At 41.0% G+C, this 72,089-nt stretch overlaps 1 protein-coding gene and 1 long non-coding RNA gene across 2 annotated transcripts; both read right to left on the bottom strand.

Moving 5' to 3' along the window:
- Window positions 1-2,421: 2,421 nt before the first annotated feature.
- Window positions 2,422-10,505, bottom strand: LOC133564939 (uncharacterized). The gene is made up of 3 exons (XR_009809378.1): window positions 10,456-10,505; window positions 8,541-8,669; window positions 2,422-2,878 (listed from the first exon to the last, which is right to left on the bottom strand). It is a non-coding gene; the product is annotated as an uncharacterized LOC133564939 (long non-coding RNA).
- Window positions 10,506-29,531: 19,026 nt separating this feature from the next.
- Window positions 29,532-69,770, bottom strand: LOC133564425 (coatomer subunit delta). Its single transcript, XM_061918746.1, has 10 exons — window positions 69,576-69,770; window positions 68,608-68,871; window positions 66,807-66,986; window positions 59,260-59,465; window positions 58,960-59,121; window positions 55,422-55,587; window positions 52,103-52,250; window positions 51,842-51,950; window positions 37,039-37,243; window positions 29,532-30,978 (listed from the first exon to the last, which is right to left on the bottom strand). The coding sequence occupies exons 1-10, from the start codon at window positions 69,576-69,578 to the stop codon at window positions 30,889-30,891; spliced, it is 1,533 nt and encodes a 510-aa protein (XP_061774730.1). The 5' UTR covers window positions 69,579-69,770; the 3' UTR covers window positions 29,532-30,888.
- Between the last annotated feature and the right edge of the window lie 2,319 nt (window positions 69,771-72,089).

Here is a 72,089-nt window from a genome sequence, read left to right as displayed (position 1 = left end):
AGATAATAACTTAGAATGTATAACCATTGAAATATGTCAGGAAAACAGCAAAAACATATTCATCAGTTGTATTTACAGATCACCTAAGTCAAGTTTAGAAACATTTGAAGAATGAATCAAGGCAAAATACATGGACAATGGTAAAAAAATAATTTTCTTATGTGGTGACATTAATGTTGACTTATTGAACTCTAACAAGCAAAATGTTTATTGATGACTTCATTGATACAATGTACAGCATCAGTTTATATCCTAAAATCACAAAACTAAGCAGAATCACTGGACACTGTGCCACGCTTATTGATAGTATTTTACCAATAGTTTTGATAATAACTTAACATTTGGATTTAAATTTAACATTTAAATTTAACCTTTAGGTTTAAATGTAATATTTAGATTTAAGATTTAGGTTTATATATAACATTTACATTTAGATTGTAGCTGAGATAGGCGCCAGCGCCCCCCGCGACCAGAAAGGGAATAAGCGGTAGAAAATGGGTGGATGGATTTACATTTAGACCTAGTTTTAACATTTAGATTCATATTCAAGATTTATATTTACCATTTAGATATATTTACAGTCAAAATTCATTTAAACTTAAAAGTGATGAAAATTAGCTAAATATGAGAAAAGTAGCACACTTTTCTGACGTTTAGCTCATTTTCATCACTGACAAAAATCTAAAAAAGTGAGGTGCATGTGAGAAAAGTGAGATAAATTTGAAAAACGTATCTACTAAAAAAGTCGAACTGAACTTTTACATTCGGCATCCCATATAAAGCTCCCCCCCGCCCCCACCGAAGGATCTAAAAGCCGCCATATATACTATATATATATATATATATATATATATATATATATATATATATATATATATATATATATATATATATATATATATATATGACCCGCATATTGTAGTTGGAGAGGATGCAGGTGGAGGCCCCCTTGGTGTCCTGGGTTGTAGATTACTTGACTGACAGACCACAGTATGTGCGACTGCAGGACTGACAGGCTGGTCAGCAACACCAGGGCCCCGCAGGACACAGTCCTCTCCCACTTCCTTGTCACCATTTACACCACCGATTTCCACTATCAATCAGCGTCCTGCCACCTTCAGAAGTTTTCTGATGACTCTGCGATAGTGGGGTGTATTGAGGATGGTGATGATGAGGAATACAAGGCACTGGTGGAGGACTTTGTCACAGAACCATCTCCAGCTCAATGTGACGAAGACCAAGGAGCCGTTTGTGGACCTGGGAAGGAGGAGGAGTACTCCGGCGACCCCTGTTTCCATCAGGGGGTTCGATGTGGACATGGTTGAGGATTATAAATACCTCGGAGTACACATCGACAACAAGCTGAATGGGTCAAAACACACTGAGGCCCTCTACAAGAAAGGACAGAGCCGCCCCTACTTCCTCAGGAGGCTAGGATCCTTCAACGTCTGTACAAAGATGTTGAAGATGTTCTACGAGTCGGTGGTGGCGAGCGCTTATTTTTGTATGCCGGGCTTGCTGGGGCAGCGGGCAGAGAGTGAGGGACGCAAACAGACTGGACAAGTTGGTAGAGAAGGCCAGTAACGTGGTGGGAGTGGAGCTGGACTCTCTGGCGGTGTTGTCAGAGAGGAGAAGTCCAGCAAAACTCCTAGCCATTATGGACAACACCTCCCACCCACTACCCTCGGACCTTGCGGAGAAAATGAGCACGTTCAGTGGAAGGCTCAGACTCCCAAAATGTAACATGGAACGACACAGGAGGTCCTTCATACCGACAGCCATCAGACTGTATAATGCATATGTTCCTTCTTAGTGTTTGATTTTTTTTATTAAGTTTTAGACAGAGATGAACGGAACAGAAAAACAGCAATAAACTTTTTTTTTTTCAAAGAGAGAAAAATTAAATCAAATCAAATAAAGCTAAAATAGAAATAACAATACTTATACATAGAAGAGAAAGAACAAACATCCACCCCAAAAAGGAAGACGAAAAAAAAAAAAAATACTAAACCTTGCTTAGACTGTCACTTATACAGTAATGACATAAAACATAAATATACTGTACGTAGACCTTCTGTATGTAAACCAACCAGAATACTGTTAAAAAAATAAAAATCACTGTTGTACCTTTGTTGATGGTTGGTCAAAAAAGGTCAGAAAACACCTCCACACCCGATAAAACTTCCTTTCAGAACCCCTCATCACAAGTCTAATTTTCTCTAGTTTGAGATGATATAAAACGTCTTTTACCCAGTGTGAAACTGTGGGTGGGGCAGCTTCCTTCCATTTCAAGAGGATCAAGCGGCGCGCTAATAAGGTTGAAAAGGCAATGAGCCTTCGACCACCGACAGGTAATCCTGACCCATCCCCAGTGACTCCAAAAAGCAGCAAAAGAGGATTCAATGTCATGTTAAACCGGAGTACACAAGAGAGTGCTTCACATATACCTTCCCAATATTTCTTTATTTTGGGACAGGTCCACAGCATGTGTATTAAAGTGGCTTCATCGGCTTTACATTTGTCACATGTTGGATCAATATCAGGGTACATTTTGGAAAGCTTAGATTTACGAATATGAGCTCTGTGTACCACTTTAAACTGAATTAGAGCGTGCCTCGCACACATGGAGGATGAATTAATTTGTTTTAGAACTTTAGTCCATTCTGCTTCAGCGATACGAACTTTGAGATCGTGTTCCCAAGCCTCTTTGATAGCCGACATGAAGGGAGAGCCCAAACCAGATATCAAGCGTAACATTACAGAAATGGCTTTTTTTTTGGTTGTGTTAAAAGATATTACCTCGTCTATGACATTATCAGGAGGTTTGGCAGGGAACCCCTGGATGGAGGCAGACACAAAGTGCCTTACTTGTAAGTATCTGAAAAAATGAGAGTGTGGTAATTTATATTTAACAGATAATTGTTTAAAGGAAGCAAAAACATTTCCAATATAAAGATCTTGGAACGTTTTCAGCCCCTGCCTTTCCCACAACCTAAATGTAGCATCCAGCAGTGATAGAGGGAAGAATGTGTTTGATGCTATTGGGCTGGAGAAACTCCTAACATGGAGTCTAAAATGTTTTCTAAATTGTGTGTATATTCCAATGGAGTTATGAACGATAGGTTTATTGAGTTTTGTGTTTGGAGGAAGTGGAACTGCCGCACCAATTAAAGCAGACAGGGACGAGGGGCTACATGAAAGTTTCTCCATTTCCACCCACGCTGGTACGCTAGAATCCAAGTGAGGATGTGACCAAAAGGATAGAACACAAAGATTAGTCGCCCAGTAATTTTTCCGAAAAATTGGGAGTGCAAGGCCACCATCCTGCTTTAGCTTCTGCAAGTGTTCTTTACGCAAACAGGGTTTCTTGTTGTTCCAGATAAAATATGATATCATTGAGTCTAGCTTTTTAAAATAAGCATTGTAAATGAATACAGGGAGGTTCTGAAAGAGATATAAATACTTGGGTAACACCGCCATTTTGACTACATTCACTCTCCCTACCAGCGAGAGTGGAAGAAATGACTGTCTAAGTCCTGTTGAACTTTGTGTTTTAGTGTATTAAAGTTATTTTTAAAGAGTTCACAAACATTCCTTGTTACAGTGATCCCAAGGTAGACAATGCTATTAAGGGCCAATTTAAAGGGTACTGTCGTGTTTTGTAGTGTTATGGTGGTCATATTCAGTGGGAGTATTTCACTCTTCTGTGGGTTCAGTTTATACCCTGAGATTTCTCCAAATTTTGCGAGGAGGTCCAGAATAAGGGGAATAGTAGTCTCAGCTTTGGACACAAATAATAACAGATCATCAGCGTATAATGACAACTTATGCTCTGTGCCGAACCTTGTAATGCCATGTATAGGGTGGTTATTTCTTATTGCTATGGCTAGCTGCTCAATAGCTACGGCAAAGAGAAGAGGGCTAAGTGGACATCCCTGACGGGTGCCACGATGCAGTCTGAAGATTTTTGAATAATGGTTATTCGTCAGTACCATTGCCGAAGGGCAAGCATACAATAATCTGACCCATGAAATGAATATATCACCGAACCCAAATCTACGCAGAGTCTCAAACAGGTGACACCATTCCACTCTGTCGAATGCCTTCTCTGCGTCAATGGCGAGAAGGCATTCAGAGTCAGTTTGACATGGATTGTATATGGCGGCGCCCGGACGGGCTGCGACACTGCGGTGCTCTTGCTAAAGATGGAACATTTGGCGGAAATGCCGGACAGTTCTGCATACTTCATGGCTGGCTCGCATCGTGGTCACTCCGTGATCACGTACGACCGCCAGACACTTCTGGATATGGACATATTGGGCCGTTTTGGACTGATAGACGCGGGCGTGCTAAACATGCTAACTAGCATGGGGATACATCGGCGGCTACATCCAGCGGCCTGTGAAGCAGGGGAGTCTAGTAGCAGCGGGGGCCGTCTACGGAGCAGACGCCAGCGGTGTGATCGGAAACGCGGATGTCGAGCGGGGCTAAAAACAAAGCAGAAGGCTAATCCCCACAGTACACCACTTCCCTCCACCCTGAAGACGGATTTAGATGGAAAGTGCGAGACTACTGGTCTGGGTAAGGAGTCTGTTAAATTAGAACAAGTTTTTTCTACTTTGAGTGTTTCAGAGTTGGACATGTGTTTTACTGAGGTGGCTAACTATGATGCGTGCAGTTTATCAAAGCAACAAACAAACAATCGGAAAATCCCCGTTACTGAGGAGGCTAACCATGATGCGTGCAGTTTATCAAAGCAACAATCAAACAATCGGAACATTCCCGTCGTATCAATTCCTAGATATGGTCGTAATTATACTGAATGCACTGGGCATAATAAACACAACATTATTAATATTGCTACTACGGATAATTTGATCAAAAATTCCCTAAAACAGCCCACTACCTATAATGTAGGTTTTTTAAACATAAGATCATTGTCTCCCAAAACGTTGTTAGTTAATGATATTATCAGAGACAACAATCTTAACGTCATCGGTCTCAGCGAAACCTGGCTTAAACCAAACGACTTTTTTGCGCTAAATGAGGCATGTCCTCCTAACTTTACACATGCGCATATTGCCCGTCCGCTTAAAAGGGGTGGGGGGGTCGCACTAATATACAACGAAAACTTTAACCTTAGTCCTAACATAAATAATAAATATAAATCGTTTGAGGTGCTTACTATGAGGTCTGTCACACCGCTGCCTCTACACCTGGCTGTTATCTACCGCCCCCCAGGGCCCTGTTCGGACTTTATCAATTAATTCTCAGAGTTCGTTGCTGATCTAGTGACACACGCCGATAATATAATCATAATGGGGGACTTTAATATCCACATGAATACCCCATCGGACCCACCGTGCGTAGCGCTCCAGAGTATAATTGATAGCTGTGGTCTCACACAAATAATAAATGAACCCACGCATCGCAACGGTAATACGATAGACCTAGTGCTTGTCAAGGGGATCACCGCTTCCAAAGTTACGATACTCCCGTATACTAAAGTATTGTCCGATCATTACCTTATAAAATTCGAGGTTCAGACGCATGTTCGTCAAACTAATAATAATAATAACTGCTATAGCAGCCGCAACATTAATACGGCCACAACGACAACTCTTGCTGACCTACTGCCCTCGGTAATGGCACCATTCCCAAAGTTTGTGGGCTCTATTGATAACCTCACTAACAATTTTAACGACGCCCTGCGCGAAACCATTGATAACATAGCACCGCTAAAGTTAAAAAAGGCTCCAAAAAAGCGCACCCCGTGGTTTACAGAAGAAACTAGAGCTCAGAAATTATTATGCAGAAAGCTGGAACGCAAATGGCGCACGACTAAACTTGAGGTGCACCATCAAGCATTTAGTGATGGTTTAATAACTTATAAACGCATGCTTACTTTAGCTAAAGCTAATTATTACTCAAATCTCATCCACCGTAATAAAAACGATCCTAAATTTTTGTTTAGTACGGTAGCATCGCTAACCCAACAAGGGACTCCTTCCAGTAGCTCCACCCACTCAGCTGATGACTTTATGCAATTCTTTAGTAAGAAAATTGAAGTCATTAGAAAGGAGATTAAAGACAATGCGTCCCAGCTACAACGGGGTTCTATTAACACTGACACGATTGTATATACGGCGGATACTGCCCTCCAAAATAGTTTCTCTCGTTTTGAGGAAATAACATTAGAGGAATTGTTACAACGTGTAAATGGAATAAAACAAACAACATGTTTACTTGACCCTCTTCCTGGGAAACTGATCAAGGAGCTCTTTGTATTATTAGGTCCATCAGTGCTAAATATTATAAACTTATCACTTTCCTCGGGCACTGTTCCCCTAGCATTCAAAAAAGCGGTTATTCATCCTCTCCTTAAAAGACCTAACCTCGATCCTGACCTCATGGTAAACTACCGACCGGTGTCTCACCTTCCCTTCATTTCAAAAATCCTCGAAAAAATTGTTGCGGAGCAGTTAAATGAACACTTAGCGTCTAACAATCTATGTGAAACCTTTCAATCCGGTTTCAGGGCAAATCACTCGACGGAGACAGCCCTCGCAAAAATGACTAATGATCTATTGCTAACGATGGATTCTGATGCGTCATCTATGTTGCTGCTCCTCGATCTTAGCGCTGCTTTCGATACCGTCGATCATAATATTTTATTAGAACGTATCAAAACACGAATCGGTATGTCAGACTTAGCCCTGTCTTGGTTTAACTCTTATCTTACTGATAGGATGCAGTGTGTCTCCCATAACAATGTGACCTCGGACTACGTTAAGGTAACGTGTGGAGTTCCCCAGGGTTCGGTCCTTGGCCCTGCACTCTTCAGCATCTACATGCTGCCGCTAGGTGACATCATACGCAAATACGGTGTTAGCTTTCACTGTTATGCTGATGACACCCAACTCTACATGCCCCTAAAGCTGACCAACACGCCGGATTGTAGTCAGCTGGAGGCGTGTCTTAATGAAATTAAACAATGGATGTCCGCTAACTTTTTGCAACTCAACGCCAAAAAAACGGAAATGCTGATTATCGGTCCTGCTAGACACCGAACTCTATTTAATAATACAACTCTAACATTTGACAACCAAACAATTAAACAAGGCGACACGGTAAAGAATCTGGGTATTATCTTCGACCCAACTCTCTCCTTTGAGGCACACATTAAAAGCGTTACTAAAACGGCCTTCTTTCATCTCCGTAATATCGCTAAAATTCGCTCCATTCTGTCCACTAAAGACGCTGAGATCATTATCCATGCGTTTGTTACGTCTCGCCTCGACTACTGTAACGTATTATTTTCGGGTCTCCCCATGTCTAGCATTAAAAGATTACAGCTGGTACAAAATGCGGCTGCTAGACTTTTGACAAGAACAAGAAAGTTTGATCACATTACGCCTGTACTGGCTCACCTGCACTGGCTTCCTGTGCACTTAAGATGTGACTTTAAGGTTTTACTACTTACGTATAAAATACTACACGGTCTAGCTCCATCCTATCTTGCCGATTGTATTGTACCATATGTCCCGGCAAGAAATCTGCGTTCAAAGGACTCCGGCTTATTAGTGATTCCCAAAGCCCAAAAAAAGTCTGCGGGCTATAGAGCGTTTTCCGTTCGGGCTCCAGTACTCTGGAATGCCCTCCCGGTAACAGTTCGAGATGCCACCTCAGTAGAAGCATTTAAGTCTCACCTTAAAACTCATTTGTATACTGTAGCCTTTAAATAGACTCCCTTTTTAGACCAGTTGATCTGCTGTTTCTTTTCTTTTTCTTCTATGTCCCACTCTCCCTTGTGGAAGGGGTCCGGTCCGATCCGATCCGGTGGCCATGTACTGCTTGCCTGTGTATCGGCTGGGGACATCTCTGCGCTGCTGATCCGCCTCCGCTTGGGATGGTTTCCTGGTGGCTCCGCTGTGAACGGGACTCTCTCTGCTGAGTTGGACCCGCTTTGGACTGGACTCTTGCGACTGTGTTGGATCCATTGTGGATTGAACTTTCACAGTATCATGTTAGACCCGCTCGACATCCATTGCTTTCCTCCTCTCTAAGGTTCTCATAGTCATTATTGTCACCGACGTCCCACTGGGTGTGAGTTGTCCTTGCCCTTATGTGGGCCTACCGAGGATGTCGTGGTGGTTTGTGCAGCCCTTTGAGACACTAGTGATTTAGGGCTATATAAGTAAACATTGATTGATTGATTGATTGATATAATATTAAACAACCGACGGACATTAAAGAAAGATCGCCTGTCTTTAACAAAGCCGGTCTGGTCTGGGGATATAATATATGGCAAAACGCTTTCCAGGCGGTGGGTTAATATCTTGGACAAAATTTTGTAATCACAGTTCAAGAGTGAAATTGGCCTGTAAGAAGCACAATCTAGGGGATCTTTGTCTTTTTTCGGGAGCAGCGTTATACAAGCTTGATTTAGTGTGTCTGGGAGAGTGCCTTTGTTTAGGAGTCCACGCATACCGCTGCATATACAGGTGTTAATTGTTTAGAGAATGCTGCGTAAAACTCACTCGGCAGGCCATCAGGGCCCGGCGATTTTCTGGGTTGTAATGATTTAATGGCCTCCACAATCTCCTGCATCTGCATTGGTGCGTCCAAGGTCGTGACCTGATCTGGAGACAAAGTTGGAATAGGCAGATCTCTAAAGAAGTTAGATGCAAAGGAGGGGTCACAAGAATTATTCGGGCTAAAAAGATTGTAATAATAACTTTGAAATGCCTCATTTATTCCTAACGGGTCAGAGACAATCTCGCCATCCTGCGATTTCACCCCCTTAATTACTTGCTTGGCCCTGGCCCCCTTAAGCTGTTTTGCCAGAACCTCCCCTGCTTTGTCACCGTGCTCATAAATGTTACTCAGATTTTTTAACAGCAGATTTTCAATAGTGTGCGAAGTAAGTATGTCATATTCTGTTTTTAGTTTTAAACGTTCTTTGTACAAATCTGGAGAAGGAGTTTGTGAATGTTCCTTATCTATATCAGCTATTTGTTTTTCCAATTCCACTTGTTTTGACTTTGAATCCTTAATTTTTTGGGCCGTAAATGATATTATCTGGCCCCTGAGATATGCTTTAAGGGCTTCCCAGACAGTCGCTATGGAGACATCTGGCGTCATGTTAATATCGAAAAACAGAGAGATTTGGTCAGACATGAATTCCAGAAAGTTTTCATCTGATAGCAGAAGAGGATTAAATCTCCACAATCGTCTGGGCATATTAACGTCAGGAAAGTTAAATTTAATTAAAAGAGGAGCAGGGTCGGATATTACTATTGGGTAATATTCACATGTCTAAACCTCTGTAATTAATTTATTATCAATAAAAAAATAATCAATTCTACTATATGTTTGATGAGCGCAGGAAAAGAAAGAGTATTGTTTGTCTTTCGGGTGTAAGAAACGGCAGATATCTGAGATGCCGTAAGAAACTGATTTAAGTGTTGCATATCCTGGCCTAAGAGATGACCGATCCATCCCGGGGTCCAAACAAAAATTAAAATCCCCTCCCATGATCAGCAAATTGGAGTTTAAACAAGGGAGCTGATTAATGACACGAGAAAAAAATTGCGGGTCATCACAGTTAGGAGCATATATGTTGGCCAAAATAACATTACGAATATAAAGTTTACCAGTTACTAAAACATATCGTCCATTAGAGTCAGCTACAATTGCGGATGGTGTGAACGAGACACTCTTATTTATCAGTATTGCAACACCTCTCGCTTTACCTTGAAAGGTTGAATGAAAGAGCTGCCCCATCCATCCACATTTCAACTGAGCATTGTCTGAATTTTTTAGATGAGTTTCTTGAATAAATGCTATTCCTGCACTTAGATTCCTCAGGTGTGTAAGGGCCTTCTTCCTCTTGACTGGATGGTTTAAGCCTTTAACATTCCATGTTACTACATTAACTGAGCTATTCATTAGTGGAATTAAAAATTGATAGGTTAAAATAAATACTCATTAACAATATGTTTATAATGTATTAAAGGCACAGATGTATTGGTTTTGTAACAAAAAGTAAAAAGAAAGACTGAGAAAAAAGATCAACACAACATTTTGTTATCCAATACATTGGTCCGCCTACAGAGACAGTGAAACAAGGTACCCACCCCCCCAACCACCAGGTGACGCTAGCTGCTGGAACATGCAGCACACCTACCCTAACTAACTGTTTTACTTCCATAACTAGTGTACCCATCTAAATTCTCCCATCCCACTTACTCAGAAGTAAAATAAAACCCACCAATAATAAAAAAAAAAATACTTTGTATACTCTCAACACGAACATAAAGTACAATTTTAAAGCATGCCCTTGTCAAAACAGTAAACATATGGCAGAGGTAAAGAGAACAGTCTGTGTATAACACGTAACAATATTTACCTCTTGAAACTGAGGCATTATCACATTAAGGTATGAAAACTAACCAGTCATGAGTTTTTAGAGTCCTCAGCAAACTTCTCCGCTTCCTCCACAGAGCTGAACTCGGTGCGGGTGCCGTCCGCCTTGGTAATACGGAGCCGCGCCGGGAACAGCAGTGCTGGTTTGAGACCCATTTTATAAAGCTCCGACATCACCGCCGCGTATTACTTCCTTTGGTTAACCACAAGAGGATAAAGAAAACGAAGGAACTTATTGACTACAACGTTGGACTACAATGGTGGACTCAAGCAAATCTTCAGGTAAAACGTTATCATATATGCAGAAATATGCTGGCATCACCAATGGGAATAATGTCACAAACTGGGCGAATTCCAAACAGCTCGCTTGGGGGAAGTATGCCGAAGGCAAAATTGTTTATGAAATATCTCTGCAATGCCCCAATGGTTTGATTTCAAATTTTCATGACTTATGCAGATCCTAAATACTCAAAAACAGGTACAAATAGGAAAGAAAAGTTGGTTTTGTTCTTTGGCAGAGTTTTTATTGACTGGCACGCACACAGGTATTATAGCAAGTGCATCTATTTTTTACAAGCAATCAACAGAGATTGAATGAATCAACAGTACAACAGTGCCATCTATTGGGAAAAACTACTGCATTACAACACTCCCACTTATTTTTTTCAATGACGTTGAAATTTAACACAGTACTCACTGCTTGAGCTATGTCTGGTTGTGTGGCCATTGCAGCAGTAGACTTCCCACAATTGACTAATAGGTATGCTGGTCTACTTGCTTACTGACACTATCACTCTTTCTCAATTTAACATTGGCATCAGTTGGAGTTGCCACAGGATTTGCATTATCCATTCCATTTTTCTGAAGTATGGTTTCAATGTAATGCTTCTGAGTAAGAATTACACTGTTCTTGTCTTTATTTCGGCTCACAGAGATGCCCAGGACATAGGACAGCACTCCCATGTCTTTCATCTTGTAGCGCTCCTTTAGAGCCACTTTGAGTTTGTTCATGCTCTCAGCTGACTCTGTTATCAGTATCAAATAATCGATGTAAACTGCGAGTATCTTCAGCTCTTTTCTTGATCTCACGAACACACAGGGGTCTGATGTGCTCTGCTTGAATCCGATTTCCATCATGAACTCTGTGAAAGCCTTGCTCTAACAACGAGGAGACGGCTTCAATCCATAGATGGATTTTTTTCAGTTTGCACACCAGATGTTACTGCCCTGATTTGATGTAGCCCTTTGGCTGCTTCCTGTAGTTTTCTTCTTCCAGGTGCCCATTAAGGAATGCAGATACATCATCTATCTTTTGTACATGTAGATTGTTTTGAATGGCAAAGGACAATAATGTATGAATAGAACTGAAACGTACCACAGGTGAAAATGTTTCATCATTGTCCGCACTATACAACTGTGAGTAGCCCTTGGCAACGAGCCTGCACTTTTATTTCTCCACTCTTCCATCACTATGATGATTGACTCTAAACACCATCTCGATCCTACATGCCTTTTTTTCTCTTGGTAAATTCACCAAGACCCACGTCTCAAATTCCAGCAGTGACTCATATTCCAAGTCAGCCGCCTCCTGCCATTCTTTAGCATTAGGACTCTCCTATTGGCATGATGATCAACAGTCACTATATCGACAAACTTATCATATCCAAATCTCCTTGGAGCATTTCTGATTGTGCCACTTGTTTTGACAGTTCTGTCAACTGTGACTTCATCATGTTGTGTTTCATTCTCATCTGCTTGTATGGTTATCTCGTTCTCTGAACAGAATACTTTCATTTCCTGCTTCCGGCGGAAGTTGGAATCATCGATTCCTCCTCTTCTCTTCATCATACAGGCGATATCCCTTGGGGTTGTTGGCATATCCCACAAAACGAAGCTTCACAGCCTTTTGGTCCAGTTTCCTTCTTTCTTCATCTGGTATATCTGCATAAGAAATACAGCCAAACACCTTCATGTGACTCATGTCAGGTTTCTTTCCACACCATTTCTCATAAGGTGTCTCTTCCTTCAGAACAGCTGTGGGCAGCCTGTTCTGTATGTAAGCTGTGGTGGCAACAGCCTCTGCCCAGAACATCTTTGACAACTTTGCATGTGACACAGCATGCTTCTGGCTGCTTCAACTAATGTCTTGTGTTTTCTTTCTGCAACACCATTTTGCTTCAAATATTCTTGAAACTTCTTTGATGTATACTCACCACCATTATATGTCCTCAGCCTTGTGATGCTCAGACCAGACTCATTTGAAAAAGTTCTCTCAATTTCCTTGAATTTGCTTAGCAAAAATGTTCATGTTTCATGAAGTATACCTTGGAGCATTTTGAGAAATCATCAATGAAAGTCACAAAATATTTTGCTCCACCTATAAATTCAGTCTGCATGGGACCACAGACATCACTGTCAATCAGCTGCATCTTGCGTTTGGAACGGATTCCTCCAATCGACTTGAATGGCTTCTTAGCCAACTTGCCTTCCATACATCCTTCACAGAATGGAATCTCTTTTTCTGCAGTAAAGTTCACTCTTTTCACCAGATCGTTGAGTTCCTTAAGCTTGGTAGTGTGACCAAGGTGCTGGTGCCACAGGCTGGCCGCTACAGAAGCACTGTGACATACAGTTTCACTTCCTACAATATCCAGCTGATTCAATCCATCAGCTCTTAGTGTTCCCATTCTTTAAAGTGTTCCACTTTTTCCACGTATGGAGCAACAAGACTTTCTGAACTGCACTGTATTCCCTTTCTTGGTAGCAGCTCCCACTGAGAATAAATTCCCAGACAGCTTTGGAAGTTACAGCACATTATACATTTTTTCCATCACTTAATTTGAAAGTCATTTTCAGGTTGACATTTCCAATTCATAGGGCTTCAACCACCCTGCCGTCACCCAGTTTCACAGACCGTGGTCTTGTGAACTGCTAGTATTCTTGAAGAATTTCTTTATCACACGTGATGTGTTTTGATGCTCCAGAATCAATTAACCATTCAGCCTGTTGTGGTCTGCCTCTGTTTGCATCCCTGACCACAAAGACACTTTCAGAGGAATATTCTTAATCCTCACACATTGTGGATTTTCTTTTGTGGTTTATTTTTCATGGTTGGATAATGGTGCTTGATATGGCCTTCTCTACCACATTTGTAACATCTCCATGTGCTTTTGTCTGCTGCTCCCACTGTCTTGGAGCTATCCTGTATATTTCCCCGAAATTGTGATGACATGGCTGAACCACCACCTGACGTAGCACCACTGGAATCATTAGTGAAACTGACGTAGCACCACTGGAATCATTAGCATTCACTCGCTTTTGCTCTTCATTTATTAATGCTTGCTGAACAAACTTCAGTGTCAGGTTGTCGATCTTTGTTTCTAGCGCAGTGACAATTGTAGCATAACTTGGTGGCAAGCTACCAAACAGTGTTACAATTTGGTCTTCCTCTTTCATTACAGATCCAATTGCTGATAGCTGATCAGTTAGCTCCTTCATTTGTTTTAAACGATCAGTTAGAGGCCTACTCAAACCCACTACTACGACCACGCAGTCTGTTAGTTTATATATCAATGATGAAATCTTAACATTGCAACACATGCCAATACGGCCGGTTTATTTGACTAAATTGCAATTTTAAATTTCCCGCGAGGTATCCTGTTGAAAACGTCGCGGAATGATGACGCTTATGTTGACGCGTGCTTGTGACGTTATTGGTTGGAGCGGACATTTCAGCCCAGCACCATTCACGGCTAAAAGTCGTCTCTTTTCATCGCATAATTACAGAGTATTTTGGACATCTGTGTTGCTGAATCTTTTGCAATTTGTTCAATTAATAATGGAGACGATAAAGAAGAATGTTGTTGGTGGAAAGCGGTGGATTGCAGCTGCCGTTAGCAAAACAAACACAGCCGGTGTTTCTTTGTTTGTTGTGAAGCTTTAACACAGAGCGGTCAAGCGAACATGTTTCTCTACCAGCAAGTTTTTGGATGGGAAAATTGTGATATTAAGTCGGCTCTTACCGGAGATTTGAGCGGATTATGCGACCTCGTCCTGCAGCTGTCAAAAAGGCAGATGTGATCTTGGCTCCTCCATTGGCTTCTCTCAGAGACACTGGCGGTCACCACAGCCCTCCGACTTTCAGGTATGACTTTATAATCTCACTAAAACACTATTAACACATTAAGCAGATAAGGGATTTTCCAGTATTATCCTAGTAAATGTGTCTAATAACATCTGAATCGCTTCCACTGCTGTCGCATAGAGCCGTCGCCTTTTATTTTTATTTTTTGTGCTTCACTCTAACTTTCCTCATCCACAAATCTTTCATCCTCGCTCAAATTAATGGGGAAATTGTCGCTTTCTCGGTCCGAATCACTGTTGCTGCTGGTGTCTATGATTGTAATCAATGTGCAGATGTGAGGAGCCCTCACAGCGGTGACGTCACGCGCACATCGTCTGCTACTTCCGGTAAAGGCAAGGCTTTTTTACTTGCGACCAAAAGTTGCAAAATGTATCTTCGTTGTTCTTTACTAAATCCTTTCAGTAAAAATATGGCAATATCGCGAAATGATCAAGTTTGACACATAGAATGGACCTGCTATCCCCGTTTGAATAAGAAAATCTCATTTCAGTAGGCCTTTAAAACCTCTCCTTCCTTTATTTCACATCTGAAATATATTTTCTTCAGGAACAGTTTATTAGCCAAAGTGTCCTTCTCAAAATGGGCTTTCAGCGTGGTCCACACCTCTTTGGGAGTTTGTCAGCTTGTTATCAGGTACCACTGGGGTGTACTTACCTTTAGCACTAACATAGAGAACGATTTCTCTATCAGTCTTGTAAATTCAGCCTGTGCTGTTGCGTTAGCATCTGCGGCTAGTGTCTCCGTCTCCATTAGCATGCCCAATAAATGGTAAATGGTTGTACTTGTATAGCGCTTTTCTACCCCCTTTTAAGGAGCCCAAAGCGCTTTGACAGTATTTCCACATTTGCCCATTCACACGCTGATGGCGGGACCTGCCATGCAAGGCGCTAACCAGGGCCCATCAGAAGCAAGGGTGAAGTGTCTTGCTCAAGGACACAACGGACGTGACTAGGATGGTAGAAGGTGGGGATTGAACCAGTAAGCCTCAGATTGCTGGCACAGCCACTCTCCAAACTTCGCCACACCGTCCCCTTTCCCAATAGTCCTTTAGCCTTTAGCAAGTGTTCCATCCGAAACTTCCATGTTGCCCTGTTCTCTGGTCTGTTCAGTCTGTCAATAAACAGCTTATCCTCCATTGTGAGTTACCACAATAACGTTTATCTTCACACAAAGTCCTTGCACAACAGCTTTTTAGCGACGATCTGGCATACTTGCCAACCCTCCCGGAAGTCTCCCGAAATTCAGCGCCTTTCCCTATAACCTCCCGAGACACATTTTCTCCCGAAATTCAGGCGGTGCTGGAGGCCACACCCCCTCCAGCTCCATGTGGACCTGAGTGGCGTGTATAAAGAGCGTGTCTGCCCAATGACGTTAGAACTGTAGAATGATTGAGGGCGGTTTCTTGGTTTCTTATGTGGGTTTATTGTTAGGCAGTTTCATTAACGTCCTCCCAGCGTGGTAAAACAACACACAACAACAGCAGTCCGTTTTCGTCTACCGTAAAGCCGTTCATCTGCTTTAAACAGCAATGTTGTGACAATCTTAAACAGGAAAATACTGCCATCTACTGTACATGCATATGGTTAGAAAAACAAGGATGGACAATTCAACCCTTAACTCAACAATGAGTAGATGAGTGTTATGTGTGTGTAAATGTGTAAATAAATGAACACTGAAATTCGAGTACCATAATTTCCGGACTATAAGCCGCACAAGCTAAATTTAGGGGAAAATACAGATTGCTCCATATATAAGCCGCACCAGACTATAAGCCGCAGGCGTTTTGATGTGTAATTACCGTAGTATATAGGGGTTCCTGCTATCACGGAGGGGATTGTCGGGACAGAGATAACTGTTTGAGAACGCAAAGCGTCCCATTTATTAACAATACATTTTTTCAATCATTCAATCAAACTTTCACATCTTTGACATGGCGAACAGCATTCGTGCAGAGTACAAATAATACAACGGTGCAAAGTAATACAAAGTCCTCGCCTGTAACACGGCAGTAAAAGTGCAGTCCCCCGGCCGTTTACGTTATCAAAATAACGTATATGAAAAGTGTGTCTTTAATCATTGTGTCATCGTCTTCCTCCTGCGTATTAAAACCACCGAAATCGTCTTTGTCGTTGTCGGAGAAGAACAGGTCCAAAATGGTGTCGTCAGCCACTCTCTCTCTCCTTTGTTCTCGCTCTCAAAACCTTCCTCTTTGTCAGTGGAATCAACAGCTCCGGCTTCATCAGCCGTTACGCCGTCCTCTCCATCATCACGACGCAGCAGTCCAGCTTTTCGAAAGCCGTTGATGACGCTCTCCTACTCTTGTTACCTGGCGCTGTCACGCCAAATTTGTCCCCCCCTACAAAAACCTTCCCCCCCATTTACTTCTGGGGTCATGATTAATACAGCAATATAAAAATATAACGCTATATTATAGGAATACAGACGTTTTGTTAACGCTACATTATAAAAAAAATAAAAATAAAAAAAACAATTTACAAACATAAGCTATGGGATGACGCATTTACTTCCGGGGTCACGTTTCCTCACGTTTCCTCTTACGTCATCCCATAGCTTGTGTTTGTAAATTGTTTATTTTTTTATAACATAGCGTCTGTATTAATCATGACCACGGAAGTAAATGGGGGGGGGAAGGTTTTTGTAGGGGGGAAGAAATTTGGCGTGACAGCGCCAGATGTCTGCCTCGGTCTCACGCATCCTCGGTAGTGCGCGCCCCTGGTTACCGTAAGCCGCACCGTTTTATAAGCCTCAGGGACCCGAACGAGGGAAAAAAGTAGCGGCATATAGTCCGGAAATTACGGTATTTCTTTTATTTATATATGTATATACTGTGTATATATATACTTCACGGTGGCAGAGGGGTTAGTGCGTCTGCCTCACAATACGAACTTCCTGCAGTCCTGGGTTCAAATCCAGGCTCGGGATCTTTCTGTGTGGAGTTTGCATGTTCTCTCCGTGAATGCGTGGGTTCCCTCCGGGTACTCCGGCTTCCTCCCACTTCCAAAGACATGCACCTGGGGATAGGTTGATTGGCAACACTAAATTGGCCCTAGTGTGTGAATGTGAGTGTGAATGTTGTCTGTCTATCTGTGTTGGCCCTGCGATGAGGTGGCGACTTGTCCAGGGTGTACCCCGCCTTCCGCCCGATTGTAGCTGAGATAGGCGCCAGCGCCCCCCGCGACCCCGAAAGGGAATAAGCGGTAGAAATGGATGGATGGATGTATTAATCATGACCACGGAAGTAAATGGGGGGGGGAAGGTTTTTGTAGGGGGGAAGAAATTTGGCGTGACAGCGCCAGATGTCTGCCTCGGTCTCACGCATCCTCGGTAGTGCGCGCCCCTGGTTACCGTAAGCCGCACCGTTTTATAAGCCTCAGGGACCCGAACGAGGGAAAAAAGTAGCGGCATATAGTCCGGAAATTACGGTATTTCTTTTATTTATATATGTATATACTGTGTATATATATACTTCACGGTGGCAGAGGGGTTAGTGCGTCTGCCTCACAATACGAACTTCCTGCAGTCCTGGGTTCAAATCCAGGCTCGGGATCTTTCTGTGTGGAGTTTGCATGTTCTCTCCGTGAATGCGTGGGTTCCCTCCGGGTACTCCGGCTTCCTCCCACTTCCAAAGACATGCACCTGGGGATAGGTTGATTGGCAACACTAAATTGGCCCTAGTGTGTGAATGTGAGTGTGAATGTTGTCTGTCTATCTGTGTTGGCCCTGCGATGAGGTGGCGACTTGTCCAGGGTGTACCCTGCCTTCCGCCCGATTGTAGCTGAGATAGGCGCCAGCGACCCCGAAAGAGAATAAGCGGTAGAAAATGGATGGATATATATATATATATATATATATATATATAATAAAATAAATATATATATTTATTCATATTGCTATAATTCACTGAAAGTCAAGTATTTCTTATATATATATATATATATATATATATATATATATATATGAGGAAATACTTGACTTGGTGAATCGAGCAGTAAGGTAAATATACTCCTCCCCTCTTAACCACGCCCCCAACCACACCCCGCCCACAACTACACCTCCCGAAGCCGGAGGTCTCAAAGTTTGCAAGTATGCGATCTGGGCCCATAACCTGTTCTTTGGCAGAGTTTTTAGTGACTGGCATGCGCATACACAGGTAATATTGCAAGTGCATCTCTTTTTTACAAGTAGTCTGCAGAGATGGAATGAATCAACCGTACAACAGGGCCATCTGTTGGAAAAACTATTGTATTACCACAGGTTTCCCATAATACGTCCCTTTTGACATCACAAACATCATCAGAGTGGTGAAGTAGTGAAGCAAATTCCATCCATCCAGGAAGAGTAAGCTGCTGTAGCGTACACTACATCACCATCACCATGCCAGCCACTATTGGCACTACATCCATCATACCACATGGCAGTGGTTCTCAAATGGGGGTAGGCGTACCCCTTGGTGTACTTGAAGGTATGCCAAGGGGTACGTGAGATTTTTTTGAAAATACTCTAAAAAAAGAAACAATTCAAACATCCTTTATAAGTATATTTATTGAATAATTCTTCAAGAAAATATGAATGTAAGTTCATAACCTGTGAAAAAAAAATACATCCATCCATCCATCATCTTCCGCTTATCCGAGGTCGGGTCGCGGGGGCAGCAGCCTAAGCAGGGAAGCCCAGACTTCCCTATCTCCAGCCACTTGGTCTAGCTCTTCCCGGGGGATCCCGAGGCGTTCCCAGGCCAGCCGGGAGACATAGTCTTTCCAACGTGTCCTGGGTCTTCTCCGTGGCCTCCTACCAGCTGGACGTGCCCTAAACACATCCCTGGGGAGGCGTTCGGGTGGCATCCTGACCAGATGCCCGAACCACCTCATCTGGCTCCTCTCGATGTGGAGGAGCAGCGGCTTTACGTTGAGCTCCTCCCGGATGGCAGAGCTTCTCACCCTATCTCTAAGGGAGAGCCCCGCCACCCGGCGGAGGAAACTCATTTCGGCCGCTTGTACCCGTGATCTTATCCTTTCGGTCATGACCCAAAGCTCATGACCATAGGTGAGGATGGAAACGTAGATCGACCGGTAAATTGAGAGCTTTGCCTTCCGGCTCAGCTCCTTCTTCACCACAACGGATCGATACAACGTCCGCATTACTGAAGACGCCGCACCGATCCGCCTGTCGATCTCACGATCCACTCTTCCCCCACTCGTGAACAAGACTCCTAGGTACTTGAACTCCTCCACTTGGGGCAGGGTCTCCTCCCCAACCCGGAGATGGCACTCCACCCTTCTCCGGGCGAGAACCATGGACTCGGACTTGGAGGTGCTGATTCTCATTCCGGTCGCTTCACACTCGGCTGCGAACCGATCCAGTGAGAGCTGAAGATCCCGGCCAGATGAAGCCATCAGGACTACATCATCTGCAAAAAGCAGAGACCTAATCCCGTGGCCACCAAACCGGAACCCCTCAACGCCTTGGCTGCGCCTAGAAATTCTGTCCATAAAAGTTATGAACAGAATCGGTGACAAAGGACAGCCTTGGCGGAGTCCAACCTTCACTGGAAACGTGTCCGACTTACTGCCAGCAATGCGGACCAAGCTCTGACACTGATCATACAGGGAGCGGACTGCCACAATAAGACATTCCGATACCCCATACTCTCTGAGCACTCCCCACAGGACTTCCCGAGGGACACGGTCGAATGCCTTCTCCAAGTCCACAAAGCACATGTAGACTGGTTGGGCAAACTCCCATGCACCCTCAAGAACCCTGCCGAGAGTATAGAGCTGGTCCACAGTTCCACGACCAGGACGAAAACCACACTGTCCCTCCTGAATCCGAGGTTCGACTATCCGGCGAAGCCTCCTCTCCAGTACACCTGAATAAACCTTACCGGGAAGACTGAGGAGTGTGATCCCACGATAGTTGGAACACACCCTCCGGTCCCCCTTCTTAAAGAGAGGAACCACCACCCTGGTCTGCCAATCCAGAGGTACCGCCCCCGATGTCCACGCGATGCTGCAGAGTCTTGTCAACCAAGACAGCCCCACAGCATCCAGAGCCTTAAGGAACTCCGGGCGGATCTCATCCACCCCCGGGGCCTTGCCGCCGAGGAGCTTTTTAACTACCTCAGCGACCTCAGCCCCAGAAATAGGAGAGTCCACTACAGATTCCCCAGGCACCGCTTCCTCAAAGAAAGACGTGTTGGTGGGATTGAGGAGGTCTTCGAAGTATTCCCTCCACCGATCCACAACATCCGCAGTCGAAGTCAGCAGAACACCATCCGCACCATACACGGTGTTGATAGTGCACTGCTTCCCCTTCCTGAGGCGCCGTATGGTGGTCCAGAATCGCTTCGAAGCCGTCCGGAAGTCGTTTTCCATGGCTTCCCCGAACTCTTCCCATGTCCGAGTTTTTGCCTCCGCGACCGCTAAAGCTGCACACCGCTTGGCCCGTCGGTACCCGTCCACTGCCTCCGGAGTCCTATGAGCCAAAAGAACCCGATAGGACTCCTTCTTCAGCTTGACGGCATCCCTCACTGCTGGTGTCCACCAACGGGTTCTGGGATTACCGCCACGACAGGCACCAACAACCTTGCGGCCACAGCTCCAATCAGCCGCCTCGACAATAGAGGTTCGGAACATGGTCCACTCGGACTCAATGTCCCGCACCTCCCTCGTGACATGTTCAAAGTTCTCCCGGAGGTGTGAATTGAAACTCTCTCTGACAGGAGACTCTGCCAGACGTTCCCAGCAGACCCTCACAATGCGCTTGGGCCTGCCAGGTCTGTCCGGCATCCTCCCCCACCATCGCAGCCAACTCACCACCAGGTGGTGATCGGTAGAAAGCTCCGCCCCTCTCTTCACCCGAGTGTCCAAAACATAAGGCCGCAAATCCGATGACACAACTACAAAGTCGATCATGGAACTGCGGCCTAGGGTGTCCTGGTGCCAAGTGCACATATGGACACCCTTATGTTTGAACATGGTGTTTGTTATCGACAAACTGTGACGAGCACAAAAGTCCAATAGCAAAACACCACTCGGGTTTAGATCCGGGCGACCATTCTTCCCAATCACGCCTCTCCAGGTTTCACTGTCGTTGCCAACATGAGCGTTGAAGTCTCCCAGTAGGACAAGGGAATCACCCGGAGGAGCACTTTCCAGTACTCCCTCGAGTGTACCCAAAAAGGGTGGGTATTCTGAACTGCTGTTTGGTGCGTAAGCACAGACAACAGTCAGGACCCGTCCCCCCACCCGAAGGCGAAGGGAAGCTACCCTCTCGTCCACTGGGTTGAACTCAAACGTACAGGCTTTGAGCCGGGGGGCAACCAGAATTGCCACCCCAGCCCGTCGCCTCTCACTGCCGGCAACGCCAGAGTGGAAGAGGGTCCAGTCCCTCTCGAGAGAACTGGTTCCAGAGCCCTTGCTGTGCGTCGAGGTGAGTCCGACTATATCCAGCCGGAACTTCTCTACCTCGCGCACTAGCTCAGGCTCCTTCCCCCCCAGTGAGGTGACGTTCCACGTCCCAAGAGCTAGCTTCTGTAGCCGAGGATCGGACCGCCAAGTGCCCTGCCTTCGGCTGCCGCCCAGCTCACAATGCACCCGACCTCTATGGCCCCTCCTATGAGTGATGAGCCCATTGGAGGGATGACCCACGTTGCCTCTTCGGGCTGTGCCCGGCCGGGCCCCATGGGAACAGGCCCGACCACCAGGCGCTCGCCATCGTGCCCCAACTCCGGGCCTGGCTCCAGAGCGGGGCACCGGTGACCCACGTCCGGGGGAGGGAAATCTGGGTTCATTTCGTTGTAATTCCATCGAAGTCTTTGAGCTGCTCTTTGTCTGATCACTCACCTAGGACCTGTTTGTCTTGGGAGACCCTACCAGGGGGCATGAAAACCCCCAGACAACATAGCTCCTAGGATCATTGGGACACGCAAACTCCTCTACAATGCAATATTCAGTGTTGACAACTAGATTCTTTGTGGACATGTTCCATAAATATTGATGTTAAAGATTTCTTTTTTTGTGAAGAAATGTTTAGAATTAAGTTCATGAATCCAGAGGGATCACTTTTAGAATCCCCAAAGAGGGCACTTTTAAGTTGATGATTACTTCTATGTGTAGAAATCTTCATTTATAATTGAATCACTTGTTTATTTTTCAACAAGCTTTTAGTTACTTTTATAACTTTTTTTCCAAGTAGTTCAAGAAAGACCACTACAAATGAGCAATATTTTGCACTGTCATACAATTTAATGAATCAGAAACTGATGACATATTTTACTTCATCTCTTTTTTTCAACCAAAAATTATTTGCTCTGATTAGGCGGTACTTGAACTAAAAGAATATTCACAGGGGGTACATCACTGAAAGAAGGTTGAGAACCACTGCCACATGGGGTCGAAGGCGTGGGATGAGGGGTGGGGTATGTGTGTGTGTGTGTGTATTTTTTGTGGATGCATGTGTGTGTAAGCCTGCAGCGTGTCACTGTTTTGGACATTAGTTCTCCTGCAACCGCGATTGCACATCCAGTCAGTCCGAAGTCAACAAGTGTGTGTCCATGAGAAACAGGTAGAGTTTACTGTGTCTTCACGCATTGTCCTCTGGGAGAGTCTCAGAGCCAGGGAAACAATCCAAATTACAATGTTGGAGATTATAAATAAATTTGCTTTTTACTCTTAATTGCCAATTACTGGTCCTCAATTTCAACCTGCAGGGCAGACGGTCCGATGTTATCCAAATGACAAAGTGTCCACATTTCTGCCCGCATTCTCCAATCATTTGGCTCCCAGGATCTTCCAATTTGTTGGTGAATTAGAGCAATGCTTACTCCAATCAGCAGATGTTATCCATCCATCCATTTTCTATCGCTTATCCCCTTGGGGGGCGCTGGATGTTATGTCATAATTCCAAGTAAGTGGATATCCTTCTCCAATGAGTACATTGTGTGTTCAGCATCAACAACTTTGACAAGATCTTGGGTTTTGGGCATCCTGCCTGTCTGGACAATTTCGTTGAGAGGCCAGTTAATTAATTCCATTGTTTATATTTTAGAGATCGATCCAAACCAATCCACTTTATTCATATAGCACATTTAAACAACAATAACGTTTCCAAAGTGCTGCACAGCCATGTTAAAGGCCTACTGAAATGAGATTTTCTTATTCAAACGGGGATAGCAGGTCCATTCTGTGTGTCATACTTGATTATTTCGCGATATTGCCATATTTTTGCTGAAAGGATTTAGTAGAGAACATCCACGATAAAGTTCGCAACTTTTGGTCCTAAGAGAAATGCCCTGCCTCTACCGGAAGTCACAGACGATGACGTCGCCCGTGTGATGGCTCCTCACATATTCACATTGCTTTTAATGGGAGCCTCCAAAAAAGAGTGCTAATCAGAATGAGAAAACGACCATTCCCCATTAATTTGAGCGAGGATGAAAGATTTGTGTTTGGGATATTGATAGCGACGGACTAGAAAAAAAAAAAAAAAAAAGTTAAAAAAAAAAAACGCAATTGCATTGGGACGGATTTCGATGTTTTTAGACATTAACTAGGTTAATTCTGGGAAATCCCTTATCTTTCTATTGTGTTGCTAGTGTTTTAGTGAGTTAAATAGTACCCGATAGTCGGAAGGGTGTCTCCACGGGTGTCTCAGGGGAGTCGACGGCAGCTATGGACGGCACAAGCTCAGCTTTTCTCCGGTAAGAACTGACTTTTTAACCACAATTTTCTCACCGAAACCTGCTGGTTGACATTTGGTAGGGATCAATGTTGGCTTGACCGCGCTCTGATCCATAGGAAAGTTTCACCGCCAGGAATTTTAAACAAGGAATCACCGTGTGTTTGTGTGGCTAAAGGCTAAAGCTTCCCAACTCCATCTTTCTACTGTGACTTCTCCAATATTTATTAAACAGATTGCAAAATATTGTATAATTATGCCCTTAAAGCAGACGACTTTTAGCTGTGTGTGTGTGCAGCGCTCATACTTCCTAAACACCAGTGATGTCTTGCGTACGCGTCATCATTACACGACGTTTCGAAGACGAAACTCCCGAGAAATTTAAAATTGTAATTTAGTAAACTAAAAAGGCCGTATTGGCATGTGTTGCAGTGTTAATATTTCATCATTGATATACAAACTATCAGACTGCGTGGTGGGTAGTAGTGGGTTTCAGTAGGCCTTTAAAAACATTAAAAACAATATTATGCTCCACCAATGACTGAATAAAACAAAAAATAAATAAATATAAAACTAATATAAAACCAATGTAAAAATGAATATGATTAAAAACTATTTTAAAAGGGTAAAAGTTAAAACAGTAAAATAGAAATCAAAATGTATAAAAAACACAGGACCACACAACTCACATAGAGTTAAAAGCCAAAGAATAAAAGTGGGTCTTAAGACGAGACTTAAAACACTCCACTGTGGAAGCAGTTTGAACATGGAGGGGCAGAGTGTTCCAGAGCTTAGCCACAGAGAAGGCCCTGTTTCCCCTGGTTTTAAGTCTCGTCTTGGGCACCACGAGCTGGAGCTGGCTCTCGGAACTCAGAGCGCCTGCAGGAGTGTAAATTTGGTTGAGGTCCGAGATATACTGAGGTGCCAGTCCATGTAAAGTTTTAAAAACGAACAGCAATGTTTTAAAATAAATTCTAAAATGAACAGGGAGCCAGTGCAAACTCTGAAGAATTGGGGTTATATGCTGGTGTTTCCTGGCCCCTGTTAAAAGTCGTGCTGCCGCGTTCTGGACTAACTGCAACCGGGGGAGAGCTTTTTGGCTAATGCCAGCATAAAGTGCATTGCAGTAGTCCAGGCGACTTGAAATAAAAGCATGCATGACTTGTTTAAAAAGGTTAAGATAAAAACTGTTTTACCTTTACTAAAAGACGAAGATGATGAAATCACGATTTTAAAACGCCATTGACTTGTTTGTAAAGTTTAAAATCACTCTCTATAGTGACGCCAGGGCTGGTGACTTTGGGACGCACATAATTTTGCAATGGTCCCAAGTCAGTGAGTGTCGGACCAAAAACTGAAATTTCCGTTTTTCCCTCATTAATTATTAAAAAATTCTGGGCTAACCAAGCCTTGACGTCGCATAGACAGTTGAGAAGGGGTGTCAGGGGGCCGTGGCCTTTTGAAATTGGCATATACATTTGGCAGTCATCTGCATAAACATGATAGGACACTCCATATTTCTTAAAAATCTCTCCAAGAGGGAGAATGTATAAGGAAAACAGGATGGGGCCTAAAATAGATCCCTGGGGGACACCACAGTAAAGCGGGGCAGAAGAAGAGGTGGTGTCCCCCAGCCTGACAGAGAAGGACCTCTCAGACAGGTAGGATCTGAACCACTATAATGCAGTCCCCCTGACACCCACACAGTCTCTCAGGCGGTCTAAAAGAATTGCGTGGTCGACTGTGTCAAAGGCAGCTGTAAGAGCTAAAAGCACTAAAATGGCAGAGCTGCCAGAATCAGACATTAAAAGCAAGTCATTAAAAACCTTTAAAAGTGCAGATTCAGTACTGTGCAAAGCTTTGTATCTGGACTGAAATTGATCTAAAGTGCTATTTTCATCTAAAAAAAGGCTGCAGTTGTGCCAAAACACATTTCTCCAAAATTTTGGACACAAAAGGTAATTTGGAAATGGGCCTATAATTTGACAAACTTTTCGGATCAAGACCTGTTTTTTTAATCAAAGGCTCAACAACAGCTCTTTTACAAAAAGACGGGACACAGCCAGAAATCAAGCTGCCGTTGATGATGTCCCTAACAGACAAGTCAATAGTGTCCCAGATTTCTTTAAAAAAGTGAGGGGGGACTGGGTCTGTGGGAGAGGACGAGGGTTTTAGCTTATCGACTATTCCTGTAAGCTCAGGCATGGATACAGACTCAAAGTGACAAAACATAGCCGAGCACTGAGTGGCCACATTAAAACTCAACGGAGAACGAGAAAGATTTGCCCAAATAGAAGCAACCTTGTCGTTAAAAAAAAAAGGAGAGAAATTTTTCACAGGTGTCACTTGTCATCTCCAGTGAAGCGGCTGGATTTGGATTAAGAACATAACTAATAGTATTAAAAAGAAAACGTGGCTTGCTGATACTATTTAAAATTAAGTCTGACAAATATTTTGTTTTCTCAGCATTAACCATACTTTGATAATTTCAATAGTTTTCCTTTTAAAATTTGATAGACTTTCAAGTGATCACCTTTCCACTTGCGCTCCGCCCTTCGCCACTCACACCGAGGATGTGCGTGTGGTTTCATTGAGCCAAGGCTCCTGTTTTAGTTTTGGACGTATAGCTCTGAGGGGGCGCTATACTATCCAGAATCTCAGAACATGTAGAAAGAAAAGAGCACATCAATTGTTCAGTGTCTGCAGAGTGTGCTATACTCTGCATGGACTTAGTGAACAAAGAAGAAAACGCGGCTGCAGTGTCAGACCTAATAACGCGCTCATGACGCATGGCAAGCGGTTTTACATCAGGTTCAAAACGTAAATTAAACATAACAGGACTGTGATCACTGAACACCGCATTACCAACAACATTGTCAACATCTAAACCATAACACAGTACGAGGTCTAGTGTATGTGTAATGGTCCCGAGTGGTAAACATATTAAAATCCAATACAGTTGTTGCTTAAAACCAATAAAATTGTTAATATAAATATTAAGAACCCAATGTAGTGAGAGGAGCTGTCCAAAATAAGGAGAGATGATTAACCGGTTCACAATTTATTAAAATACAATAAAAAAAACAGTCACGTTGTTGATACTAAAATACCAGATGGTACAAATGTGATGGGCGAGGGGCCAACAGGCGTGTGGGTATCTTGGCTCTGCCCCCTTCCACGGCGTCCTCCTGCACAAAAATGAAAAAGGGAGGCAGGCCACGGAGATAAAATCTACAACTACGGAGACATGATCTGGGCTGACGTCACACTTACACACAAGGCAGGGTTTCCCCTGCCTTTGCTGTAGTTCCGCATCAACGTCTTGGGTACGCCCACTCTCCTCGCCAGTCTCCAGTCACTCACGGGACCCACGTGGCCATCCCCGTCCCGCGCCGCCTCTGGTCGCCCCAGGTCTCTGGGTCCAAATCGCCCCCCCATGTCCACAGAACCACACAGCCAGCGTACGACGCACGAGCCCGCAAGCCCACAGCCAAAGGCAGTTGGGTGTCCCAACAGATCCACAACAATACGGCACTTACTTGGGCGGCAGAGTTTCCTCTGCCCCTGCCTGTTGTGGACGTCTTGGGGTTCGTTCCGGTAGCCTGCGGGGTCTACTGCGTGGTCCGGGGGTTCCTTCCCAGCCTACGTGCGTTCACTCGGTCGCCCTTGGCAAAGCCTGTTGATTCCTCTCCGTTCCGGCCAGAACCTGCTGTCCTCTCTCGCCTGTCATCAAAGCCTGTCGTTTCCCTCTGTCGATCCTTCCTTCAACCTCTCTCGCCCCTGCCTCTGTCACTCCTTCTCTTGTTGCTCCTTTTAAACGCGCAGTCCTAATGCTCCTCAGGTGTGTCCAATTTCTCGTGCCATTTGATTGGGCACTTTGGTTGTTAGGGGCAACCAGCTAAAAGGGCCATGTCTTAAAATACCAGCAAAGTCCACAAGGAGTAAAAACATGCAATAAAAAAAGACATTCAAATTCTATCATGTAAAAACATGCAATTAAAAATATAATCAAATCCTAAAATATAAAAACATGCAATTTAAAATCCACAGCAATAAAACACTATAAAACTTGCATGGCAATGAAAAAAACAAAAAATAAAATCCCCTACTTGTGTCCCATCACATATGCCCGCGTTTATGTGTAGAACCACACACAGACTGTACAAAGTTAAAAGAGTCAATGACATTCAGGAAGCTCCTGGATAAAGGTTTGTCTGGGCAGCAGGTGTGACCATTAAAATCACCAACAATTAGGACACGATCATATTTGGGCAAGATTTCGGCCAGAATTTCAGAAAACTCATTCATAAATTCTTTGTGGTACTTAGGTGGTCGATATACGACGGCACACAAGACGACATCTGAAAGACCCAGTTAAAACATGCATAGTTCAAAGCTTGAAAAGGAGGATTGCAGGCGGATCTGACGGCATTTAAAGTCATTTTTAAAAACGGCTGCTAATCCTCCTTTTTGGCCGGACGACCGCAGAGAATTAAAATACGAGCACTCCGGTGGTGAAAGTTCATTAAGAGGAGCGGACTCACCGGCTCTCAGCCATGTCTCAGTCACACAAAGGAAGTCCGGTTTGCGGAAGACGAATAAATCACTGCAAAAAGAGGCAACAAGAAGGTTAAGACGAAACAAAACAAAGAAGCAACAGGAGAGATAGGGAGAGGAAAAGAGAGCATGCGCCCTCGATGAGTGCCAGTGAGAAACAAAATTATCTGGTCTGACATGCCAGGAGCCAAGTTTGGAGGAAACCAGGCACCCCTCATCACCAGGTCAATACCATCTCTACAGTGAAGCATGGTATTGGCAGCATCATGCTGTGGGGATGTTTTCTCAGCGGCAAGAACTAGGAGACTAGTCAGGATAGAGGGAAAGATGAATGCAGTAATGTAGAGACATCCTGCATGAAAAACCTGCTCCAGAGCACTCTTGATCTCAGACTTGGGTGATAGTTCATCTTTCAGCAGGACAAGAAGCCCAAGCACAAAGCCAAGATATCAAGTGAATGTATTCAGGATAACTCTGTACGTGCTTTTCACAGATCATTTTCTGTAAAATTTCAAAATTTGGTTACAATTAGCAATTGTTTTAGTTTATCTTTCTAAAATTGGTCTGACGCTTAAGTTCGAAATATAACTCCTATTGCATAGAGTACAAATGGCAGAATTGAATGACAGTAGGGCAATATGAAGTGGCTCATGGAAAATGCTCTCTTGTAAGGGGTCAGTGGTCCACAAAACACAAAAAGCAAGTATATTTTTCAAGAATACATTTTATTACATTAAAGATTATTTCCCCCTAATTGTACAATGGAATGTTAAGATTCCCCTTTAGATGTGTGAATATAAATGGTTGTTTTTTTATTTCCAACTGCAACAATTCTACAAAACAATACTATTTGAAATTTGGGGAGTCCAAGTGAAAAACACAATCAATTTTGAATAATCTTGATGTACTTTTAATTAGCAAATACAGAACCAAATGGATCAGTGAGTGAGTCCCAGTCTTTTACATTGTTGATGCTGGGATGGGAAGAGCAGGGGTCCATCGGGCATGTGGCATTGTTTTTGATGGTTTTAAACATTTTACATGAGAGAGCTTTTCAATTCTGTGAATACTGAATTAAGAGCTTTGTAGTTTCTGGCCCAGGATCAAAGTACATCTTACTATTTTTGGAATCAAAATACAGTAATAGAAACAAGACTCACCTTTTTGTGTGTCAAGTTGCTACAGGAGGAGAAATAATCATTCAGAAATTTAAACGCTGAAATAACCAAATGTATTCACTGGTGGATGGGTTCTGCTCATCAATGCCAGACTTAATGACTTGTAGTAGAAAACAATGACAAAAAGAAACAACAACCAACATTCTAAACAAAAAGGACACATTACAATATTATCACTGAAGATAACCGCAGATAGAAAATATAATATATTGGGAATCTGCTTTTCAGCTTAGGTCGATGTTACCTTTGTATAAAAATGTCCTCACAAAAAGAAAAAGAAAAAAACATCTGTATATTGTAGAACAAATCGCAATAGATTAGTTATTGCTTATTTTGACAACAATAACTCTGTAATTATAAAAGTCAAATAAATCTGAAAAAGAAAGCAAGCACCCCAATTAGTTTTATCCAACAGTAAAGCAACGCAGAGGAGAGACAAACGTGTTGATGAGAATGCATGATTTTGGGGGATGCGAGAAGTGCTCAGGCCAATTCTAGTGAATGCTGATATCACTGTCTCACATTCTTAAGGACCTCTATGACCTTGTCGAGAGTAGTACTGATAAACTAACCATGAAGCGAACAGTGGCCTGCCCTGCAATCCATTAGCCAACTTAGCCTCCATGTAGGTCAGCAACAGTATCACTGTTGTTTTAAAATTTCCATCAACGCTATATATTGATAATCCTTTCTGTCATACAAAAAACATACATACTCTTCCCCAGCACATGGAGCGGTGTTACCAGAGTTGATGGGAGTCCTGTTGATGTACAGAGTCTGTGGTGGTATACAGGGTGGGCAGGCAACAAATCTTCAATTGATCTCTGTATCATAGATTTGGACTGTTTTTGTGGGCCATTTTTTGATTATTTTTTTTAAATATTTTTACAGGATTTCATATTTGTCAACAACAAAGGAGGTCTCTGAAGAGAATCTAACAGCGCCGTCGCCATCTATGTGAGTCACTTTGGCCACCTGAGGGGAAAAAGAAAAACAATTTTAGGTTGATGGCAAATCATTCTGTACGACATTGGTCAAAAGTAACATATTAATCATGAGAATTAATATCAATTAATATCAGTCTTGGACTGCTACTGATTACTCACATAGAGGTATTACAATACCTCTATGTGTACTACATTAAGGAAAATAAATGTGACCGATATCAGGGCTGGGCAATTAATTTCATTTTGATCACGGTGATCAGCTGTTACCAAAATGATCTTGCTCAAACATGGAGGAAACGTCTGTTAGTAAATACCGCAGTAGTAAACAGCAACATTGCTTGGTATCATCTTGCACGAGACAATCAGCCTTTATTTATCGTTGTACTGTTTGTGTGCGATCATCCCTGTCCATCGCCGAAAAAATAAGGCTCGTCGCAACGTAATTTATGTTTATTCAGCATTGTGACCCTCCCACCCCAAGAGCTAGAAGTGCAGCACAGAATAACAAAATAAAGAAGAAATATGGCTAACTCTAGCATAGAAGTTCAAACAACATTTAAAAGGAGAAGCAACATGCTGTGGTGTATGGTAATCCTGCCCTGCATGCAGTCTCGTAAGCAGGTACAAAATGTCTTTGTATAAATACACATACTAATTCAAATCAGGAAAAAAAACATCTAAATGTTTTTTAATCAGACTTTTTTTGGGTAGCACGGTGAAAGAGGGGTTAGTGCGTCTGCCTCACAATACGAAAGTCCTGAGTAGTCATGGGTTCAATCCCGGGCTCGAGATCTTTCTGTGTGGAGTTTGCATGTTCTCCCCGTGACTGCGAGGGTTTCCTCCGGGTACTCCGGCTTCCTCCCACCGCCAAAAAAATGCACCTGGGGATAGGTTGATTGGCCCTGGTGTGTGAATCTGAGTGTGAATGTTGTCTGTCTATCTGTGTTGGCCCTGCGATGAGGTGGCGACTTGTCCAGGGTGTACCCCGCCTTTTGCCCGATTGTAGCTGAGATAGGCACCAGCGCCCCCCCGCAACCACAAAGGGAATAAGCGGTAGAAAATGGATGGATGGATGGATTTTTTTGTTTTTTGGTCGCTCTGATTCAACTCATTAGATAGAAAGTGTACTAAAAAACTCAGAAAAACTATACTTTGTTTAAATTATTTTTAAATTTGAAAATAAAAAAAAGTATTTGAATATCTTACGTGCAATAGTTGTTAACGAACAGTCCCAAAAAACTTTAATGACTTTTAGAAATTTATAGTTGTTCTCCAGAGATGTTCATAGAGTTCTAAGGACTTTTACATTCAGTACATTTCCATACACTAAATTAATCAGATTCCCCAAATAAATCACGTTCTTTTATTTTCACACATTTAAAATACCCGTTTACAAGCACTCTTTCTAATCCGACTGTTGACCAAATGCTGTAGGCCTCCCGTACGTTAGGGGGTGATGGTAGTCATTTTAGCTCGTTTAGCTATGTGGGATTGTGGGTAGAGCAAGAGAACTAAATGCTAATTAGGGCTGCAACAATTAGTGGACACTGTCGACAATAAAATTTGTCGCAGGCAATTATATTTGTCCAAAACAGTCATGAAGTCATCACTCGTGCTTTGCCGGTCGGGAGCAGGTCATTTTGTAAAGCTGACCTTGTTTTTTTGGCGGTACATCTGTGATACGCGAGCATTTAAAGCATAGTTTGCCAATTAGAATTGTTGAGCCTTGCATTTGTCTCTCGCTTCAAACAGGGAGACAGACGTCTTACTCTATGCATCGCCACCAGCACCTGGGCACGTTTATTCAAACAGTAGAATTAACTGAACACTGTAAAACCTTTTTTTAAATTAAGAGGAAAAATATATGATCACAGAGCCTAGTATCCCGTTTTCAACACAGACGAACGAGCAAGAATGTTGTGATCGCATAATGGCAATAGACATAAAAAGATGCTGTTCAATATGTATTTAATATTTATGGTAATTTTTGAAGTCTATTTTATATTTTATTTAGGATAACCAAGGTATTTACCTTGCAATTACAGTACAATGGTAAACAATTTTACAGTAATGATAATAAAGTTTGTATCCTTTTAAACGGTTACTTGCGAGATTGAATTATCATTATATATTATGATTACATCAGATTATAAACACTATAATTCTTATCAATAATTTATTCAGTTTAAGAACGTGATGTAGACAAAAGCTCTGAGTCAATCCACATAAAGTCAAATATTTTTTAAAGTAATAAATTGCATTATTGCATATTGTTCTAGTGTTTGGCACCCTTTACTGACAGGCTAAAAATAACCTGTTTTCCTTCACCCGTTATTTTCCCGGTTTTATGCCTCTTTATGTATGATATAAAAATCACAAATCTAATTGCAATCACAATTTTGAAAAATCGCAATTAGGTTTTTTTCTCAAAATCGTGCAGCCCTACTGACTGGCACTTCACTGTCAAACGACAGCAGTTGTATCGGTCACAAGTTTTTTTTACACACATAAAGGAAGTATCACACAGTACAACTTAGGGTTTCCCCCAAGCTATCCAATAAACCTATGTGGGTGGGGACGTGGCTAGGGGCATGGTCAATATGCCACCAATAATTTGCATAATCACCGATGATATATTTTCCCTAAAACGGCTAAAAAATGTGCATGCATTTGAAAAATTAGTATTTACCATGTTGTATGTATATATGTGTTAGCCCTTCAATGAGGTGGCGACTTCTCCAGGGTGCACCCCGCCTTCCGCCCCAATGCAGCTGAGATAGGCTCCAGCAACCCCCGCAACCCCGAAAAGGACAAGCAGTAGAAAAACGGATGGATGGGTAGTAGTGCTTGGGGAAATAATCAATTTTTAGATGCATCACAATTTGGACATGGACGGTTATAGAATCGATTGGTAAACGTCAATAATGCATACTCAATCATTGATACTTTAACTTAACTTTAACTTCCATCCCATCCATTTTCTACCGCTTGTCCCTTTTTGGGGCAACGGGGGGTGCTGGAGCATATCTCAGCTGCATTCGGGCGAAAGGCGGTGTACACCCTGGACAAGTTGCCAACTCATCACAGGGCCAACACAGATAGACAGACAACATTCAACTTAATCAATTTACTTATTTTAGAGAAAATAGTGCAGACTGTTCTAAGATATATCCGACCAGCTCCTTTATTATCGGGAACTTATGGTCCAGTTTTGCACACATTTTCAATATTTAATAAATGTGGGAATTAATATAACTGTTTATTTAAGTTGCATGTGGTAAAGGCTTATTTAGTGAAATTAAAATACATGTAAACTATCAATATACATAAAGATGCATCAAAAATCAATTCATAATTGAATCATGAGGTTCCCCTAGATTTTCACCACTAATAACTAGTATATTAGTAATTAGTAATAACATCCACCCATTTTCTACCGCTTATTCCTTTTGGGGTTGCGGGGGGGCGCTGGTGCCTATCTCAGCTACAATCGGTCGGAAGGCGGGAGACACACTGGACAAGTCGCCACCTCATCGCAGGGCCAGTAATAACATATTTTTTCTTACATTATATCATTTTGCTCTATTTAACAATTGTTGCTGCTTATTGTTTGATGTAACACATGCCGTATAACAATGGCAACTGCTGGTCTTTCAAGTATGGGAAGCCAAATTTCAGATAATCTCTAAACACAAATACAGTTTCAAATAAGATATCATCATGCCACATTTCACAAAAATAATCACGTTCATTGAAAAATTGTCCATATCACAGCGGAACAATAGAATGAAACTTGAAAAATACTATGGCCGTGGTTTATATTTCAAGATCGTTGATTCGCTCACTTTGTTGTAAATCAAAAATGGATTCATCCTCAGATAGATCATTTAATCATTATGTGGGCCAGCCGGGGCAAAGCCCACTTCTCATTTACTTCTAGAGACACTCTGCGTCCGTGGGTGGGACTAAGCCGAGCATTTATCCAATGGTTGTCGAATTTGGCGAGTTGAACACTCGGCCTCAACACTGTTTGAATGCTGTTTGACGATACAAGAATGAATAAGAAGAAAGTCTTATCAGCTGTCACGGAAGTAGCTTATTCTGAATCAGAATTTCCCCTCCAGGGCTAATATACCGTATTTTTCGGAGTATAAGTCGCTCTGGAGTATAAGTCGCACCTGCCGAAAATGCATAATAAAGAAGGGAAAACAACATATATAAGTCGCACTGGAGTATAAGTCACATTTTTGGGGGAAATTTATTTGATAAAACCAAACACGAAGAATAGACATTTGAAAGGCAATTTAAAATAGATAAAGAATAGTGAACAAATAAGTGAACGTTATATGTTAACGTAACATAATATGGTAAAAGTCATTCAAATAACTATAACATATAGAACATGCTATACGTTTACCAAACAATCTGTCACTCCTAATTGCTAAATCCGATGAAATCTTATACGTCTAGTCTCTTACGTGAATGAGCTAAATAATATTATTTGATATTTTACGGTAATGTGTTAATAATGTCACACATAAGTCGCTCCTGAGTATAAGTCGCAACCCCAGCCAAACTATGAAAAAACTGCGACTTATAGTCCGAAAAATACGGTAGTAAACAAATAAAAGTTGAAGCGTTGTAGCTCATATTTAGTCAATGAAATGTGAACACAAAAGTAAATATTTGACCACTTATATATATCTCCGCATTACAGATATGCTCCCTCTGCTCCAGACAATTGCGTGTGTCTAAGTTAGGTCAACATCATAACATTGTTATTCCAGCCGTGCTGTTTGGGTGATCAAAGTCCTTCGTCTGAGTTTGGTCAACATCATAACAATACTATTTCGGCAGTGCTGTTTGGGTGATCAAAGTCTTTCGGTTAACATATTTTCATTGCATCAGTAGTCAATAGTGCGTAAATAATAGTCTACATTAGGGTTGTCACATAATGAATATTTCTTATCCTGTTTATTGTCACCAAAAACAAAAACGATTGGCTACGTTTACTCAAAGGGAAAATGTCAGGAGCAAGGTCCGTGTAGTTGCTGCCATGTTGTCTAAAGCCAAACAGCACTTGTGTGCATTCGCCGGCGCTGCTGCAACTCCGTTTCCAGGAAGTTACTGTTGTCTAAAATGTATTAATAAATTAAGTTTTTTTGGTAATTTAAAATTTAAACCGTATTACTCATCGTCTGGAATTTCACTACAGTAAGTCATTATACCGTTTACCATTAAAGCCCTAATCCATGTTCACAACATATTACTTTAGTTTGTCTTTATGTAGAAGACCCTTATTTTTATGGTGCGGCGGCTTTTAATATGCAGTGGCAACACGCCACAATCAATTACTCAGAAACCCAGACACTGAAAAACTAAAAGCATTTGATGATTCAGTAATGTTTGAGTTGACCCATCACAGCTAATTAAAGCAAGATTAAGAATTTAGCTTGTGAATGTTTTTGTCACTAATTTAAATATATGTATAGAGCTGTCATGTATTGTATTAAACCATTCAGACACATCAAAAAAAGGTAGGTTTTACTTATATCTTCCATCCATGCATCCATTTTCTACCGCTTATTCCCTTTTTGGGGTTGCGGGGGGCGCTGGCACCTATCTCAGCTTATGCTTTATAAATATTACCTTTTTTCAGCTTTTATATCTTTAGGTTGTATCGTTGTTGGTGTAACGTGAACACAGTCCCCTTTACCTCTGGCTTTATTTTCTTCAAATACAAATTTGTCTTGTTAGGAGTGGCGCCACGATCTTCCATGGAGACTGGCGCATATGATAGCTTGACTAAAAAGTATATATGCAATACAGAACAGCAATCTAGGTATTTCAATCCGATTTTTAAAAAGTCGACCATGAAGAAATTAAAAAAAAATCTACTTTCAAGCTAATTTATACAATAATTTGTTTTGAGTGCAAGTAAATAGACTAAAACGACATCAAAAGTGAAATATGTTTTACATCCATCCATTCATCCATTTTCTACCGCTTATTCCTTGGAATTATTTTCTGGAAACCTTGCTAAAGCAGACCTTCTCTACACCGACAAAGCTTCTAAATAACAACGTACCTGAATGTCGCAGTAATTGCGTTTGGACACAAATGACACACTGACAGGGAAGAAGTCACTGGGTTGTCCGCTAATGCTGAACTCTAGGCTGCCGGACTTGTTGTTTGCATCAATGACAGGTAGGCACCACTCCAGGACGTTTCGCCTGCTGTCGTGTTTGTACTCTCCATCCAGATCTCCAATGACAGGAGCACCCACACCAGACCTGGAAAGAGACATAAATATGTGCTATCCAGGACCAAATCAACCATTATAATGTTTAACATAGGGAGTGTGACGATACATCGATAAGGGAAATTATTGCTTTTCTGTTTAATCTTCTTTCATTATTCTTTCATAGTGAGATAATACTGGAAAGTATTTACAGCGATTCACTTGTTACACATTTTATTATGTTACAGTCTTATAACAAAGAGGAATAAATTAATTTTTGTCCTCAAAATTCTACACGCCATACCCCATGATGACAATGTGAATCTTTTTTTTTTTTTAAAGAAATGTACGCAAATCAATAAAAAAATAAATAAATAAATAAATAAATCACAATGTACAAAAATATTCCCAATCTTTGCCATAAAGCTCAAAAGTGAGCTCGATGGCATTCTGTTTCACCTGATAATCATTGAGCTGTTACTACAGCTTAATTTGACCCCACCACTAGTGGTAAATTCAGTTCCTTTGGACATGATTTGGAGAGGCACACACGTCTCAATGTACAACATTTGACAGTCAAATTAAATGTCTGTAGACCTCAAAGACACAAATCTGGGGAAGGGTACAGAAAAATATCTGCCTAGAATCCCAATAAGCAAAGTGACGTACATCAAACGTAAATGAAAGAAGCTTGGAACCACGTGGACTCTCCTTAGAGCTAGCCGGCCGTCTAAATTGAACAATCAGGGATGAAGGACAACCATCACTGCAGCAAACCACCAATCAGTCCTGTATCGTAGAGTGGCCAGACGGAAGCTATTAATTCGTAAAAGTTTGTCAAAATGCAAATTATGTGGTCTGAAGAGACAAATATTGAACTCTTTGGATGAATGCCAGGCGTCAGGTTTGGAGGAAACCAGGCACAGCTCATCATCAGGCCTATACCATCCCTACAGTGAAGCTTGGTGGCAACATCATGTTGTGGGGATGTTTTTCAGCGACAGAAACTGTGAGACTAGTCAAGATGGAAAGAAAGATGATTGCAGCAATGTACGGGGACAACCTGAATGAAAATCTGCTCCTGAGCGCTCTTGAACTCAGACTAGGGTGATGGTTCATCTTTCAGCAGGACAAAGTACCTAAGCACACAGCCAAGATATCAAAGGAATGGCTTCAAGAGAACTCGAAATGCTCTTGAATAGCCCGGCCAGAGCCAAGACATGAATCGGATTGAACATCTCTCAGACAACTGAAAACCTGATGAGAGCTTGAGAGATGCTGCTAAGAAGACTGAGCAAAAGTAAAAATAATAAAATTCTCAAAGTACATTGTACAGTATGCAAGAATAATTTAAAAATAGAACAAAACAATATCATGCAACAAAAATATGTACGTTAATACTATACTTAACTGGTTTGTTTTAAAAGTATATTCACTTTGTTGCCTTTTTAAAAAGGATATCTGCATCACAGTAAATCATGTGATGACGTTATATTGACCACACCCCCACCGCCACAGGTATTTTGGAAATTTAGGGGAAACCCTGCATGCAAGTCAGTATCTAGGCTTCAACAACTGTTTAACATGTCATCCAAGGGACATTCCACATGCAACTGGCTACAAATTGAAGCATCGTCCCAAACGAAGAAACAGACTCTGCAATGGCTGTGGGCCAAAGTTATAATCAACCCCAAGCAGTCCTGGATTTTTTTCGTTTTAACACCTAAATGAGTCATACTCAAAGCATATTTGTCATTAAATCATGACTTTGGCTCTCTAACTAATAAGATTTTTTTCCCCCAAAAGTAAGATTTTTTGTAAGTGCTACCGACATTGAGGAATAGGAGTTTGAATACATTAGGAATATGTTTTTTAGGTTTGCCTGTACATATTTATTTTTTAGAAACTTATCAGTAAGTGGTATGGACTGGAAAACACAATGGGACTAGGGCTGCAACTGACAAAGGCTGCAACTAACAACTGTTTTGATAGTCGACTTGCCCTCGATTATCTTAAAAAGAGACTGCACTTATTTTTGGAATTTTGCCCATCATTCACAATCATTATACACACTTGTCTTTTTTTTATTTTACTTTAAAGATTATTAGAAAAATGTTTGAAAGATGTGGCTAATGGGAGTCAGCGTTGTAGTCTTCAAAGCCCTCCAAAACAAAATGTATAACTTCCCATCAAGTCTATATATAATGTTGTAACAAGACACATTTATAACAATATGCAATATGTTAAATATTTAGCATATCTTGGTAATTTTCATCATTGCCGGAACTAGTTCTTCGGCGCATTTATTTCCGTTTCCAAAGCAGCGCATGTCCGACTTCTGAAAAAATGTGTGTCCGATTTCCATGGCATATTCGATAAACAACAAAGAACTATTTTAGGACAAATGATTCATTTGAATCTTGAATTAAGGGTTGGAATTGGGGATTAAATCACCATATATGATTCCCGGGCGCGGCACCGCTGCTGACCACTGCTCCCCTCACCTCCCAGGGGGTGATCAAGGGTGATGACTCAAATGCAGATAATAATTTCGCCACATTTAGTATGTGTGTGACAATCATTGGTACTTTAACTTTAACTTAATATACGAAGGATGAACTGCTGCTTTGAGAAGTCAGCACAAAGGAAGATTGAGACGTTGGAGCAGACAAAAGCCGAGAGAGTGATGTGAAAGTCACTCGAAACTGCAAAATGTGGAATTCGAAGCGATGCTTTTTAGAAAATAAATGGAGTGCTCACCCAAAACCAACAGAAAAATCGTCCCCAGTCACCTGAACCAAACAGAAAATTGTTCTTCGAGTGAGTCATACTTTATATTGGCTAACTGTAAAAACAAACCATGAAATGTCAGCTAATAGTTTACAGATAATGCAATATGATTGTGGAAGGGGCATGGTCGGTGTGCCTCCCGCAGGAAGGGTGTGTGTATGGTCCGGCTTCGAAGCCCAGTTGGCAGGTTAGCAGATTGCCCAGCTAGGACTTGTTATCTAATCACTTGTCAGCAGCATCCGAGGCCATGAGGGGAGCGCAGAGGAAAACCCCCACACGAGCAAGAAGGAGGCTGCGGGAGAGACAGCCCTGAACCTTTCAGAATGTAAAAAAATAAAAACTCGTTTAACCCTATACTTCGGGATCGTGAAGACTGTCGGTCCCAGGGGAACCCATACAGAGGAGACTGTCACATCTGGCGCCCAAATACCTGAGGACCGGAGATGTTGGCACCCAACCCGCTGACGGCACTTGGTCAAGTGCTCGTGGACGTGGCAGCGGCCAGCCAGCAGCAACTCGAGGCAGTCCGACAGCAGGTGGCCCAGCAGAGCTAGATTCTGTAGGCGCTAGCGGGCCGGGATCGGAGCGGCACCGCCAACATCACCAGACGTCTCCGAGGACACCCAGCCCTTTTTGGACATCTTCGAGGCCACAGCGGCGGTATGCGGATGGCCGGAGGAGGAGTGGGGGGGTACGACTGCTGCCTCTGCCGGTGGGGAGGCACGAAGGGTGGCGCTTGGCCAGATTGTACAGAGTGAGGCGTGACACTCAAACAGGAGAGGAAAACACCCCGTTGTTGGTGCCAGAACGCCGTCGGGAAATGGTTTTCCAGGCGGCGCACTTTCACCCCATAGGGTGACACATGGGGTATGATAAAACACTCCCCCGGTAATGATCCGTATCTATTGGCCAGGCATTCGGGCAGACGTGTGCCACTGGTGCGCGGACTGCCAGCTGGTCAATCCAGCAGCCACCCCCAGGGCGCCTTTGTGCCCATTACCCCTCATGAAGGGGTACCACTTGGGAGGACGGAAGGTGTGTCCGCAAGTAAATAAGACAGCGGCAATTGCGGCCTGTCCAACCCCCAAGACGAAAAATGAGATGAGGCAGTTTTTGAGGCTGGCAGGTTACTACCGAAGGTTCATCCCCCAGCGTGCCAACCTGACCAGCCCACTTACTGACCTCACCCGAAAGTTGCTCCAGATCTGGTCCGGTGGACGGAGCAGTGCCAGCAGGCGTTCGAGAGGGTGAAAACGGCGCACTGTGAGGAGCTGGTCCTCTGCATGCCTGACTTTTTTTTCATCCCTTTCTGCTTGCAGGCGGACAAATCGGGCAGAGGGCTGAGAGCTGTTTTTTCTCAGCAAGTGGGGGGCGTCGACCGCCCCATACTGTACATTACCCGGAAGCTCTCGGACCGGGAGGCGAGGTACAGCAAGGTGGATAGGGAGTGCCTTGCCATCCGGTGGGTGGTCGGCGCCATCCGGTGGGCGGTCGGCGCCCTCCAGTATTACCTCATGGGGCGCTCTTTCAGCCTCTGCTCGGAACACAACCCCCTCCAGTGGCTCCACCGAATGAATGATGCCAACTGGCGGATCACCCGTTGGTATCTCGCTTCAGGGTTTCCCACACATTCAGTTATTTGTGGCGGCCCGCCACGAAAGAATTACGGCCGCCACAAATAGATTTTCCGGCTTTTGACTCGCTCGACTGCTCATAAAAGCAATGGGACTCTCTGTGAATGGAGCTTGTAGTTACAACTTCGGTGCATTGTAACTCCGCCAATTGCACTTAATTCACCTGGTGGGTCAGAAGAAGAAGACGACGACGACGAAGTAAAGAAATAACGGACCGACCGGATCAAAATACGAGGGTAAGACGTCTTGGCAAACAAGTTCAAAAGTGGTCCGAACCTGTGCAGTGTGCTGCACCGACTCGGATTTTCTTCATTTTTATTTTCGGGACTGGGGCAGACGCACGCAGTAACAGTTACCTGTTACCATATCGACGAGCTAACGTGTCCAGGTTATAACCCTGTTGTCAATAAACACATGTGGAGACGGTGCTTCAAATACTGCATTAATACTGAAAGCTAAATTGTGCACTGTCCACTGCAGCATGTGAATGCAATGAAAAGAATAACATCCGAGCCAACCTGCTGTTAAAATGTTGTCCAGGTTAATGTTTTAGCCTTTAAAGGCCCTTCATTTCAACAGGCATGTGATTTTTCCGTCTAAAGTTGGAATTCCGTCTTTTTTAATCTCGGGGGGAAAACATTTTTTTTAAAATGTAAACGATGTCGGTTCTCGAGAGAAAGGACGCTTTCATTCAAATAAAAACATTTTTTATTTGAGTGTTTGTATATCCAAATCTTTGGTTTTTTTTGTTAAAGTTTTTGTCCTTATTTTTTACAACGAAAGACACATTTGCTGGGAGCGTCCTGTCCGGTTTTGGTGACGTCATATTAATCAACTTCCGGTTGTCGTTGCTACAGCATCGATCGATCGATAACTCTGTCTTGAGCTCACAGGCCTAAGCGTCATGTGCTTTAATGTGCGCAGTTTAATGTCATAATTGCTGACACAGTTATGTGGTTATACTCGCTCATATTCGGGTATGTCGTTATTTATCGGAGAAAGATGTTAATGTATTGTTTTAGTGTTAGCATTTAGAATAGCTAGTGCTGGCGAGCTTCTCCGGTCTGTCAGTTTAGACTTAGACAACTTTTATTGATATATAATGGGAATTGTTCTGTGTTATCAATCACGGTTTTACAATAATTTTACGGTCTATTATTATAATTTTTATTGTTTCATGTCTAGTGAAGACTCTTGCTTTTGAAACCGTTTACTTTGAAAGTTTCACTTCCGTTTCCATTTTTATGCGCGTTAATGTTAAATTCCCTGCCACTTTAAAATACCACATGAGTATGGTGGTGAAGGTATGTGGAGGGGGGCGTGGTCAGTGCGCCTCCTTCGGGAAGGTTGTGTGTATGGTCCGGCTACAAAGCTCAGCTGGCAGGTGAGTAGATTGCCCAGCTGGGATGGTTATCGAATCACCGGTCTCCTTTATCGGCAGCGGATAATTAACCCCAATTTTTCTGTCTTACAGGCTCCGGTCGCTGCTGATTCGGGGCTTCCCCCGCAGACAACCCCTCGAAAACTTGGGCAGGTGTGCTGGAGTTGCGGGCAGCATGGTCATGTGCAGCGGGAGTGCCCGCTCATGGAGGTGGCACATGTGATCCGGGTTGTCGGCCCTCCAGCGCTTTCCCCTGGCCTGGGAGAGACGTACTGTGTCCCAGTAAGGGTACAAGGGAGTACACTCCGGGCGATGGTAGATTCGAGCTGTGAACAGTCCATGATCCACTAGAATCTGGTTCAACCCGGGATATTTGAATCAGGCAGCACGGGTGAAAATTAAATGTGTTCATGGTGATGATGGTCCCGGTGGAAATCAATGTACAGTTGTGATCAAAATTATTCAACCCCCACGCAATTTTGGTGTTTTAGCAAGTTCGACATGTATTCCGTATTTTGTTTATAGTCATATCAAATAAAGATTTGTCAAATAGACAAATGCAACTTAAAGTGTAACACTGTATTTTACAAAATACCAAAAAAGGATATTTTTCTCAATATCTCATTGACAAAATTATTCAACCCCCTAGTTACATGCATCTTTAGTACTTAGTAGAACACCCTTTGGCAGTAATTACATCCTTCAAACGTGATACATAACCGGACACAAGCTTCTTGCAACGATCTACAGGTATTCTAGCCCATTCCTCTTGGGCAAAGGCCTCCAGTTCATTCATATTCTTGGGCTTGCGTGCTGCAACTGCCTTCTTCAAGTCCCCCCACAGGTTTACTATAGATACCTGAGGCAGGGAAACAGCCCCAGAGCATGATTGACCCCCCACCATGCTTAACAGTAGGAAAGGTGTTCTTCTCTTTGTAAGCTTCATTTTAACAATGATTCATAGGCCCAAAGAGTTCTAGTTTTGTCTCATCACTCCATAGAACAGTTTCCCAAAACCTTTGGTGTTTGTCCAGATGATTTTTGGCATACTGGAGTCTATTTTTCTTGTTCCTGGTAGTCAGAAGTGGGGTGCACCTGGGAGTTCTGGCATGGAAGCCTTCATCTCGTAGTGCACGCCTTATTGTCTGGGACGAAACCCCCTCTGCAATGTCCTGTTGTAGTTCCTCAGCGGTTACCCGGGGGTTTTTCACCACTGTACGCTTCAAATACCGGACAGCAGTTGCACACAGCATCCTCTTTCTACCACACCCAGGAAGTGTTTCCACTGTGCTTTTAGCTTTAAACTTGCGAATTATGCTCCCAACTGTGTCTCTTGGAATGTGTAATGTCTTTGCTATTTTATATATTTATTCATATCCTTTCTTATGAAGAGAAATTACCTCCTCTCTTGACTTCTTTGACCACTCCCTGGACTTCACCATGTTGCAAATACACCATTGACCAGCTACAAGAAGCTGAGCGTCACAGTCTTTTTCAATCAGTTTAATTGTTGCTCGTTATGGTTCTAATCACATCTACAGGTGTGTTCAACACCTGATTAAAAATACCCTATTCAAATTCTGTTCTTAAGTTATGATCTTCAAGGAGTTGAATCAATTTTGTCAATGAGATATTATGAGAAATGACACTGTTTGGTATGTTACAAAATAAAATGTTGTAATTCAACTTGCATTTCTCTATTTAATGCATCTTTATTTGATATGACTATAAACAAAATATGGAATAATTGTCCAACTTGTTAAAACACCAAAATTATGTGGGGGTTGAATAATTTTGATCACAACTGTAACAAGAGAAAATATAGTGTCGAGGTTCCTGTAAGTGCGCACCTAACGTACCCCTTAATCCTGGGAACTAATTGGGCGGGGTTACATGACTTAGTGAAGCAGTGTGCAGGGGTGCGTTCATGACCAAGGCGTCCGAGGCCATGAGGGGAGCGCTGATGAGAGCAGAGGAAATCCCCCACACAAGCGAGAAGGAGGCCGCTGGCGAGACAGCCCTGAACATTGCAGAATATGAAAAAATAAAAACTGTTTTACGCCTGTACTTCGAGCTCACGAAGACTCTGTAGGTACCAGGGGAACCCAGACTGTCACAATGATTTCAAATGTTTTCAGTCAGTACAGATTGGTGTTCTATCGCAGTATTGTGCATTACAAATTCAAACGTTTTTAGCGCATGTAGCTTATCACTTGCGATGGTTAGCTTTTACGGTTAATACCGCAGCACGCCGCTATGTTACGAGTATCGAAAAATAATTCCTCAGTCAGTACGTGTCCATTCACTAAATAGGTCTGACTTCTCAAATAGTTTGGTTGTAAATAAGCATCTTACAGCCCATGGAAACACCTTAATCCGATCGGGTTCGGTTTTTAAAGAAAGTCGGACTAACACACCTGAATTATGCGATTGGTAACCAGATCTCGAGGCGGGTTGTGCGGCAGGAGAGGACCCTTTTTATCACGCATGCGCCAGGCTCTAGGTGTGGGAAACAACCCAGAAGCAGATACCATTCAATAAAAACCTTAAGCGAAAATTGTCATGAAGAGGAGACTGTTTATTTACTTCACAAATTAAAAGAACAAAACATTTTGAAGTGCATCAAAGGTAGAAAAAAAGAAACTGAGATTTATATAAGAAGGTCGAATGCCGGCTTAATTTTGATAACCGAACGAAATACGAATGAGGTGAAATAGAATGAAGGCGAATATAATTAAGTGTACACAAACCTCTTTATGCTGCATTTGCACAAGCCAACTGATTCACTTTCCACACAATTTTCAAGATAATCCAGAACAATAGTAACCTTCCTCTAGACTTCAGTCGCGGCATGGACAGTCTTTTCCTCGGATTTAAAATCCTTCCATCAATCCACAGAGCCCTTTGGATGAACTTTAAGTCATTCAAAAGTTTTGTTTCCAATATTTTCGTCCGAAAATCCCTCTGAAAAAACTCTTATGCCAGTTTTTAATTCCATCTGCCCCAGTAAATTCTTGGTAGTCGCATGAAATAGCACAATCCAAAATAATTTCTTGATGCTGACTGCTATCTAACATTGGCAAAGCCATTAGAGACGTATTAATTGTAATATGTGCCAATATTACAGCGGAAATCAGTTAAAACAAGTTGTAAGGACCCACAAATGGCTAGGGTGATTATGACCAATAGTTGCATTAGAGAGAGTGCATGGACACTAGGACTTCACACGCAGGTGTGAAAATACAAAAAAACAAACAATTCGAGAAATCAAACTAACTTAGTGCATGGAAAGTTAGTGAGTGTTCGCTCTTACAATAACAATGACGCAACAGCTTGGTCATTATACGAGTTATGGGAAGTAAATTATGTATTGTTGACAGTTTTTGAATGCATTTTTAAAATTATTTAGAGGTAGTCACCAAGAACAAGCAGATTTTTAAATGAAAGAATGTGAAAACAAAAAAAACCTTTTGTTTTCTTGTCTTTCAATGATTGTGAACGACTGGCAAAACTGCAAAAAAGATGCAGTTTCCCTTTAATGATTAGTCGACGAGTCCTATGAAAAGCGACCACATATTTGATGGCTGTAATTTTTCTCCAACAACTTTTAAATGCAGCTTAGTTATTTAAATTATTATTATTAAAATGGACAGCTAGGAGCGGTTGGGAGAGTGGCCGTGCCAGCAACCTGAGGGTTCCTGGTTCGATCCCAACCTCCTACCAACCTCGTGATTACCAACCTCGTGATTTCCGTTGTGCAAGACACGTCACCCATGCGCCTGATTGGTCGCCGTTAGGGCCTTGCATAGCAGCAGCTCCTGCCATCAGTGTGTGAAAGTGTGTGTGAATGGGTGAATGTGGAAATACTGTCAAAGCGCTTTAAGTACCTTGAAGGTAGAAAAGCACTATACAAGTATAACACATTTACCATTTAGTTGTATTAATTCCCGAGCCCGGCCACCGCTGCTGGTCACTACTCCCCTCATCCCCCAGGATGTGGAACAAGGGGATGGGTCAACCTAGAGAGTAACTTCACCACATCTAGTGTGTGTGTGACTATCAGTGGTACTTTAACTTTAAAGGTGCCATATGTAACAAATAAATGTCAAGTCATCATTAAATGGCCCAGATATGTCCAAAGGGATTAATAAATCATGTTCTTTTCGAATACCTTTATAACTGGTAACTATAGTTCAGCCGGGATACGCTCATTTCAAAATTTGATTTACAGGCCAAAAATATATTATTATTATTAATATTATTGTTTTCATTTCAATGCCCCGCCCTCCACTGTTTGACCAATCAAAAAATCTGTGTGTGTCACATCCAGGTTGCCAGTTACGCACCGCCCTCTTCGTCGAGCCACCGGTAAAATTACTAAAAATCTCAGACCTTAATAAATCGAAATGGTGCCGTTACTATTCTCAACTTATTCATGACAAAGCCAGGAACAAAACGAGGATTTTTATCGGTGATGCCTTTGACAGATGGAGATGATAGAAGGCGGAGGAAATTTTTTATACATGCTAATTTCCTCATTGATAGGTAAGTTAGGCATTTAGATTTCTTTATTACTTGTAATAAATGGAAATGGACACGTTGAATACAAACCATAATGTCCAAATCAGTCTATGATCTTGTCTAACCAAGCTATTATGTTCCTGCAACGAATGTTTAGGAGGAGCAAAGCACCATTACACAAGTGCAATGCTTACTTAGCATGCTAGCGTGGTCAATGACACATCGACATATAGGCTAACCGGAGAAAAATATATATCCGTTAGCCTGTATGTCGATGTGTATTCCAACTGACAGGGCAACATATATTTTCGACAAATAAAACCTATGTGGATATGGGTAGTCCATCCATCCATCCAATTACTACCGCTTGTCCCTTTCGGAGTCGCTAGAGCCTATCTCAGCTGCATTCGGGCGGTAGGTGTCAGTGCCTGTTTCATTCTCAATATGCTGATACACTGAGGAAATGCGTTCCAACATTAGCACGGCTAATTGCGGTTTCTGGTACTGTATGTACATCAAACACATATGTGGTGGCTTAGCACAATATAATGCATTGCATGTAATGATTTTTCTACTTTGTGTACTGACAAGGTAGTAGGCCATATGATTAACGCGTAACATAGTTTTTGCGTAACGTGGGTTGGCGAATAGAATTTCACTCTGCACTGAAAGATGGTGATGTGCGTACATGGAAGAGAATGCAATGCGTCAGGTTAGATGCAACATGGATTTATGATGAACGAAATGGGGCGGTAATTTTACTTTTGGTCTTGGCTTGCCATCAAAGAAGGCCTATGCGATATATAACATACTATATATTATTACAGGGAAGGAAATAAGTATTTGAACACCCTGCTATATTGCACGTTCTCCCACTTAGAAATCATGGAGGGGTCTGAATTTTTCACAGTAGGTGCATGTCCACTGTATGAGAGATAACTATAAGAAGAAAAATCCAGAAATCACAATCTATGATTTTTTAACAATTTATTTGTGTTATAAAGCTGAAAAAAGGTATTTGAACACCAACATTAATATTTGGTAGAGTAGCCTTTGTTTGCAATTACAGAGGTCAAAGGTTTCCTGTAGTTCTTCAGTAGGTTTGCACAGACTGCAGGAGGGATTTTGGCCCACTCCTCCACACAGATCTTCTCTAGATCAGTCAGGTTTCTGGGCTGTCGCTGAGTAACAGAGACTTTCAGCTCCCTCCAAAGATTTTCCAATTGGATTTAGGTCCGGAGACTGGTTAGGCCACTCCAAAACCTTGATATGGTTCTTACGAAGCCACTTCTTGGTTTTCCTGGCTGTGTGCTTTGGGTCATTGTCATGTTGGAAGATCCAGTCACGACTCATCTTCAATGATCTGACTGAGGGAAGGACGTTTTTGGCCAAAATCTCACAATACATAGCTGTAGTCATCCTCTCCTTAATACAGTACAGTCGTCCTGTCCCATGAGCAGAAAAACACCCCCAAAGCATGATGCTACCACCCCCATGCTTCACAGTAGGGATGGTGTTCTTGGGATGGTACGCATCATTCTTCTTCCTCCAAACACGCATAATGGAATTATGACCAAAAAGGTCAATTTTGGTCTCATCTGTCCACAAAACTTTCTCCCATGACTCCTCTGGATAATCCAAATGGTCATTGGCAAACTTAAAACGGGCCTTAACATGTGCTGGTTTAAGCAGGGGAACCTTTCGTGCCATGCATGATTTCAAACCATGACGTCTTAGTGTAATACCAAAAGTGACCATGGAAACAGTGGTCCCAGCTCTTTTCAGGTCATTGACCAAGTCCTGCCGTGTAGTACTGGCCTGATTCCTCACCTTTCTTAGCATCATTGAGACCCCACCAGGTGATATCTTGCATGGGGCTCCACTCCGATTAAGATTGACCGTCATGTTTAGCTTCTTCCATTTTCTAATGATTGCTCCAACAGTAGACCTTTTTTCACAAAGCTGCTTGGCATTTTCTCCAGAGCCCTTTCCATCCTTGTGGAGTTGTGCAATTTTGTCTCTGGTGTCTTTGGACAGCTCTTTGCTCTTAGCCATGCTGACTGTTTGGGTCTTACTGATTGTATGGGGTGGACAGGTGTCTTTATGCAGCTAACCACCTCACACAGGTGCATCTGATTCAGGATAATACAGTGGAGTGGAGAAGGACATTTAAAGGCAGACTAACAGGTCTTTGAGGGTCTGAATTCTAGCTGATAGACAGGTGTTCAAATACTTATTTTCAGCTGTATCACAGAAATAAATTGTTAAAAAAATCATAGATTGTGATTTCTGGATTTTTTCTTTTTAGGTTCTCTCTTATACAGTGGACATGCACCTACCGTGAAAATTTCAGACCCCTCCATGATTTCTAAGTGGCAGAACTTGCAAAATAGCAGGGTGTTCAAATTCTTATTTTCTTGACTGTATATATAATTATTTCAACGGTGGTCCGTGTTGTCAAACCAGACATTTTAGCAGGGTAAAGCCAACAATCTGTCCCGACTCCCAATGAAAATATTGCTGCGTAACTTTACAAATATTGATACCTAAAGTCTGTCTGTGTGTGTGTGTGTGTGTGTGTGTGTGTGTGTGTGTGTGTGTGTGTGTGTGTGCGTGCGTGCGTGTGCACGCGTGATTAGCGTTTGTTATTTTGCTCTCTTTTTTTTTATTCTACTGCCGACTAACGCTGCTTTAAAAAGTACTTGAAATTATTTAGACAAAGTTTAGGTAGTTGACTTTGGCTGAAATTATAGTTATTTTTCACACAACTTTCTATCAACGAGGTTGAGTCCGCATCATCCAGACGTCTGACATCTTGCCTCCACTATAAATGCTCACACATCACAGATGTGTGAGCATTTTTTACTACCATAAAAAAAACAAGGTCCGCTTTGCAAAATGAGCAAGGTATTCATGCCTTTAACACAGTGGTTCCCAAAGTGGGCGGTACCGCCCCCCTGGGGGCGGTGGTAAGATCTGGGGGGGCGGTGAGGAAGAAGGGGGCGGTAGGGGGGCGGCAGTCCGAAGTCGACGTCAGAAGTTCGAACGTTTGTTTGACGATTTGTACACAACACGTGCAGCAGGACGAGTCAGTGGACGACGCATCAGGGTCCGGTTACCACACGCCGCTCTGGCCCAGTCAGATCCGTCGTAGATCCGCGGGGATCTACGACTTCTTCTTAGTGAGTTCTAGCCTGATGTTGAGAAGCTTATGTCCCTGCACCAAGCACATCCATCCCATTAATATTAAGTGTGAGACAATGAAGGTTACTGGTGGAATGTTTATTTACCATTCTATGTTGCTGAAACAGTTAAAATTGCTAAAAAATAAATTGGTTTACTAAATTGGGGTTTATTTGTGAAATACACATTTGTGTTTAACCTTTCTCTTTTCAAATTGCAGCATACCAAATATCAAGAAAGAGGTGTTTGTTTCCATATGTGTCTGTGGGGGTTGCGGGGGATTGGGGGGGGTTGGGGGTGGGGGGTGGGATGGGGGGCGCCAGCCTGCAAAAGTTTGGGAACCATTGCTTTAACAGGACTAGGAGGACATGTTCTCACACTTTACATTTTTTCACGGCAATGTTTTTGTTAGTTGCGCCGTGGATCTGCTTCCGCCCAGAAAAACACGATTGATGACTTCAAGACTATTGTCGACAAAAATGATTGGAGACAAATTTTATTGTCTACAATGTCGACTAATCGTTGCATCCCTAAATGGGACCAGAAATTATCAGGTAAATCAAATTTGACAACCAAGTGTTCCAAAAGATGTTCCAGTATGGCCACACTTGGTCAAAACCTTTACAAACTCCATGCAAATAACCCTCCATTGTTTCCTAACGGTATTTTGTCTCTGAGGACAGTTTTCTCATGATTGTTGTTGAACTAAAGACCTTGAAAAAAACATAAAAAAGGCACAATCCTGAAATGTCGTTGATGCACGGCCCACATCTAGTACATGTTTACTTTTGCTCCGTTACATTATTAAGGTATTGACTATGATAAATAAATGAAATAATGTTCGATCGGTTGTTCCGGACAAATAAAATATATATATATTTATATATATTAAGTGTGACGAATATACAATCTTCTCTTTAAAAAGAATATATATATATATATATATATATATATATATATATATATATATATATATATATATATATATATATATATTCTTTTTAAAAAGAATATATATATATATATATATATATATATATATATATATATATATATATATATATATATATTCTTTTTAAAGAGAAGATCGTATATTCGTCACACTTAATAACAATCAAAAAAGTAATGTTGCTCTACTTACGGTACTGGAATGGTAATGATCACATCGTTGAGCTCCAGGCTCTCCTCCTGCAGCTCATACTCAATGTTGACATCACAACCGCTGCCGCTCTCTGAAGGCCAGCAGTTTACTGAGGGATGCATGACAGTTACTGCAGGTATTTTACAATGCAAAACAATGACATGCATTTGTTAAAAAGGGACAAAAGAGTTGATATATAGGGTTGGATAATGTGGCCTAAAATTAAGATTTCCAACTTTTGTCCAAGTCCCTTAGACTTACTGGTTAAAGGTATGAGTGACTCGTCTGTGGTCTGTAGTCTCCATTTAAGCACGCCAACGTCGTTGTTGAGAGGGAACGCCTTCTCTGGGTTTTTCAGGCCAATCACTGACTCAGCGGTGAATAACTTCTTGTCCACATTTGGATGTGTCTAAGGGCACACAATGGTATTTGATTGTCAGATATGGTGAGAATATTCGTAATATTATTTGTAAAACTAGGAACAAGTGGCTGATTATGAGCAGGGTTTCCCCTACATGTTAAGATCACAGCACAATGCCAGGGCAAAATTACTGCCGCCACACCTTCAAAAAAAAGTTTTATTTATTTTATTTTTTGAATACATGACATTTTTTTTACAACATTATAAAAATAATATATATTGTATGAATGTATATACCGTATATAGTGTAATATTTACATACTTTTGGCTATAATAATATCATAAAAATGTTCAGTGTTTTATTTTTTTAAATTTGTATTTAAATCTCCTGTCAAAAGCACGTCAGCAGCTGGTCGCGCACCTAAACGAGTAAACAGCTGGCAAAAGTAAGGAGAGAAAGTTGAAGAGAAAGGTATTTTAAGTTAACTAATACATTTCTTGTTTAAGACAGCGTAAACAACCCTCAAACCTCCATTTGGACATCTCTGGGTTTGGTCTTTGCCCTCCAGTTTCCTCCCAAATACCAAAAATATGCATGTTATGTTCATTGGGGACTACAAATTGTCCACAGATATAAATTTGAGTGTGAAGGATTGTCTACCTGCACCCTGTTATTGGCTATGCTAATTTGAGTTAGCTTGTCAATGAGCTCGTTCATTATACATTAGCATTTAACTGGCGGCATTAAAGCTCAAACCTCATCCTGCATAATTGTATTGCTTTTTTCAGTTCATTCCAAATTATATTATTAATCTAACGTGACTCCTTTATGTATGTGCCCTTCATACTTTTAGTGTTGGTTATAAAGTGACTTCATTGTGAAGAATATTAACAAAAACAACAAATTATTTTTTTCATATCCAACTCAAAGGATTGTTTACATATTTGGCAAACTAAATTGCAACATTTAGGGAGGGCAGAATAACAATACAATAAGCAACAATTGAAGCTGCACTGAACAAAGAGAGCACAGTCGACCAAGTCAAATTCCTTAGGTTAAAGCAGATTGTGATTCTGATGGTTTAACAAAACATATTACTATTAATATTATTATTGGCATTAATAACACAAATATTTTTTTAAAAAATATATTTCTTAAGACATTTGATTAGTATTTTTTTAATCAAATATATGCATCATTGCAAATCAAAATGATCATGTCATATATATATATATTATATTATATAATATATATACATATATATGTATATATATATATATATATATATATGTATATATATATATATGTATGATGTCATATTGACCATGCCCCCAACGCCACGTTAATAGTGGCAATCTAGGGGAAACCAGGATGTTGGTTATATGTAAAAGACCAAACAATGCCTTTAAGCCTGAAATTAATTACTGGTTAAGAAAGACAATTCTTAAAAGCATTTTCTAACACAGTACTTCTCAAATAATGGAGCGGGCCACCCTGGAGTGGCAACGTGAGGGTCTGGGGCCCTAAGAGGCAAGCAGTGTTGGGACTAACGCCGTTATTTTCAGAATAACTTGTAGTCTAACGCGCTGTTTTTTATATTCAGCGACTCAGTTACCGTTATTAAATTTTGCGTTACTGCGTTATTTTTTATGTAGTATTGGCTAGAAACAGAAGATCTGAGTGTGTTTTATTGGAGAGGTGCAGTGTCATCCTTCTGAATCTTCCTGTGTCACAAGGGAGAGAAGAGGCGGGCTGTTTGTGGGTGGAGCGGGGGACGTGTCTGTTTACTAACAACACATCATGGCGGAACCAAAGTCAAGTTTCTTAAGATGGAGCTATTCTCACTACTTTTCTTTTGTCGACCACAAAGAAAATAACATTTTAGTTAAATGTAAGTTGCGTCTTGGATCAAAGATCTTATCTACTGCCCAAAACAGCAATTTAAATCTGCTGAAACACCTACAAAAGCAACACGTTTCGACGAAGCTTGTAAAGAGAGACACAATTCATCTTCACCTCCACCTCCACCTAAGGATTTTAACAGAGGCACGGCTAGCCAGGGCAACATTGATAGAGCCATCGCAGCGTATGTACTAGAAGACATGCAGGCTATTTCTACAGTGGAGTCACCCAATTTTAGGAAGCTAATTCGCATGATACCGGCGTAAAACAGCAAATGGCATGGAAAACATGTTCCAAGTACCTGGACAGCGAGGACATAAAAATGGAAAGCGAGTCAAAGAAAACTCTCCAAACTCTGCCTCTGCTCATCATTCAGCACTGAAGGTACACACACTGTCAATTATTTTATATACTGTTGCTCTTTCATTCTAGACTTCTTAAGTGTTTGATTATCACATCACTCTAAATGTATAGACTATAAAGAGAGACATCAAGAGAGACAAGCGGTGGAAAACGGTTGAATGGATTTGAGATTTATAGAATAGCTTTTAAGTTTACTCCTATTTCTGGTGGCAAATAGTTGTTGTTGGTTATTGTGCCACCGTGGAAACGCTGCAGACAAAATTTGCTTTACAAGAACGTATATTTTCTTACCTCAGCCAAGAGGTTATGTTTTCACCAGGATCGGTTTGTTTGTTAGCAACATAACTCAAACAGTAGATTTTGATGAATTTTTCAGGAATAAAATTCCTCTCATCTTCTATGAACACCCCCACCTTGTCGGCTCCAAGCTGCGCAAAGGATTTGGGGATTTTCAGAAACGGCCAAAGTGAATGCAGCAGAAAAAACTTCATTTTTTGTTTGACACAGTCACACGTCACAGTTTTATTGTGAAGACTTTGAAACCGCATTATCTTCAATACCGTTACACCTCTAGCATAAAGCCAAATATTTTTTTTAAGTAGGTTATTGCATATTACTCTAAAGGGTGGCACAAAAATGTAAAGTGACAGTCTAGAAGTAACAAGATTTCCTTCAATTATTATTTTCACAGTTTTATACATTTATAAAATATAAAAATTGCAAATCGAATCGCAATTTTGGAGAGAAAAATTACAATTAGGCTTTTTTTTTTTCAAAACCGTGCAGCCCAACTACATAGCCCTAATACATAACCCTTCAACTTACTGATCATGAGGATATAAAATAAATATTGCCTACTTATCATTAGGATTTCAATTCAGAAGGAGAGAACCTGTTTTGTCTCCCAGAGGGGTTGTACAAGGATGTGTTTATATCACAGAATACAAACCTACTTGCAATTGTAATCCTTTACTGTCATTATTGACAATAATGAGTCGGATGCGTCCATTCTTGTCATCAGTAACGCGGAGTGTTACCATCCCCAGCAGCTCCATGTTTTGCAGCCCGCCGTCACGCCCACAAGTCAGTGATATCTTCTCTTCAACACGCAGATGTACACTGTGTTAAAAGAAAAATGAAAATTGCAGTAATAAGTATACCTAATGCGTACAAAACAGTTAAAGATGGCTAAAAGATAGACAGTGTTGTTGTGGGACTAAGTATTTTTGCGTTTTTTCTATTTATTTTATGCATTAGTTTTCTTTTCAAGTCTTTGTAATGAATCAATCAAAAGTAAGTAGCAGCTTATCGTTAATTTTGGACTATAAGCTGCTATTTTTATAAAACAGTAAGGCTAGTTTATGGATTTTTCTTTGCTCTCGGCCGTAATGTTTTGAATTCAAATACTTTTCAATAGACACTGAAAACGTGTGTAATTGTTTGTGCTGTTGCGCCATCTTTTTGACGAGTCCGCTCACAGTAGGAGTTGTGGATTGAATGCCTACAGTACACATTTCCTACTGTTGAGTGCTTTCAAACGGAAGTACACATGCCGTTCTGCCTTCTAGTCGCCTATAGCATTCCTACTTGTATATATTCTTCATTCATCTCTCCAAGCAATGTTTGTTAAATTTTACAATATAACTAAAACCGATTATATTGACTAAAACGTCCCATTTGTGATGTCTGTAGGAGTGTTTTCATGCATATTTGTACGTGCTATTCTAATGGAATCTCGCTAAGACGTTTACAAGTGCCTGTGTTAGTGTTATTAACTTACAATGGAATTATTTTCGTATCGTTTCAGTTTCACAAATTCCTCAGTAAATTGACCAAAACATCACCGTGGACTTACAGTCTATTTAGCTGATTGGAGAGCTCGTTTCCGGAACTAATGGGTCCATGACGATGACTGCGTTTTTGTTTGATCAGACGTTTTACTACCAAATTGCAAGCACTGTTTAGAAGCAATTAAGGTGTACAAATTAACATTTACAAAACCTTGTTGTATAGATAACTAATTTTGCAAAGTATAGATTAGGGCTGGGCGATTTAGCCTTTTTTTAATATCTCGGTATTTTTAGCCCATATAGCGATACACGATATATATCTTGGTATTTTGCCTTAGCCTTGAATTAACACTTGATACATATAATCACAGCAGTATGATTCTGTGTCTACATTAAAACATTCTTCTTCATACTGCATTAATATAGACTCATTTTAAACTTTCATGCAGAGAAGGAAATCACAAATAAGTCAATTGACCAAAACTGTATTTATTAAACATTTATTAGCAGGTGATTTTTCAAATGCTGCAGTAATGCTACTTTTGGTAGCAACGCTTGTGCCCCACACTTGACAAATTTAAGTTGTCTATTCGACATAGTCCCGCTTGAAGCCCAACAACCGCCAGACGATGGACCCCTTGCTGTTTTTCTTGGGAATTAATTCTTCCTACATTTGTTACCAGATTCGCACCTTCTTTCTCTCGTATTACTGCTAGCATCACAGCTAACGTTACCCATGCTGCTACCTCTCTGCTAGGCGAGGGCGTATACGTATGTGACGTATGACGTGACAGTGTGTGACGTGTGTAAGTTTGTGCGCTTGCTGTCTGTGAGAAGGAGACAGAAGGAGGAGTGGGAAGAGCCATTAGTGTAATGCCCACAGCTAAAAACAACTGCGTGAGAACCTATACTCGAATATTACGATATAATCATTTTCTAAAACATACAGAGAAAAACCCGTGATATATTGTGTATATCGATATATCGCCCAGCCCTAGTATAGATGTATATCTGCGGATTATAGTCTGGTGCAGCTAATACAAAACCAAAAAAAACAGTGAGGTTGGCATGTTATGTAAATCGTAAATAAAAACAGAATACAATAATTTGCAAATCTCTTTCAATCTACCGGCATATTAAATTGAATACACTGCAAAGACAAGATACTTAACATTCAAACTAATAAACCTTGTTATTTTTTGCAAATATTAGCTAATTTGGAATTTGATGCTTGCAACATGTTTCAAAAACGCTGGCACAAGTGGCAAAAAAGACTGAGAAAGTTGAGGGTTATGCTCAAACACTTTTTTTGGAACATCCCACAGGTGAACAGGCTAATTGGGAACAGATGGGTGCCATAAAAGCAGCTTCCATGAAATGCTCAGTCATTCACAAACAAGAATGGGGTGAGGGTCACTACTTGTTGAACAAATGCGTGAGGAAATTGTCGAAAAGTTTAAGAACAAAATTTCTCAACGATCTATTGCAAGGAATTTAGGGATTTCACCATCTACAGTCCGTAATATCATCAAAAGGCTCAGAGAATCTGGATAAATCACTGCAAGTAAGCGGCAATACCTGTGACCTTCCATCACACAAACGGTATTGCATCAACAAGCGACATCAGTGTGGAAAGGATATCACCACGTGGGCTTCGGAATATTTTGGAAAACCATTGTCAGTAACTACAGTTGGTCGCTACATCTGTAACTGCAAGTTAAAACTATCTGCTATGCAAAGCGAAAGCCATTTATCAACAACACCCAGAAACCCCGCCATCTAAGATGGACTGATGCAAAGTGGAAAAGTGGTCTGTGGTTTGACAGGTCCACATTTCAAATTGTTTTTGGAAACTGTGGACGTTGTGTGCTTCGGAACAAAGAGGAAAAGAATCATCTAGGTTGTTATCGGCGCAAAGTTTATAAGCCAGCATCTCTGCTGGTATGGGGGTGTATTACCGCCCAAGGTATGGGTAACTTACACATTTGTGAAGGCGCCATTAATGCTGAAAGGTACATAGAGGTTTTGGAGCAACATATGTTGCCATCCAAGCAACGTCTTTTTCATGGTCGCCCCTGCTTATTTCATCAAGACAATGCCAAGCCACAGTCTGCACGTGTTAAAACAGCATGGCTTCCTAGTAAAAAAGTGCAGGTACCTGTCTCCCATTGAAAAATGTGTGGTGCATTATGAAGCATATAATACCCCAACAGTTGAACAACTTAAGCTGTACATCAAGCAAGAATGGGAAATAATTCCACTTAAAAAGCTTAAAAAAGTGGTATCCCTAGTTTCCAAATGATTACTGAGTGTTGTTAAAAGGAAAGGCATTGTAATACAGTGGTAAAAATGGCCCTGTACCAACATTTTTGCAGTGTGTTGCCAATAAATTCTAAGTTAATGATTAGTTGCAAAAAAAAGTTACGTTTCTCAATTACAAAATTAAATATCTTGTCTTTGTCGTGTATTCAATTGAATATGCCAACTTCACTGGTATTGGGTTTTGTGTATGGAAAATATTTTTTTTCTTTTAAATTTTGTGTGTACATTTATAGTGCTGAAAATATGGTAATTTATGTTAAAGAATAACTGCAACACCAATTTCTACAAAATCCAAAAATATTACTTAAAATATTTTTTTAATTCTATCAGTCCGTCTCTAACTTTCCAAGTCCGAAAGAGAAGCTGAAATAGTACGTACCTTTCGACATTCACTGGTGGTGGGAGAGCTTTGGAAACATCCGAGCCTCTCTTGCCAGTGGATGGCATGATGGTTTCACCCTCTGACTTTAACTTGTCCACAAAATTATCAACCTCTTTCCCTTTAGCACCTAGCTTCAGTGCTTTACTTGGTCCACTTGGTCTGGACAAAGCAAAAAAGAAGGCAAATAGGAAAAAAAATGTCATTCAAGGTCCTCCAACAGTCTATCATCTCTCAACCATTCAAGAGATAAGCAGAATAACGAGTAATATTCGACTGTTGATTTTGATTGTCTTGTACCTGACTGTAGTAGGTGTGTTCTTGGGTTTTTCAGGTTCAACAATGGTGTCCGAAATGATAGATCCAGAGGAGATGCTGGTCATGCCAGCACTGCCAAAGCCACCAAAACCTGGCACCTTCTTGCCAGATCGCTCAGCATCCCTTCTAGCCTGTTGCAACTCCTTAGCCTTTCTCCTCATCTCTGCCTTGGCCTCTCGTTCTTGAGTCTAAGAGTCAACAAAATAATGGTTTAGGTGCTGGGTAATATAGTTAGGGGTGTCAAACCCAATTACAGAAGGGGCTAAAACACTAAGCACATGTTAAATGAATAATGAATAATTTTAGGATTGACGAGTCTGATCTTGTTCTGCCTCTACATTACAACCGTTTAAAATTTCTCATCTACTGTCTGTATCACGTGTAGGAGGGATCACATTGATTAAATTACATGTCTGGATTTTGACTTTGTTGATTATGCATATAAGAGTCTCTGACTTTGTCCAGACTGCAAAGTGTGCAGCCCTATTTAGATTTTTTGTTACAATTGTTTTTTATGAAGTCTTTCATACTACTGTAAAATATGCAAATTCTATGTATGTTTACTATTAAAACAATAGGTGTCATACACGGAGTCCGGTGTTTACAAAGGTAAACATGGACCAGGTCCGTGTTGGTGTCAGCCCTGGCATATTATGGCAATTTCAAGGAGTTGATGCAAGATTTTATTTTTCACGTGGTAGATTAGGAAGAAGGCAAGAATTGTAGCTATGGCATTTTGAGGGGCGGCAGGGCACTTGTGTAATGGTACCAAGAAGGAGCGTGTGGGTGAGGAGGCGGAGCGGCGGGACATTCCTAACATATTTTAATAACTCCTAAAATACGGTAATCTTTCATCACTGGCTGTTTTCTGCTCTATCCCTTACCATTTACTTTAGAGGTCTTTCAAGGGGGCCTGCCCCAATATTTGAAAAGAACTGCTCAAAAGTAATGCAAAAGATTTGATTAGGTATCAATTTATTAAACAGAAGAATGTCATATTTATTCATATTGAACAACTTCTGAAATATATGGAAGTCATCCTCCACAAGTAGGGCTGTGGCTATCAATTACTTTTGTAAAATATCAATTAATTTGTTCAATTAAGGAAGTTGTCAGATAAAACCCTTTCAACGTGTATTTTGTATTTTAAGTAAGTAAAAAAAGGTGTTGCCTAAAACATAGGTACAGAGACCCTAGCGACGAAAAAAAAAAACTAAATAGAAGGAATTGAAAAATATCAGCTTGGGGTCAATCAAAGTGGCCCTTTTGGGGGTCCAGGGGGCATCGTCCCCTGAAGTTGAAGAGACTTTACCATTTTTGAGATGCTTTAGAAGACATTTCCTGCAGAGAAATTCTGTAAAAATACAAGAAAACTTACTAAAGTTTTCTATCTATTAGATGTTAGAGCCCCCAGGCCGACCCGATGTGCTTTTAAGATAATGACTGATAAAGACGTGATATCCCTGCGATCAATATCTTGTCATGCGGCTGACAAAAGTTTGCGCCTTGTAATTTTGTAGAGATGAGTTCGCCAACAGTCTAATACAGGTTGGGAAAAGCTGTTTCGGTCATGTATTTACGACCATGCAAGCACATTTGTCCGGGTTTATTGTTTTTGTCCCACCTCACCGGCTTAAACCGTGGTAACTATGTGTGCGTCTGCATGGCGAGCTTTCAAATGCTTTATTAAGTTGCTTGAATTGAAACGTTCTCCATGTGTGCCACCCCTTGAAACAAAGACAAAGTTAAGTTTACATGTTGCAGTGTGACTAGTAGGCTGCTCGACTTTGTAATGTTGCCACACCGCTATCATGTTTGCTTTGGTAGCACAGTCCTTCATTTGTGTTTTGGTCTTCGATTACCACTGTAGAAGCCAAGTTAAATCATGAAATGCAACCTTACCCGAGCAAAAATGATGCATGAATCTTGATACCAATTTCCTTGACCCAGCCACATACAACTAACTTGTAGACCTTCATGCTTTTTCAAATTTTCATCTGTTTACCGTGTAGAATGACGTCTGGAGTACCAGATAGTTCAGCATGTCTGTTCCCGACAGATAATCCTTGAGATCACTCGACAAAACGTTTTTGATAACGTATATAGAGATAAGATTTCATTGCATAGTAGGGGTGTAACGGTACGTGTATTTGTATCGAATCATTTGGGTACGGGGGTTTCGGTTCGGTTCGGAGGTGTACCGAACAAGTACATGCTAGCAGCTAGCAGGCTAGGACAACATGTTAAAGCCAGAGCTGGAAGACCCTCCTGCCTCGTTAAGATCTCCCGTTTGGGAACACTTTGGCTGCGCGATACAACAATGGAGGACGGAGGTTTGCTAAGATTGTTCAGCAGCTGCTTCTGACAACACATAAAACGTGTGTTGCACCTTTCCTGCTTCTGGCTCCAATAGTGTCTCCCTTGCGCACATAACCCTTCATTCTACCAGGCAGTGGGTCTCCACAGCTCCGGATTCCAGGGTAAATGAAGAGTCCAGCTATTGGTTGCAAATCGTGACTTTATTGAAGTCTTGCACACAGCCAATCCAACAAAACACCAGCCGCACTCGCGCTAAGGTCCCTCACCTCGCTCGCTCACACACTGACTGACGTCACATGCGTCACATAATTAAGGGCCACACACATGCTACTCTCATAACACAGTGGTTCTCAACCTTTTTTCAGTGATGTACCCCCTTTGAACATTTGTTTAATTCAAGTACCCCCTAATCACAGCAAAGCATTTTTGGTTGAAAAAAAGATAAAGAAGTAAAAAAAAGCACTATGTCCTCAGTTTCTGATTTATTAAATTGTATAACAGTGCAAAATATTGCTCATTTGTAGTGGTCTTTCTTGAGCTATTTGGAAAGAAAGATATACAAATAACTAAAAACTTGTTGAAAAATAAACAAGTGATTCAATTATAAATAAAGATTTCTACAAATATAAGTAATCATCAACTTAAAGTGCCCTCTTTGAGGATTGTAATAGAGATCCATCTGGATTCATGAACTTAATTCTAAACATTTCTTCACAAAAAAATACATCTTTAACATCAATATTTATGGAACATGTCTACAAAAAACAGCGGGCGGTGTTGATGAACGTGGACCCCGACTTAAACAAGTTGAAAAACATATTGGGGTGTTAGCATTCAGTGGTCAATTGTACGGAATATGTACTGTACTGTGCAATCTACTAATAAAAGTCTCAATCAATCAATCAAAAAAAGCACTTTATACGTAGAAAAGTTTTGTTAAGAAACCATTCTGAGCCTTAACTTATTTAGTTTTTATTTTATATGTTATATATGTATTAACCCTGGCAATGGACCCTGTGTGTATATGTATGTTATGCCATTGTTTACAAATTTGGTAAATAAATAACCAAAAAATTTACATTTTGTTGTTTTCTTACTGTACCGAAAATAAACCGAACCGTGACCTCTGAACCGAGGAAAGTACCGAACCGAAATTTTTGTGTACCGTTACACCCCTATTGCATAGTTGTTGTTTTTTTGCTTGCATCTTCTTTTAATAGTATGATCAAGTTTGTAATGCCCTTGCGTACTCAGATTGTTAACACACTGCTGCACAGTAGCCATACTGGTTTGGTGCCCCAACACTTTTTTTACTTCCATTAAAAACTCACGTGGCTGAATACAACCTATTGGCATTGGAGCATTACTATATTTAAAAAAGTGATTCTTTGGCGTACCACTAGATGGAGCCCACGTAACACTACATTTTGAGAATCACTGTGCTAGAACAATAGCGGGAGGGGCAGTCTGGGATGCCTGTATGTTATAGGTAAGTAACCCAACTAAGCAAAACGACACTGATGAAGTATGATGAATTGAGAATAGAGCTGCTGCAACACAGGGTTTCCCACACATTCATTTATTTGTTGCGGCCCGCCACGAAAGAATTATGGCCGCCACAAATAAAATATATATATATATTTTTTTCTTTCGACTTTTGACTTGCTTGACCGCTTGTAGTTACATATTATATAAATATGTATATAAATATGTACATAAAGTGTTGTAATTATATTCCAACTCCGCGTTCTTCTTGGTAATGGCCGCCGCTGCACCCTCCTTCCCCCCGCCGCCCGACCACACTACCACAACTAATCGATTAAATCGATTAAAATTGATTATAAAAATAGTTGGTGATTAATTTAGTCATCGATTTGTTGGATGTACGCAATGCGCATGCGCTAAGGTTTTTATTTTATTATTTATTTATTTCCTAAACCTTTATTTATAAACTACAACATTTACAAACAATAATTAAACAGTAATTAAAATAAGTACAAAAACAGTACAAAACAGCGCTAGGGCGGCACTGAGGCTACGTCTCATGAGGTGGCAGTAAGCCAGCCAATGATGTGTCATGTGCAGCTCACGTGACCACGCAGTCTCATTTGTATGGAAACATTGGGAAAATGGCGGTAAACAGTACCGATAGTTCGGCGCAGAAACATCCGGAGGTTAATGCTGCAATAGAGAAAAGTGTACGACCTAAGTCGTCAAAAGTGTGGGAATACTTCACTTTAAACACTGCAAAGAAGACCGTATCCTGTGTTGCACGGAAGTACTACATCGCTTCGGGAGCACCTGAACAGCTAGCATGTGGGAGCCATGGATGAAGGGAAGAACTCACGGTACGTAACTTTTTCAGTCCATAGTCCGAGTACATTGATCTGCTGTGTCCGTCTTTGTCTTTTTAATATTTTTGTTAACGAGGAGATTTTATTCAGGAAGCGCAGCAGCAACTTTTGTGTATTAACTTTCAGAGTGTTAGGAACTTTTTGGAGAATGCGACGTCTTCATTTTTTGTATTGTTATGAGTCGCAACAGGCTTTCTTAAGTTCAGCTTTTTTGTGTGTAACGTTAACGTTATGTCTTTGTCGCAACGCGGGACTGATAACGTGTCTCCGGCACATTTGACTCCGTTTTGAGAAAAAAAACGTACGTTTACCCATTTGGAAATAAACGTAACGGACGGAAATATCTCAGGTTGGTTTCATAATGCTTTATAAATATATTCAGATTTGAGTGACGCTTTAGTATATCTAAATGTTAAGAAGGTGCTGCAATATTTTGTGCCATTATTCAGAGGCAGCCTAAAATACACAACAGAAACGTGTACAATATCTGATTCAGTTCTGATCTGATGAATTATATGTCTGTGTTATTATTGGTGTATAATGCATCCCCAATGTTCATTTAGCTTTGTTTTTTAATGTGGTGGCGTATTTGGATGGATGGATGGATGGATGGATGGATGAATACATAGATAGATAGATAGATAGATAGATAGATAGATAGATAGATAGATAGATAGTACTTTTATTGATTCCCTCAGGGAGTTTCCTCAGGAACATTTAAATTCCAGCAGCAGTGTACAGAATTGAGATCGAATTTAAAAAGTAAATAATGGGGGTTTAAATGGAAAATGAAAATATTACAATAAAAATTAAAATATAAGCAACATAAGCATAAAAATATAACAGTAAAAATAATATAACAAGAAAAACTAGGCAGCAGTGACCATGATATCAAAAAATATGCCTTTTACATCAGAAATTATTTAATAAATCAACTAGGTGTTTATTAAGTTACGAGTAAATGATGCTACTATGTAAGTTCATAATATGGTTTCTCTCATATTAGAAAGAAACAAGCCAGCATTAGATACTTGGTACAAAGGAAGGTGTGCACCCCACAGCAAGCGACTGCATTGACTGATGCTATCCTGAATATGTTGGTAACTGACATGAGGCAACTATCAATGGTGGAGGATGACGGTTTCAGAAAAATGATTTATGTCCTCAACCCTGGTTACAATCTTCCCTCGAGAACCCATTTTACCAAACTGATGGAGAGGAAGTACGAGCAGACATTTGAAGATGTGAAAACTGACATAAAAGCCACCCAGAGCAAACTTGCTTTCACTACTGATGTGTGGACAAGTGTAGCCACCTTAGCAATACATGCCACTATATTGGAGACGAATGGAACATGAAGTCAATCTGCCTTACGACCATGCCACTAGAGGAAATACATTCAGCATACAACATTGCAGAATGGTTGGAATAGGTAATAGCCAGGTTTGAAATTCCCCTAAGCAAAATGTTTGCTATTGTGCATGACAATGGTGCACTTTATAAAAAAAACAAAACATTTTTGCAACACTTGCCTTGCTTTATTTAGCAAGTCGTAAGGACATGGTAACAGTATGCTGTTTTTTAAATAAAGTATTGCAAAGGATAGAAATGTAGTTTGTCTCTTTTATCCGATTATTAATCGATTAATCTTAGTAATAATGGAAAGATTAATCAATTATCAAATTAATCGTTAGTTGCAGCCCTAATTGAGAGGAAGTATTTAACAATTTAACATTTGAAAAGGTATTAATTGGAGGAATGTTTTTTGGGGGAAAAAAAAAACCTTGTTAGAATTAACATACAATCTGTAGAGGCCAGCATGTCCTTACATGCCCCCATGTATTTGAAGAAAACATCCGGAATGCAAGTCTATCATATAAGAAGTGGTTCGTTGCCCAAATAATCGTTTACCATGTATCTGGTTGTTTCCTATTCTTAAATGTGCAGGAATTGTGCCACACAACTATGTAGTGCTTTTGTGAAATTCCTGCTCCATTTCATAGTGCTAACATTTTACCACAATGTTGATCTTTTTCAGTTGTAAATGATCGCAAAACCTGTCGCCATATTTGACGAAAGGTTTCTTTATCTCGGAACTCTGCTGTCCCCAACAAACACAGGCCACATCACCAATAGGTACACCGCTTTCATGTGCACTCTCTTGAAGCATTTAACTTAAACGAATCATTGAACGCAACAAAATTCTAATCAAAGCTTTTTTAACTCATCAGACACAAGCAAAAAAGTATCAATATTAGTTTGAAAAATATGTCCATTTGTTGACTCTTAATGCCTGATAGTCATTGATAGATCTGTATTAAGTATACCTGTTACAACATTTGCAGTTCAAAATATGTGAAATTTTCCAGGGAAGATGGGTGAGAATAGGGATTTAACATTTTTTCACAGTTTTCCAATAAAAATATTGCACGTCCGTGATACCACTGTGGCATCTCTTCTAACACTCACAAGTTACAGTTAGCGTGTACCATATGAGGCATCCTTTTGGGAACCCTGTGATATTGCATAAATGAAAATTAAAAAATGCCCCCGCGACCCCAAAAGGGAATAGGCGGTAGAAAATGGATGGATGGATGGAATTAAAAAAAATTCTGGTGTTTTACACAGCTCCTACATTTTTCAAGCTAGCTCATATGAGGTCTTACTTGATTTTACGAAACCATTAGGATGTCTGAGAAACTACCTGCTCTTCTTTAGGTAAATCAAGATAATAATTCTATTTGTCAAGATATTTACACAAAGCTTCTACAATTTCTACTGGGAAAGGTTGACAGCTATGGTATTATCTAATCAGTAGGAGTAAATTTAAAGAACAAAAGCCAGAATTAAACTTACCTCTCTGACCGCACGGAAAACCTTCTCCTCATGAGAGTCCATCTCTGTGAAGGTGCGGATTTGAGCAAGGTTGACATTTTCTCTGTAGCCTAGCGCCACAATTTCATCAAAAGCGAAGATCAGGTCGAAACAGTGTTCAGATATTTCACTTTCCTCCAGCACACGGCAGTATTCTGGTATCTGGATAGGCATAAAGGGGATATAATTTCCTTGTATGAATACAAATATATGTATAAGCTTATACTTGGAATATGGTGAATTAAAAATGCCAGATGTCAGATTTAGTGAAATAAATAATCTATGTCAGTGTGTTTGCATAGGATAACACACACAAAGAAAAAGTACAACCAGCACAAAGACAACAATGCCTTCTTAACAGACAATGTGTGATTATCTGATCATGGTAAATGTCAGGTAGTTTATGGTGAGCTGTGAGCAAAATAACTCAAACAGGAAGAGTTGACCTTTTACAGTTCCACTTGCGGTGATCGAACGTAGCGGTAAAATGCACCAAGCCGTGACTTGGAGTTATGCTCCAAAGATGCTATTGCTAAAAAAAAAATCTAACTCGACGTCGGTTGTGTGGCGGTGCTTTGGATTGCCACAAGGTATTAGGGGTGCAAATCTTTGGGCACCTCACGATTCTATTCAATTCCGATTTTTGGGGAAACAATTGGATTCAGAATCCATTTTCGATTCACAATCAATAAGAGGGCATGTCGACATATCTGAATTTAGAGATGGCATTTGTCATTTATTTGTGTATGTGGGACTGCTGGTCAGACACTTTGTTAGGCAGGTTGGTGTTTTCTTTTCATCATTTTGTATTTTTGCGGTAAAACATTGTAAAATTTTAACACGGTCTCTGGACTGTTCTTCATGTCACAACTTAAAAATGTTGCACCCCTAATTAAGTTCACTGATTTTGCTGTCAATCATATAGGAATCAGCCTCAGACAGATCTTCCAATCATTATGCTCAGCATCCAGGCCAGCTGAGGTCAAACCCACTTTTCATACAATTGCAAAGATGATCTGTGTACGATAGGCAAAACAAAGAGGAGCATATACTCATTGACTGTTTAGTTTACTCTGTGCTCCCCCATTGAAGTCAATGGACACTCGGCTTCAATACTTGACGCTACCACAATAAATGAGAGGAAAGTCGTATCAAATATCGCAAAAGTAGCAAATTATAAACATTAGTTGAACACATATTTGGCCAACAAACTGTAAACACAATAGTAAATCTTAACCACTATTTTTCTCATATTTCGATGGAAGCTGAGCTTCCCTCATAGTGTTAGAATAATTGCCACCGTACAAAATTATATTCTAAAATTGCTACACACAACTGGATCAGAGGGAGACAATGAAGGCACATTTATTACGGACACCTTGGCAGAAAGAAACCTGTGGCATTGCGCCCTAACTACAATTGTGTCTTTTACTGAACAAGTTCTATCCCAAATGTGCACTATCAATTCAATGAAGGACTCAAGCTGCACTGTTACAGGCTACCAGCCACCAGCAAGCCATGCATCAACTTGCAGTCATAGTAATTAATTATAATGTTTTTATTATGTGCATGAACGTACTTCTGAGGGAGTGAGCGGTTTTGACCTGGAGCATAATTTCTAGTCTTTTAAAAATGTATATTAATATCCCCTGTCAATGACCAGTCTGAGTATCGTGAGTTCAATTCTAAACAAGAAAATCATGACACATATATTTCACTAAATCGCACAGCCGAGAGCGGGATACAGACTAAAGTGACAATTTAATCTAACCGAAAGGCTTACCACACGAGAGAAGAGTCTTAGTGTTTCAAGATCTTCAAGGATGTTGCTGTTCTTGGTGGTAATTAGGACCATGTAGAGCTTCTCCAGTGGCTGATACACATAACGGACACTGTCCGTTTCCACAAAAGTATGCTGCTTCCCTGTGTTCATTAGTTTAGGAAATGCCGCAAGGAGACCTTCGATTCGTGTCCGCGTCATTTCAACAAATTGCCGTGAAACGATGGCCTTGCCAGCCTTGGTGCAAACCGCCGCTGCCAACAGCACCTGCAAATGAGAGTAAACTATATTGTTCAAACAACAAACACTGTGCTGACATACATACATACATACATACATACATACATACATACATACATACATACATACATACATGTGCAGCCTACACTATACTATGCTGTAGTTTTGTATTTAATGTAATGGCATGTATGTTGCCAATAATTTTATAAACATTTGATACTAAATAAACTATTGTTAACAAGTACACAGAGCAATACTGCATTTGAAACAAACGTGCCGATGTTGCAAAGTATCTTAGATGTGGTAAGTTATAATGTATGATGCACCAATGAAAACTTACTGTAAAGACAACAAAAAAATACGGAGCATTATCTTAAGAAAAATATGTAACAGTAAAATGTTGTCTCAAGAAAGTCAGGGAAATGCACTTCTGACAGCAGGTAACGACGTTAGCAATTATTACGGCTACATACAGGAACGAGCTAGTTCACGTCAGCATAGTCTACACATAACTGCCGCTCATTCAGCGTCATTACTCAGTTCGAACGACTCAAATATACTCTGCCTCAGATTTTTGTTACAAAGTATAATAAAACATTTGTTGAGTTAATCAAGAGTGAGCTCTAAGCTAACTGTGATCTCGCATTAGCTAGGTACCTACTTAGCATATGTTTTGAAGTGGTAGGCCCGACAAGACGTATTTGCTTTATTATCCAATGATTCTTACTCACCATTTTTATTTTACTATCCTTAAGGCGTCGGCCTGCAGTTTCTGGTCTTATGTGCTTTGATTATCTTAATGACTCCAAATCGGCAAAGTACGACGCTTCTGCTGACGAGAGTATGTGTGCTAGTTAGCTCAATAGTGTCAATATGGCAGCAGGACAGAGCCACGTCTCCACCGGAAGTGTAGCACCGGATCAGCCCACTGCAAACCAGTGAAATGATTCTTCTTCTTCTTCTTCTTTTGTTTTTATGGCGGTTGGCAAGCAACCTTCTGGTGTGCATTACCGCCACCCACTGCAATGGAGTGTGGACCGAGGTGGATCCCTACTCTATATTCTTTTACTTAACCCAGTGTTTTTTAAATATGTGTATAATGCTTTATATCCTATGTTTTCTGAATGCAATCCTAATATATCTCCCACTTCTAACCTAATATTTTCTTTTGCTAACTTATTTTCCAGTATTTCTCTTTCTCTATTATATTTCCTACATTGTATTAAGACATGGTCAACATTTTCTATCTGGTGGCAAAAATCACACAGCCCTGTAGTATGTTTGCCTATCAATTTTAGTGAACTATTTAGATATGTATGGCCTAATCTCATTCTAGTAATAATGTCTTCTTCTTTCCTATTTCTACCCCCTCCTCTCATTACACCTACTTTCCTCTGGACTTTGTAAAACTCTCTACCTTTTGTTTCCTTATTCCAATTATCCTGCCACTTTTTATTGTGTTCTATCTTAATTATGCTCTTCACTTCTTCTTTACTGTGCTTAATCTCCATGTTTACTTCTGTTTTAGTGGTTGCTTGTTTTGCGTATCTATCAGCTAACTCATTTCCCTCAACTCCTACATGAGCAGGAACCCAGAGAAATGTTACCACACCTCCCGCTTTATTTATTCTGTAGATTGCCTGAACTATTTCATAAACTATATCTAGTCTTGTTTCTGATGTTATGTTTTTTATGCTCGTCAATGCACTGCTGGAGTCCGAGCACACGACTACTTTCCTAGCTTTGTTTTCCTCTATCCAGTTAACTGCCATATAAATTGCTACCAATTCCCCCGTAAAAACAGATAGTTTATCACTAATTCTTTTATTCAACACTATATTTCTCTGTGGGATAACTGCAGCAGCTCCTACTTTACTATTTATAGTTTTTGATGCATCTGTGTATATCATAATATTATCAAAAAACATTTCCTCAATCCGTTGTTCTATTTGGTAACTATTTAAATGTCTATTCTTCAGTAACTGCATGTCTACCTTTGGGTTTTCATACATCCACGGTGGTATTGCAGGAATTGGTACTGTAGGGCTCACTTAAATATTGTCAATTTGTGTTTTTTTACATATATCTCCTATTATCCACCCAAAACTATTCATTTTTTTCTTCCCTTTTTCTTGGCAATTTATTAGCACTTGACGGGTTGGATGTCCTTGCTTGGATCCTTTTAAGTTTGCCCAATAAACTGCTGAGAGTTGATCTCTCCTCATGTCCAAAGGTTTTTCATTCATTTCTACTTGTAATGCTGCCACTGGAGTAGATTTAGTAGCTCCACAACATAATCTTAACGCCTGCGACTGGATCCGGTCTATTTTCTCAAGTAGAGTTTTTGAAGCAGATCGATAAATAATGCACCCGTAGTCGATAACAGACCGAATTAAAGTGATATATATTGTTTTCAATGTCAACCTATCAGCCCCCCAATCTTTACCCCTCAAAGCCCTCATTATATTTAACACCTTTTTACTTTTCTCCAGTATCTTGCTGATGTGGGTTGACCAGTTAATATTTTTATCAAACCATATTCCTAAATATTTAAATACTTGTACCTCTTCTATGTTTTCTCCATAGAGTTTTATTTGGAGCTTGTTTTGTACTTTCCTCTTCGTAAAATTTATGACTTTTGTCTTTCCAACAGAGAATCTAAGACCCCAAGCCGTCCCCCAGTCTTGAACATTATTTACCGCTTTTTGAATCTTCTTTTCTATATAATTTGTATTTCTACCTCTCTTCCACATCACTCCATCATCAGCAAACAATGCCACCTCCACTAACCCTTCCACTTCACTAAAAACTTCATTTATCATGATGGAAAATAGTACTGGACTTATTATACTCCCTTGTGGGGTCCCATTTTCCACTTTGTATTCTCTACTATATTCATTCTCTATTTTTACTAATAATGTTCTACTTGTTAAAAAGTATTTTATCCATCTGTACATTCTTCCTCTAATCCCAATCCTATTTAGTTTCATCAGCAACCCCTGTTTCCACAACATATCATACGCTTTCTCTATGTCAAAAAATACCGCAATTATACTTTCTTTATTTATTTGTCCCTTTCTAATTTCCTCTTCCAGCTGCACTGCTGGGTCATTTGTGCTTCTTGCTTTGCGAAAACCACTTTGGTAGTTTTTTATAATTTCTTTTGACTCCAAATAATATATTAATCTTTCATTAATCATTTTTTCCATTACTTTGCCCAAATTTGAGGTCAATGCTATCGGCCT

This window comes from Nerophis ophidion, linkage group LG13, assembly GCF_033978795.1.
Source record: "Nerophis ophidion isolate RoL-2023_Sa linkage group LG13, RoL_Noph_v1.0, whole genome shotgun sequence".
In the NCBI taxonomy this organism is placed as follows: Eukaryota; Metazoa; Chordata; class Actinopteri; order Syngnathiformes; family Syngnathidae; genus Nerophis; species Nerophis ophidion.
Note: the sequence above shows the minus strand (reverse complement) of the source record. Positions and strands in the feature narration are given on the sequence as shown.

Bases quoted from the DNA above. Each gene is read 5' to 3' on its own strand.
- LOC133564425 (XM_061918746.1), bottom strand. The intron at 55,588-58,959 runs GTACGTACTATT...CTTTTAACACAG, and splicing joins CCACCAGTGAATGTCGAAAG to TGTACATCTGCGTGTTGAAG. The intron at 51,951-52,102 runs GTAAGTCTAAGG...TGCATCCCTCAG, and splicing joins GTCACTCATACCTTTAACCA to TAAACTGCTGGCCTTCAGAG.